Genomic DNA, 60,948 nt, shown 5'->3' on the forward strand with positions numbered 1-60,948 from the left:
CTTTTACAGTCAACCCTCAGGCAAACACCTGGATACAAACTAAATGATCTCTAAGAGTTCTTCCTTCTAACACTCCATGAACTGCCCATTAATTCTTTATACAGAATCTACCAGACATTCAAAACATTCCCTGGCCATTTCTACACCATACCACCCACTTCCTGGGATCATCCTCATCTTTCCCTCCCCCCACTCCTTCAAACTTAGACTCTGCCTCTGGGATGCTAGGTTCTGATAGGGGAGCTTTGGCCTTGTCTTGCTCAAAACCAGGCCACCATGGCATCCTCTGGCTATTTCCATATCATGATGCTGCCCTTACAAAGATTCTATCAGGTTTGTGCAGTATATGGAATTGAGGGTAGGAATAATGAGTATTTATGGAGCACCTAGGTGTCAGGTACTGTGCTAAACACTTTTTGCAAATATTATTTCATTTGGTCCTCACAACAATTGCTCAAGGCTGGTGTTGTTATTATCCCCATTTTTAATTGAGGAAACTGAGGCAAACAGAAATTAAGTGACTTGCCTAGGGTCACATAGCTAGTAAGTGTCTGAGGTTAGATTGGAACTCAGGTCTACCTGACTCTAGGCAGGTAAGTGGAGCAGTGGATAGAGGGCTAGGCCTGGTGTCAAGAAGATTCACCTTCCTGAGTTCAAATCTGGTCTCAGACACTTACTAGCTATGTGAGCCTGGACAAGTCACTTAACCCTGTGCTTCTTAGTTCCTCATCTGCAGAAATGAGCAGGAGAAGTAAGTGGCAAACTAATTGCTTAAAAAAAAAACAAAACCCAAATGGGGTCAGAGTCAGAGTCAACTAAACAATAACAAAATAAACACAAAATAGTTTGGGGAGAACAAGAAAGAAAAGGGAAGAAACATTTATGAAGTACCCACTATGTGCCAAGCACTGTGTTAAGTACATTACAAATATTCTGTCTCAGTACCATCTCGCAACTATCAGATTAACTAATATGACAGAAAAGGAAAATGATGAATGTTGGAGAAGATGTGGGAAAATTGGGACACTAATGCATTGCTTGGGAAGTTGTGAATGGATCCATTCTGGAGACCAATTTGGAACTATGCCCAAAGAGCTATAAAATTTTGCTTACCAGCAACACCACTAGTTGCTCTGTATCCCAAAGAGATTAAAAAAAAAGAAAAGGACCTATTTGCACAAAAATATTTATAGCAGCTCTTTTTGTGGTGGCAAAGAATTGGAAATTGAGGGGATGCCCATCAATTGGGGAATGGCTGAACAAGTTGTGGTATGTGAATGCAATGGAATATTGTTGTGCTATAAGAAAGGTTGAGCAGAATGATTTCAGAAAAACTTGGAAAGGCTTACGTGAACTGATGCCAAGTGAAATGAACAGAACCAGGAGAACATTGGATACAATAACAGCAATATTGTACAATGATCGACTTAGCTATTCTCCTCAATATAAAGATCCAGGACAGTTCCAAATGACTCATGGTGAAAAATGCTATCCACCTCCAGAGAAAGAACTGATGGAATCTGAATGCAGATCAAAGCATACTATTTTCCACTTTTTTGTGGGTTTTTTTTGGTCTGTGTTTTCTCTTACAATATGACTAATATGGAAATATGTTTTGCATGATTGCACATGTACAACCTATATCAAATTACTTACCGTTCTGGGGAAGGAGAAGGGAAGGGAGGGAAGGGGAGAATTTGGAAGTGAAATTTAAAAAAAACATGTTAAAAATTGTTTTTACATGTAATTGGGAAAAAATAAAATGTTATTAAAAATATTCTCTGTTATTTGAGGGCCCTAGCAGCTGTGGGAAGTAGGAAAGACTTCACGTGGAAGGTGGTGCTTGAGTTGAATCTTGAAGGAAGTAAGGGACTCTAATAGATAGAGGTAAAGAGGGAGAGAGTCTTCTGAATATGAGGAACAGCAAGAAGGTTTCTATAGTTAGACCACAGAGTGTAGGAAAGGAAATAGTGTATAAAGGAGATTAGCAAGGTAGGTTGAGGCCAGGCTGTGAGGGAGTTTAAAACCCAAATAGAGCAGGTTATCATTTATCCTAAAGGCAATAATGAGTCATTGGAGTTCATTGAGTAGGTTCAGACCTGCAGTTGAAGAAAAGCACTTCGGCAGGTATGGGGAAGATGGATTGAAGGGGAGAAAGACTGAAGAAGGGAGACCAATCTGGGAGGCTATTGCAACAATTTAGGCCAGAAGTGATGAGGGCCTGAACTAAGGTGATAGCTGGGTGAGAAGGGGCTGATGAGAGAGATGCTGGGGAGGTCAAGATAAGATTTAGCAATGCACTGGATATGTGGAGTAAAGGAGAGTTGTGGATAATGCTGAGATCATAAACCTGGAAGACTATTCAGTTCTGGGCCTGGTTAATGATGAAATAACTTTCTGGGCTGCTTATCCAACTTCATATTAACAAGAAATATATTTGTGTTTTTTTCTCTCTTTGAGGACTGTTAGACTCATCTCTTTTGAACTGGTTCTTAATCTCAAGACCTTCTAGTGTTTCGGGGCTTGATGCAGTCAGTATGTCGCCCATAAACAGGTAGCTGCTTGGTGAGATACAGTGATATTTATAGAAAATTTTCTTGCATTTGAACCCTGCACGGAATATCATGACAAATGCCTTTGGTGAGCATAATATCATAATCCCACTCTTTAATGCTTCAATATATATTGATGTTCATAGTATCATGGAACAAGATTATGTCTGTGGTTTCATCTATCAAGGAATCTGCACAATTTTAACATATACATTGGAGATATTTTATTGGAGGGCAGCCTTTCAGTATATATTTTGCTCTAGAAACAAAAAACAAAGTCAAAAGAACCTAGGAACTCATGCTACATAGAAAACCATCCTATCTAAGAGAAGTGGCCGCCTGGCCAATTGGAGAATGGAGGAATGGCAGGTTGCCATACATCACCAAGCAGCTACTAGGTGCTGAAGTCACAGGGCAAGAGGAATGAAGACAGGATGGTCACCAGTAACAGAAACCAATGGGTTGATGGGTGGAAGCCAGTCAGTCAGTTAGTCAACAAGTATTTATTAGTATGCTCTAGGAACTGTGCTAAGCACTAAGAATGCAAAAAACAAGCAAAAATAGTCCTTGACCTGAAGATAACATGTAGATAAACAAGTACTTACAAGACAGATATTTAGTAGATGAAAAGTAATCCTGGGGAAGGCACTAGCAGTGGGGGGAACCAGGAATGGCTTCCTTGAAGGAAGTGGCACTTGAGCTGGGTCTTGAAGGAAGCTAGGGAAACTGAAGTTGGGGGTGAGGGGTCAGAGCAGTCCAGGCATGGGAGACAGTCAGCACAAAGATGGGGAGATGGAGTATTGTGTGTAAGGAATAGCAAAGAGGCTAGTGTAGTTAAATTGATACATCCAAAGGCTGCTGTCTTCCCTCTCCTCCTTACTGAGACCTCAGTCCATGGAGGCCAACAACTATTTTTTATTGGCCATCCACCTGTTTCCTTTTCATTATCCTTCTGAGAATGTGGGGAAGGGTAGGGGGTGGGGAATAAAGGTAAAAGAGGTTCTTGTGCCACTACAGCCTACAGTTGAAAACCCACTCTTATTTATCCAGAAGTCTAGCTTATTTTTATTTAATGAAGGAAACCATTGATTTGTTATCAAGTTCTTGACTATGCAGTGAGAGTGAAAGATGGGAAGTCATCCCTTAGAGGCACAGGAGACTTTTTTTTTCTTCAGCAGAACCTGAAAGGCAAAGGGAAAGGGAGGGGGGAGGAGAGAGAGAGAGAGACAGAGATAGACAGAGAGAGACAGAGACAGAGACACAGAGAAAGGGGGAGAGAGGGAGAGAGAGGGTTTATAAAAATCGATAGTCTTAGAGAGTGGTTATGCTCGCTCTCTCTCTTTCTCTCTCTCTCTCTCTCTCTCTCGCTCTCTGTTCTCTTTCTCTCTGTCTCACTGCCCCCCCATACACACACATACATTCATACCTTTTTCTTTTGAATGCAGTATAAGGAAAGTTTAGAGCAGCTAGGAGGCAGGGCAGATAGAACACTGGACTTGGAATTAGAAAGACTCATTTTCATGAGTTCCAGTCTGTCTCCAGACACTTGCAAAGTTATCCCTTCCATACCACGGGGATTAGGGTCATGGTGCCCCCACAATCTAAAATATCTACATGCAACTTTTGGCCCTCCTTTCTGAATTATTATGGTGTTAAAAGATAAACTATGTTGCTATATGCAATATTATATTTCATGCATTTCTGAGTTGCTAAACTTTTTCTGTGTCATCTGCTGGCCTTCACTTGTCATCTGTGGCTTCTGCAAAACTCCCCAAAAGTTCCCATTTAATTTCTTATGCCATGCATCTCTAAACTGAGTGCCAAGGGTCACATAGCTACTAAGTGTTTGAGGGCAGATCAGAAAAATGAGTCTCTCTGATTCTATCTACTGTGCTACTTAGCTACCCTCTATTTAGTTGCAACATCTTTAACTCTTCTGGGTAGTATTTATACCCACGGATTTTTTTGTTGTTGATGTTTAAAATATGTTTAATGGTACTCTAATGGGAGGGAAAAAAATCAACCAACAGTTCTGAAAATCTTGAATGATTAATTTATTTTTGTCAATTCACGATTAACTACGTGATCCTGAGTATGTGAGCTTTAACTAGACATTAAGTATAGTCACAGCGATCCACAGCCACCCTGTGGTACTTAGACTGATTATAGATGAATTGTATCCCTGTGGTTCATCCAGCTGAGGGGAGAGAAGGATTCATGGCTGGTGCCATATTCAAGAGTTCAGAGGAATAGCTCCTGCAGCGGAAAGGATTGTGTCCATGGCAGCTGAGGCCAGCAAACTCTATCGTTGCATCTTGCTTTGTTTGTTTACTGCTGAGTGATCTGACTGCCTGCTGGCCTAATCAAAAAGCCTCTCTTTAAGCTTTTTAACACAAATGGTTGGTTCCTGGTGTCTGGACCTGTGTATCCACAAATCTTTTGGCTCTGTTCTTCTAGTACTGTTGAAACACGATCACTCCTCCCTTTATACTTGTGAGCCTGACCCCACCCTGAAAGGCATCTACCCAATCTAACCACCTCCTGCAAACCCGTCTCTGGGCAGGGCCAGACACTGGTTTGCTCCCACTCATGAGTGAAAGTAATTGGTGTTTTTTTCCTTTCAGAAAAACCTGGAAATATTTACATGAATCGATGCTGAGTGAAGTGAGCAGAACTAGGAGAACATTGTACACAGTAACAGCCACATTGTTCGATGACCAACTTTGATAGACTTAGCTCTTCTCAGCAATGCAGTGATCTGAGACAGTTCCAAAAGACTCATGATGGAAAATGCTATCCACATCCAGAGAAGGAATCATGCAGATTGGAATCTGCAATCAATGCAGATTGAAGCAGACTTTTTCTCTCTCTTTTTTCTTCTTTCTCATGGTTTCCCTCTCTGGTTCTGATTCTTCTTTACAACATGACTAATGTGGAAATATGTTTAATACAATTGTACTTGTATAACCCATATCAGATTGCTTGACGTCTTGGGGGAGGGGGAAGGGAGGGAGGGGGAAAAATTTAGAACTCAAAATCTTATGGAAGTGAATGTTGAAAACTAAAAATTAATTAATTAATCAATCAGAGCAAAAAAAAAAACAGATTAAAAAAAAGAAAGTAACTGGTGGTGAGTGACATGAAAGAGATATTTATAACAAGGTCAAGGGAACACAAATACTCCCCTGACAGGCTTTTCAAGGATTGTAGTATCAGTTGTCTCAGTCAAGGGCCACAGCCTTTCAGAGACCATTGTTGTCATGAACAATGATTAGGCAGTGTGCAGTTACGTGGTGCAGTAGGTAGTATGCCAGGCCTCAGGCTCATCTTCCTGAGTTCAAATCTGGCCTCTGACACTTACTAGCTGTGTGAACCTGGGCAAGTCACTTAACTCTGTTTGCCTCAGTTTCCTCATCTGTACAATGAGCTGGAGAAGGAAATGGCAAACCACTCCAGTATCTTTGCCAAGAAAACCCCCAAAGGGGCCACAAAGAGTCAGACACAACTGAAAAACCACTGCACAACAACAAAGTGAGAGCAATCCAGGAGAGTCAAATTCAGAAGAAACTGGAGAGCAGGGCCGGCCAGGCAGATTAAAAAGGACAGGAGATTAAAAACAACAACTTGCAGGATGTTGAGTACAGAAGTCTTTGCCAAGCCCAGGGTTCATTATTTACTTTTTTTTACTAAAATGCCTTGACCTGACCCTAGACCTCATGTCTTGGGGGCCCCCTTGGACTATGTCTATCTTGCTTCCTATCTGTACATCATTTGTTGCTTTTAGCCTTTCAGCTTGGTGATCCATATACCATTTTCCAACCTTGGTTTCTTTGCAGGACATTTCTAGCCCCTCCCTGTGCAGAAACTTCCTGGCTGTTCCTGTCTTCTGTCCTCCTAAACCAGGAAGTCTTCATCCAGTGCTGCAGAACCCACCCAGCCACAGCCCATTAGAAGAATTGACCCTGGTCCTTTTCAGACTGGTCTGGGAAAAAAGAAACAGAACAGCATCCAAAGATGTACATGGAGCATTTTTAGTAAAAGGGATAGACACTTTTATCATGGATGTATCTATTTGTAATGAAAATTATGTTAAAATATTACATCACATAATTCTTGGAAGCAAATACTCAAAAGTCCACCGGTGGTTTGCCATCCTATGCATTTTTGAAAATGACATATAAAAGATACACATACACCTATGTTTGTTTCCATATTACTTCTTTACCTCTTTCAGGTAAATGAGCATCCAGTTAACCTCTGGCTCAGATGTGTCACATAACCAGCTTTATCATGAGATATATCTATCAAGTATCATAGTTATCTGCGTTTACAGAATGTCAAAGATGGCTCAAGTTAGAATTCACGCTCCTAGTGTCCCTGCACTGCTAATATTTTCTTAAAACATGCTAATGTTCTTGGAATACTGGTTCCAATTCTTCAATTCTGAACTTATCTTTCAAAGAAAAATCTAGATTATAGTAAATGCAAACATGTCAGTGTTCATCTGAGACTTGCTGGCAGATGACTGCTATCTAAATAGAACAACTTGAAAAGCTGACTGCTCATAGTACTCCGTGGGCATTGAAAGTCTCCTTCTGGTTGTAGCTCCAAGACCCACCAAGTTTCCGTGTTCCTGAACTCATTGCTGACTGAATTGGTTATGGCCCTGGATTCTCTTGCTTGAGAATTCTTTCCTGTGCTCCCTCCCCTGAATCACTATAGCTAGAATATATGAATGGTTAATGTTTAGGCATTGTGAGAGTTCTGGTTACCTCTTCCTTTGAACATCTATACCGAGTCTTGGAACTAGGAAGACTTGGGTTCAAATATCCTCTGTCACTTACTAGCCCTGCAACCATGGACAGGTCACTTAACTTCTCTGAGACTCAGTTAGCTCATCTAAAAAATAGAATTAATAATACCTGCAATACTTACCTCAAATGAGATGCTGATTTTTTTTAATGCATGCTATAAATGTCCATTATTATTATCTTTCCTCACAGTTGTAGGATAAATCCCTGGCAAAACTGTGCTGAGGCATCATCTCATTTTGCTTAGTCTGATGATGACTGTTGATAACCTTAATTAGTTGTCTTAGCACACAAAAGTGTGAATAACCACATTTCTCTCAGTGTTTGTGAATGTCTTATAAACATACAAATTGAATATACCACAGAGAATGTTTAGGCATTGTGAGATGAAAGGGACCTTAGAGCCATATTATCCAACAGATAGGAAAAAAAAAATGAGAACTAGAGATAAGTGACTTGATCAAGGTCACACAGCTTATAAATGGCAAAGCCAGGGAACTGGACTTGGGTTTTCTGACTCCAAATCAGAGTTCAGAACACTTCGAAGGATTATTTTGGGGAAACATGACACTTCAGCCACATAGGTCTCCATCACCGCAGGTGGGTAAAAGCCAGGTGTTCATTAAATGTAGTCAGATCTTCTTGTGGTGCCAGTAAAAGCACTCTAATGCTTCAATTCAGTTTCAGCTCTGGAGCTTGAATGGGTGAGTATAGAATTCTATGATGCTCCTGAAAGTGAGGTGTGACCATTTGAGCTCTGGCTTTTGTACATCTTAGTGATTCGTGAGAAGCCCAGTTGAGGTGAGTTGGCACTTTCAGAGGAGAGCTGCAGTCTGCCTCTAATGATACCTGCTAGGGGGAAGGAGAAAGAAATCAGAAATGAAGTTCATATTTTAAGTTTTGAAAGAATGAAAACATCCAAAGAAATATTTGTTTTGATGATTTGAAAGAGTAAAAAAAAAAATACAGAGCTGGAAAAACTCTTCAGTCTTTTCCTCCTTACATTTATTTCTCTTTTATCTTGAGACAATATTGGTAGAATTGTTTACAATTCACAGAATGTGTCCACCTACATTTGCCTTTAATTTTCCCAGTAGCTCTAGGAGGCCCAGGATGGTCTCAAGATCATGCCATACAAGGATCAGTTCCCTTTCTTCCTGCTCCCTCCCTACACCCAGGCTTCTTAGACCCCATGGGACAGCTGAGTATGAACAGCTGATAGCAATAGTGGAGTGGGAAAGAAGGGGTGAATCCTTTCCCTTTCCTTCCTTCCCCTTCTTCCTAGGCCAAGGTCACTCAGTCCCCATCTAGCCACTGGGTGACAACAGCTGCCAGCTGAGGTACCCTTTTCCCTTACTCATCCCTATGGGCACTGGGTGAGTCTCCTTCCCCCTGACTTTCCTGCCATTGTCCCCCTTCCCTTCCTTTTATGATAGGATACTAACCTTTTCTATTCCATCCATAGTCATTTGAGAGGGAATCTGGAATCCCCTTTCCACTCAGACCCTTAGGCCCCCTCCGTTTCCCAGGAGTGGAGGATGAGCCAAGCCCCTCAAAGCCTCCTTACCCTACAGAACTGATATAGTTGCTGACACCCCTCAGGTGAACAAAGAATCATCAACTACAATCTTTGCACTGATAGAGGACCACCAGGCTTTAACACCTGCCCTTCCACTGTATATCCCAAGGTCCTCTGGTAAGACCATCTACCCCAGGAGAGGGGCCTGGAGGCCATACATGGCCTTCTAGATCCTCAAGTGCAGCCCTTTGTCACAGAACAAATCCCTTTAATAAAAGGATTTGTTTTGTAAAACTTGGACTCAGTCAAAAGGCTACACCCAAGGACCTAGAAGGCCATAGTTTCCCCACCCCTGATTTACCCCATTGCTATGCCCTTCATACTCCCTGGGCACTGCCATCTGACCTGCTGACACACCAAAAACATCCCTTGTCCTTGCCATCCACTCCATCCTTAGGATTTCTGGGCTTTTCCATCTGCCCTGAAACTGAACTCTCATATATAAATTCTCTCCTCCAATTAGAGTGTGAGATCCTTGAAAGAAGGAAATGGCAAACCAGTCCAGTATCTTTGCCAAGAAAACTCCAAATGGGGTCATGAAGGAGTTGGACATGACTGAAAAACGACTGAATGACTTGAGAGCAGGAATTGTCTTACTTTTTCTATTTGTATCCCCAGTGCTTAGCACACAGTAAGCACGTAATAAATACTTTTTCCTTCACTCATATTCATTCATTTATTAATTCATGTTTAGACAGAACATGATAGCTAACTTTAAAGTGTTTGAAAGGTTGTCTTGTAGAGGAGAGATCAGACTTGTTAGGCGTGGCCCTAAAGGTAGAAACAGGGCAATGAATAGAAGTAGCAGAGAAGCTGATTTCTGCTTGAGGTGAGGAAAAACTACCTAACAATTAGGGTCGTAGAATTCACTAGGGTGTGGCAACCAGAGCTTTGCCCTAGGACACCAAAATTTACTGGGCCTTCTGAGGATTCCTCATATTCTACATCTTCTGTTTCTGTCTTTTTATCAGCAGCCCTTTGTGCCTGGAATGTACTCCCCCTTTCCCCTTTTGGGGAATCTCTTACTTCCTTTTAAAAGAGTAAAAAAATACAGAGCTGAAAAAACTCTTCAGAGTCTTTTCCTCCTTACATTTATTTCTCTTTTATCTTGAGACAATAATAATACTGGTATAGCATTTTACAGTTCACAGAGTGTTTCCACCTACATTTGCCTTTAGTCTTCCCAGTAGCTCTAGGAGGCCCAGGATGGCCTCAAGATCACACCATACAAGGATCAGTTCCCTCTCTCCCTGCTCCCTCCCTACACCCAGGCTGCTCAGACCTCATGGGGCAGCTGGGTATGAACAGCTGATGGCAACAGTGAAGTGGGGAAGACAGGGTGAATCCTTTCCCTTTCCTTCCCTCCCCTTCTCAAAATCTCTTACTTCCTTCAAGACTCAGCTGATTCTACCTTCTACGTGAAGCCCTTCCTGAACCCTCCTATCCCTAATATCATCCCTCCCTAGACTTTGTATTTATTCTGAAGATATGTATATACATACATATCGTGTGCCACAACAGAAGGGAAGAATTGTTTTATTTTTGTCTTTGTAGCTCCCGAGCCCATTGCAGGTGCTTGGCATGTAGGGGATGCCTAACAAATACTTGTTTGTTTGACTCGACAGTGCTCATACTTATTTAGCAGAGGAGAAACAACTGGGTTTAATGTCTACTGTAGCAGGAAGAGTTAAAACAGGAACTACCATTCCTTCCCCTTCCAGGTCTGCCTTTGTCCCATCACCCTCAACCAGGGAAAAATGTGCTCCAGCAGCAGTTTCTATCCAGAGGCTCTGATGTCTCTTCCCACCCTCCATGAAATTTGTCTTAAAAAGCTGATTGGAGGCCATGTTTCCTGCTGCCTTCCCAGGGCATATTTTGTGAAGTTTGCCAAGGGTGCCTATTTGTACCTAGTACCTAGTACTAGCAACTAGTAACTAGTACCTAGTACTAGTTGTTGCTCTGATTAAGTCTATCCAAAGAGTAGGATGGTCTGCCCCGGGAGGGAGTGTATAATCCTTCATCCAACAAAGGATGGATGACTAGTTTTTAAGGATGTTGTAGGATTTTTTTTTCCAGCTATGGGTTTATAGGATCATAGATTCAGAGCTGAACGGAACCTCAAAGGTGATACAGTACAGCCCCTTCATTTTACAGAGAAGAAAACACCCCCTGAGAATTTAAGTGACTTGTCCAAGGTCACAAAGGTATTAAGGAAGGATTTGAATCCATGTCCTCTGAGGTCAAAGCCAGTGGCTTTGAATTGTACCACACCTTTTCTACCATTGTACCACACTAATTCTGCCGCTCTGATGGCCCCTGAATTCTCACCTTTTTTAGATTCTATGAGGCAAATGGGGGGCTAATAATGCCAGCCCCATTTTCTAGATATGGAAACTCAAGCTAAAACACGTTAAATAACTTGACCAAGGTCACCCAGCTAGTAAGTAATGAAACCAGAGTAAGAACTCTCATCTTCCGACCCTTATTCCAGTACACTTTCTAATATACTGTACTTCACAGTAAAATGACAACCTATTTCATTCTTAAAGATCTACAGGGAAGGAGGATATACCAATTTCATTAATCTACACATTCTATGTTTTCCCTATAATATCAAGAAGTCAAGTATCATAGTTGATGTTTGATTTAAAACTCATAATGAGGAAGAATTCCTCCTTCATACAGTCATCCCTCCTTATATATAAGGTGGTCCTGACCAAAGTGATTCTGTAATAACATTGTTAAAATATTATAACCAAACCCCATTGTAAAGTCACAAGTTCCTGCTGTAATGGTTCAGTTGATCATTCACCTATAACCACCATTGCTAGGGAACTAACTAATTGTCCCCATCACCTCATCTCACCCAACACTGCCTTCTTTGCCGATTAGTGGCATTAGATGGGCTATGCTGGTATTTGGCCATAAAAAGGAATAAGAGAAAAGAATGAAGAGAAGAAGAGGGGAAGAGCAGAGCAGGAGCGAGGGGAGATGGACTGAGTGCCATGAATATTTACAAGTTCACCCCTCAAGTGCCCCTGCCTTGGAATGACTGATCTAAGAAGAAACCCCCGACACCAAGCCTCCCCAAAGATGCGAGCACATTCATGAGGACTCATGCAACATCAAGTCACACCAGTTCAAATGGAGTTTATTTCTTGACACATCCACAGATACAAGATCTCACTGATATTAGTAACTCCTCCCACTGCTTCAGATGGTAATCCATCCATGCCGTCTCATCTTGGGCAATTCTTGTCTATATCCTTACAAAAATTTTCCATAGAAGATTTGTTCAATGTACCGGAGGCCTTCCTCTGGTACAAGTGCAATAATACTTGGGCTATCCATCTGTTATTCTTCATTCTTGATGCATAACAACAACATAGTCCCAGAAGTTTATGTAGCACTTAAGGTTTGCAAAGCGTCTCATGTACATTATTCCATTTTATGTTCATAGCCACCTTGTGAAATAGGTACCTCAGGTATTATTATTCCCACATGACCGGTGAGGCTTAATGAGTTTTGGATTGTCCGTGGCCACATAGTTATATATGTTAGAGGTGGGATTCACTTCCTTTTCTGGTTGTCTGAGTCTCACCGTTGTCTTTATGTCGCTTCTTGAATCCTCCCCACACCTCTTTGGGTCACCTGAAATACTGGTCCTTTTTAGATCATCATGCCCTGGGATTTGCAGCTATAGAGAATTACCAGGAGAATATGTTAAAGATGGCCTTTGGTGGCAGAGAGCATCTTGGGATGGTTGCGAGCATTGCACAGTTTCCCAAATATGCTCCAGCCTCCTTTTCTTCAAGTCCCTTCCAGGCTCAGCTCATGGTCTATCTGTAATGCCTGTCCAAGATACGAGCATGTCAAAGTCTGGACCATGCGCGATCTTTGTCTGTGTGATTTTTTCCATGCAGATTACGAGGCCAGCCTTTATGGTATCTCTTAGCAAAAGGTCCAGAGATGACTGTGGGTTCCTTAAGACTAGCAAGGTAATATAAGCTCTGGCAGATTTTACTAAGTTGGAAAGGAGCAGGACTTAATGAATGTTTGTTGATGTTAATGAGGAGGAGGAGGAGGATGTTGCTATCTAAATGCTAGCAAAACTCAGTTTGTTCTGAGAAAGGGAGAGTCCTCAGGTAGAGCCAGAGCCAGCTACAGTAATTGGCTGGAAAAAATATGACTAAACACACTCCCCACATTTTTAGTGTTTTGTTTTTCACATCAGACTGAGGCAAGAGGGACAGATGGAAAGATTCCTCTGTGTTCCTGGTGGTTCTTGGAAGAAATTCATTTTTTCTCTTTTCTGCAAGAATGAAGATAAAATAATACTTGTTGAATGAATAAAAAACCTAGCTGACTCTAAGACAAGAATAGGCTAGCAACTACCTAAACACCTCAGTCATAGCAATTGAATGGCTATCACTCTTAATTTTCTGAGCAGTACAGGCTGACAGCCATGCAGCCAACCGGAGGAAAATGATATTCCTAATCCAATGGGTGCAAGGGTTCATGATATGAAAATAATATTACCTACTTCTCATGATTGGACTCTTTATAAAAAAACAAATTTATAGAAAGTTCTAGTAATTAATGCTCAAAGATAGGCTGCAATGGGGTTTATAACCTCTAATTATTCTTAATAATATATTCACGTCCCACATGAAAGTCATACTCTGATGCCTCATTATGGCCCCAAATTGATTTCTGTTAGGGAAGGCTAGTCCAGCAAGTTACACACTCTGACAGATCCTAATTACCAAGCTAAAGAAACTTTAAATATGGGTTTAGTGGTAAGCTGTGCGTCTGTTACCCAAGAACTGTCTTACAGAGGCTCATCACCAGAAGGCTGGTCATCAGGTGATGAATTTTGGGAGGATGCCATTGCAATTCATGATGACCGTCTGAGAAGTGGAGGTGTTGCTAGCCTGCTCTGGTGGAGGGAGTGCCCTTGCTAATAAAATCATCAATCTTTTAAAACAATACGGTTATTTAGCCTTTTAAGGATAGAGGATATGGACTAGAACTGTGATTTCATTGATATAGTGAATTCCCATGTGAGACAACTCCCTTTACTAATGAAAGTCAGCATCCTCTCCATGATTCATGTCTTAGAAAGTTGCTTAGAGCACTCAGACACCAACTAACTTGCCCAAGGCCACGCAACCAATATGTCAGAGGGGAAAATGAAACCCAGGTCATCAAGACAAGTTCTTTATTCAACATACCATGCTGCATCTCCATCTTTTAAAGAAAAATTTTATAAGTAGGTCGCTGTGGACTATCCAGGGGTGGGGAACCTGCAGCCTTGAGGCCACAAGTGACCTTCTGGGTCCTTGGGTGTGGCCTTTTGACTGAGTCCAAGTTTTATAGAACAAGTCTTTTTATGAAGGGGGTCTGTTCTGAGAAGTTCGGATTTAGTAAAATACACTAGCACTTGAGGACCTAGAGGACCATATGTGGCCTCCAGGCCACAGGTTCCCCATCCCTGGTCACTAACTCTGGTCATTCTGTTACTCATCTTCTCAACGTTTAATTTCAATGACGATGCTTGACTACTAAAGAAAGGTTCACTGTGATGTAGGTATTCAGGAGCCACTCTTCCATAATATGGAACTCAGTGAAAAAACAAAAAGAAATGATGAGCAGGTGGACTTCAGCAAAACCTGGAAAGACTTATATGAACTGATGCTGAGTGAAGTGAGCAGAACCAGGAGAACATTGTACACAGTAACAGTCACATTATGCGATGACCAACTTTGATAGACTTATCTCTGCCTAGCAATGCAAGGATCTAAAGACTCATGGTGGAAAATGCTGTCCACATCCAGAAAAAAAAAAACCAAAACAAAACTATGGAGTCTGAATGGAGATCGAAGCGTGTTATTTGCTCTCTTTCCCTCTTTTTCTTGTGTTTCTTCTTTCTCATCATTTCTCCCATTGGTTCTGAATCTTTACAACATGACTAATGTGAAAGTAGGTTTAATATGAATGCATATGTTGAGCCTTTTTCAATTTACATGCCATCTTGGGGTGGGGGGGAGGGGAAAGATGGGGAAAAATTTGGAACTCATAATCTTATGGAAGTGATTGTTGAAAACTAAAAATAAATAAATTTATTTAAAAAAAACATGGAACTCAGTGCAATCTATATGAGGGCTAAGGGAGAAATTTGTTTGTAGCTGGGGATTCAATTATGGATAAGGGACCTGTTTTTTACAGGTCAGATCTAGCTCACGTCCAACAGCATCGGTGACCAAAACACAATAAAACAATAAAATGATATCACACATGTTTAATGATATAACACTAACAACAATAAACATTAACTGCTGACATAAAAAAAAAAAACTGCTGACAAGAACAGTACAAGGTTCAAAATGTGAGCCCTTTGGCCTGGGATCTTTTAATAAAAAACACAACACCAGAGAGATGTAGTATAAAAAAGAAAAAGCAGAAATCATCATGTCAGCCCATTGAGGCAGACATTTTTTGAATAGTTCAACAAAAATAACTCTTGTCCCTAAACGAAAGCTCAAAAGTCTGAGATCGTTCCCAAAACTGGCAGGCAAAAATCCCATTAATAACTTGTATTTTCATAGCAGGTATACAGTGCATCAAGTACTTTCCTTACAAGTTTGTGAGAAAGTTAGGACAAATCTTTTCATCTCCATTTTAAAGATGAGGAAACTGAGAACCAGAGAAGTTCCACCCTTCTACCTCACTGCTTTTTCAATGCCAAGTGATTTTCTTGTGATTTTATAGAGACACTTCAGTTCAGGCTCAGATTTGTCTAGATTGATTGATTCTGCAAATATTTACTGAATGCCAACTATATAAAAAAGGGGCTGTGTGAAATACAAAGAAGATCTGGCCCCCACTCTTCTTCCAATTATTCCTTTCAAAGGCATGTGAAACATTTCCACTATGATGATGAGAAGAAATGCATATATCCAAAGGCACAGTTTACATCCAATATTTAGTGTTTAGCCCTTAAATGAAAAGACACAGTCACTCAGTAACTGTCAAAATATTAGTCTAAACAGAAACAGGACTATCTGCTTGAGCTTGAAATGTCAGGGTGATTTATTTCGTGGGGCAAGATCAAACAAAAAGGGGCATGATATAGCAGGTACAAGCTCTCCTGGAGAGAAAGGAGAAGCAAGAATTTAAGTAGTGGGGCTCCGGGGGATATCATTGTGCCTCTGGGGTTCTTAGCCTTTCGCTCTTCTAGTATGGAAAATTAAATGATATGAACAATAACAAATGCTGAACTGCATTCTGTAAGCGGTAATATTCACATGGCATTGAGTGCGGGACAAAGTTCACCTACTACAACCCTTTTTTTTGTCTGGAGGTTTATCTATGATAAAACAGATAACCCTATAATTAGTCATTGAATAACAAGGATGTAGAAGCTGAGGGCTATGCATATGAAGCAGCGAGACAGACTAGGCAGTTGGTGTTATGGAGCAGTATCAGTACAAGCATTTTTTAAGTAGAAATTACATAGGAGAAAAGGTAAAGGAAAAGGAAAGGGTGAAAGAGGAGGGGAAAGGAGAAGAAAAGGGGGAAGACAAAGAAAAGAGGAACAGAGACAAAGAGTAAATAGGAGACAAATGAAAAGGCAAAGAGTAAAGAAGGAGGAGGAGATATTCAATCAATCAATAAACATTTATTAAGCACTTACTATATATATATTACCCTCAAGGAGCTTACATTTTAATTGGGGAATGGTTAAAAAAAATCATGGTACATGAATGTAATGTAATAATATTATACCATAAGAAACAAGGAATATGGAGAATTCAGAGAAGCATGGGATGATTTCTATGAACTGATACCAAATGAAATAAACAGAACAAGGAATACACTATACCCAATGACTATGACAGTGTAAATGGGTAGAACAAGAAACCCCACACTGAACAATTGCTGAGTAACTCTTATGACCAAGCTTGTCCCCAAAGATAAGATGAAAAAATGCACCTCTCTCTCTTCTTTGAAGTTGGTGGTAGGGGGGGACTGCAGGTCTGAAACACTAAATATACTGTCAGACTTGGTTAATTTTGTTGAATTTCTTTTCACTCTTTTTCTTTCTTTTAATTTTTTTTTTACTACAAAGGATGGTTCATTGGGTATAGTTAAGAGTGTAGAGATATTTAGAAGTCATGATGATGTAAAAACAAAATGTCAATGAAAAACTATCCCACAACTGCCTCATTTTGTGGATGTTCTTTAAAGAATAGGACTTTATTTGAAAACAGAACTTAGAAAAAAAAAGAGATAAGTGACGGTGCTGAAGAGAATCCAGGGAAATTTCAATGTACAAGCATGTCCATGCTTCCCTAGCTTGTTAAGTGGTCTTTTTAACTGTAGATGAAACATTACAACAGGCAGTAACCAAACAACTTTATCATGAATGAATGAAGAAACATTTACTAGGCCTTTGCTTGGTGCCAGGCAAGTACAGGTTAAGTACAGGAGATAAAACAGCAGCAAGCCTGCATTGTATTGCAATTGTAATTGTAATAGGAAACAACAAAATATGTGAGGAGTGGTGGCCAAGGGATGAGTGTTTTGGATAGGGAAGTCAGAAGGAATGGTGAGTGGAGTCATTAAACAATTGATTTATGATGGTGTCTGATTATAATTCTTTTCTGTCTGAACCTGTGAATTGATTGTTGTAGGGAATTCTTGGTGAGTAATGCAGATTAGTAACTCCTCTATGATCTGTAGACTTACTGAGCTGCCAGAGGCCTCAAGAGGCTGAAGGGACTGACCCAAGGTCACAAGGCCAGCATGTGTCAGAGGTGGCTAGCTTTCAGTCAACTGTACTTTGGTGCTGCATCTCTCAACTTGATTGCAAAATAACATTGTTGGGACAGTGTTATGTGAGCCATATGAAATTTCTAAAGATCTCACCTTAGGTTCATTCATTCAATAAACATTTATTAATGTTTATTATGACACTACTATGTGTCAGGCATTATGGTAAGTGCTGGGGATACAAAAAGATGCAAAAGACAGTGCCTGCCCTCAAGGAGCTTACAGTCTAATGGAGGAGACAACATGCAAACAATATTTACAAAGCAAGCTACAGCCAGGATAAATAGGAAATAATTAAAAGAAGGAAAGCAGTGCAGTTAAGAGGGGTTCAGTATAAGGAAGCTGTGTTTTGTTGTTCTGCACTGTATTTGAGTACAATAGCACAAAGTTTCATTCTCTCAGGCAGCAAATTCTGTCAAAAAACAAAGACAAAGCAAAACTGACAGTTGTGAATACTGGCAGGGTTGATCACTTCAGGCCAATGGCAGGCAAACTGATCTCAAAGCTTTCAATGAATTCCAACAGGGCCAAACTCATTACTTTCTAAGTGTAGTACAAATCCCTTAGATTCTATGGGAATGTAAAGTTTGCTTGGAAAATAAATTTTTAAAGTTCTATAGTTATTTTGAAGGATTATAACAATTCTTTTCAAAGCTAAAAGGGCCTTTGGAACTTATCTAGTCCAACCTTCTCATTTTACAGACTCAGGAAACTAAGGGCCAAAGTTTAAATAATTTGCCCAGGGTCACACAGCTAATAAATGTACGAGGCAGGTCTGCCTGACTCCAAGTCCAGTGTACTATACTACTCTGCTTCATTATTATTGCTTTTTTACAGATGTGGAAACTGTGAAGATCAAATGAAATAATATTTGTAAAGCACTTAGCACATAGTAGGCACTTAATAAATGCTACACAGTAGGTACTTAATAAATGCTTGTTCCTTTCCCTTGTTGCCTTCATCTTTTGGCCTCAGTTTCCTTATCTATAAAATGAGGAGGGTTGGACTAGAATCAGAAGCATCAAACTTACCAGGGAGGTACGTAGCCTGCAAAATTCCCAAGTGGGCCCAAACGAGATTAAAATGTAATGGGGAAATGTTTAATGGAAGAAAAATTTATATATATACACACGCAAACACACACACACACACACACACACACAACCACTCCAGTGGTTTATAAGTTAACAAGCAGCTGGCAAGGATGCAGTTTCTATTTGAGTTTGACATCACTGGCAAATAATCTCCAAAATCCCTTCCAGCACAAATCTATGATCCTATGAATATGAAACATTCAGAGAACCTCTTATACAAACTGAAAGGAACCCACAAGGTCCCTAGATCGCTTTGGGAACCTCTTTATTTACTTTCCATGTCAGTAATTATTGAATTTGTTAGAAATGTAATTATCTGGTTTTTTTTCTTAGTGAAAGAAATGTTCTTGATTTAGTTGTTTCTACATTTTTTGTGTGTATGCATACATATGTATACACGCATATATGCATATATATCTATATTCAGGATATCAATCAATCAGGGGCAGATAATGTAGTGAGAATGGGAAGCAACAGAACATATCTGAATTATAAGATGGTACCCTGAGAGTTCTCCAGTGTTTTGGGGAGGTCCTTGATGGAGGATTTATGGAAAAATCTGGACAAAAATCAGATAGTCTGAGGTATAAATTTTCACAATGGTGAAATTATAGATCTGTCAAAGTAGGTGAAAGGCGTCCTCAAGGTAATAAATGCCCACCATGCTCTTCTCTTACTTAGGGGCAACATGTTGTAGTGGAGAGAGCATTGAACTGAAAACCTGGGGTGGAATCCTAATTCTACCACTTATGAGCTATACAGCTTTGGGCAAAGTACTTAAGTTTTCTAAGTCAATCATTGTCTTCTAGTAAAATGAGTGTAATCACACCTGTCTTATCTACCTGACCAGGTTGTAGAGATCAAAGGCACAGTGGAGAACACTGGGCCTGGAGTCAAGATGAGCCTCAGATATTTACTTCTGTGTGACCTTGGGCAAGTCACGTAAGCATGGATGTTTCAGTTTCCTCATCTGTAAAATGAGCTGGAGAAGGAAATGGCAAACCACTCCAGCATCTTTGCCAAGAAACCTCCCCACCCCCCACAAAAAAAGGGGTCCCTGGGAGTCGGACACAAATGAAAGCAACCAAACAACAACGTGTGTAGAGTGTTTTGTGATTATAAAGCATAACACAGAAGGGTTTTTTGTTTTGTTTTGTTTTACCATTATTACCACGGGCAAAATGGGCATATGGTTTAGACATAAAGGACGATAGCATAAGCAAATTAGGAGAGCTTGGAATAGTTTATCTGTTGGATCTAAGGAGAAGGGAAGAATCTATTCCTCTGATCAAGTCACTTAACCTGAGTCTCCATTTCCTTATGTATAAAAAGTAAAAACATCAAGGAACTCTCTCATTGGTCATGCAGCTAGCTGAGCGTTAAGAGACAGGATCAGGAAACAAGCTATTCTGACTCAACGCCCAGCACTTTCTCCCATTTTCTGTACTGATTTTTATTTTGTCTGCTATAGAGAGTTTGGATTTGAGAAAGGACGAACTAGAAAGAGGGAGGGCAGTGATGAGGTTGCTGAAATTATTAAGGATACTAATCCCTGTCCTGCCCACCTCACAGGGCTGTGGTGAAGGTCAGGTGTAAGTACAGATGCCATACAAATACATGTCAAATATGTCAACAGTCATAGTAATTATAAACTCTAATAATAGTGAATAGCAAAGAAATGGGAATAATGATAATAGCCTTTATATAGAGCTTTAAGGCTCGCAAAGTGCTATATCCCTATCGTAGATGAGAAAATAGTTTGGCATTAGAAAAATTGAACAGTTCTATTTCTCAAAGAGATGACAGAGGTACTGCAGGACTTGTGAGACAAAACATTGATATTCGAAAATACTTGCCAGTGATTGTGCTTTTCTCAGCCTGGATCTGTCTTGAAATTTATTTTTCTTGTTATGTGATTGTCGGCTGAAATCTGAGGCCTGTTCGTTTCCTTTCTTCTTTCTATAAATTGAGAAAAGAAGCGCTAGCAAAAAATTAAAAATGAAGAGGTGAGTGTCATTTTTTCATAAATAATATGGGGACATTCATCACTGGATTCAACAAATTCGATACTATTCAATTTAACATGCTTTAAGCACCTACTATGTGCAAAGTCTAAGCTAGGGAATGAGGATAAATACAACAAACTCAAGGAGCTTCTATTCTACTCGGGGTAGATATGAAATGTGATGTCTGGGAGAGAGCACTAACTATTGAGAGATCAGGAAAGGCTTCCTGGAGGAGGAGGTACCTAGAGCTGAGGCTTGAAGGAAGCTAGGAATCCTAAGAGATCAAGGGGAGGTAGGAGTGCATCAGGCATAGGAAAAAGCCTGTGCAAAAGCCCTGGAGACTAGAGACGGGCGTGCTGCATTTGGGGAGCAGCTAGGAGGGCAGTTTGGCTGAAACCAAGCATGCCAGACTGTTGAAGGCTTCAAATGACCCAAAGAAGAGTTGGTATTTCATCTTAAAGGCAATAGGGAACCACTGACTATTTTAAAGCATAGGAGTGACATGCATCAGCTCTATGGAAAATTACTTTGGCAGCTGCCTGGAAGATGGATTGGAGAAGGAAGAGATTAGAAGCTGGGAAACCAATTAGCAGACTACTGCAATAATCCAAAGGCAGCTAGGTGGCGCCATAGTGCATAGAGTGCTGGATCTGAAGTCAGGAATACTTACTTTTATGAGTTCAAATCTGGCCTCAGACACTTACTAACTGTGTGACCTCATCTGCAAAATGAGCTGGAGAAGGAAATGGCAAACTACTCCAGTATCTTTGCCAAGAAAACCCCAAATGGTGTCATGAAGAGGCAGACACAACTGAAGTGACAACAAAGCAATGATCCAAGCAAGACGTGATAAGGACCTAAACTAGTGTAGAGGTTATATGAGAAAAGAGAAGGAAATGGACGCGAGAGATGTGGAGATCACATCAGCAAGACTTGTCAAATGGCTGAGCATGACACAGATGGCCCACACCTGGAATCTCTGCTGAGAGCGGGGAGAGGAGAAGACGCTGAGGCTGGTGGATCACTTGAGATCCTCACTAAATCTGGCACCTATGGGATCAGCCCCGAAGAGCAGGCTGCCTAAGGAGGGGCAAATCTGTCCAGGTCAGAAATGGAGCAAAGCTTCAACTCAGATCAGCAGTGGGGTTAGGTCCCTGAGTGGCTGCTGTACTTCCAGCCTGGGTGAAACAGGGAAACCCAGTCTCAAAAAAAAAAAAAAAAAGAAAAGAAAAGAAAAGAAAGAGGAAGAAAAGAGGCTTGGCAAATGATTGTATATGAGATATGAGGGAAAGCAAAATATCAAGGACTCAAGGATGATTCTGAAGTTGTAAATCTATTTGATTAAAATCTTTATATCTTAATGAATGGTCACCTAAAGCATCAGAGATCAATTGACAACTGCTAAGACCAAAAGCGTTCCATAATGGACACAGAATAGGTTCCTGGGAAGGGCAGAAATCCAAACTGAAAAGAAAGGGAAGATGAAGATAACAAAGGCAAATTTCACGATTTTGCTTGGGCCCTGCCTTTAGGTGATAGTGGCAGTCTTGTTGGAGGAGATATCTCAGAGTCTCAGCATTAGAAGGGACCTCAGAATCCATCCAGTCCAACACTATATCTGAAAAATAGTCTCCTCTGCAACATTGCCATGGAGTGGTCATCCAGCTTTTGCTTGAAGACCTCAAGAGAAGGAGAGCCCACAAAGTTCCCAAGGCAGCCCATTCAGCTCTATTGGACTGATCTGAAGATTAGAAAGTTTTTCCTTAAATCAAATACAAATTTGTCTCCCTGTAACTTCCATTAATTGCTCCATGTTCTGCCTTCTGGGTTCGAGAAAGACAATTCTATTCCTCTTTTTATATGAGTCTCAAATAATGCTATCAGTCCTCCCATTAAGTCTTTTCTTCTCTAGATTCCACAGTCCCTTTGATAGATCTGCATATTCAAAATGTTCCAGTCCTCTTACTATCCTCATAACCCTCCTCTGGACACATTACAGCTAGTGTACGTCCTTGCTAAAATGTGGCACCCAAAACTGAATACATCAACTATATTTTGACTAGTTGAGAATATAGCAGTACAATCATCTTTTCATTCTGGACACTACACCCAAGATTGCCTTAGACTTTTTGGCTATCATATAATACAGCTGACTTATACTGAGCTATCAGTCCACTAAAATCTGGGATCTTTTTTCAATGAACTGCCACCCAGCTACACTTTCTCCATATTGTATTTATGAAGTTGATTTTTTTGAAATTATGTACGATTATATTTATCACTATTAAATATAATCTTATTCGACTCAGTCCAGCATTCTAATTTGCTGGGATCTTCTGTTTTGTGTCATCTACAATTGACAAACATGTTGTTTATGGCTTCATCTAAATCACTGAAAAAATGTTGAATAGTTCATAGCTAAAGATAGATGCCTTGAGTACTCAACCAAAGACCTCCCTGCAAGTCGGCATCAAACCATTAACAACTACTCTTTGGTTCTAGCCATTCAACCAGTTCTGAATTTAGCCAACTATAGTATCATTTATTCCAGACTCTTTCTTCAGCTTTTCTGTCTTGCCACCATGCTTCAGCTGCCTTCTTACCCTGGAACATCCCTCCACCCCTGTGGCCCCTTTCACTCATTAATGAATTCCTTCTCGAAGTTCCATTTTGTGGAAGGGCCCAGGGTGACACTATTTCATCTCCTCTCTTGACTCTGCTGACTGTCAGGACTTTGCAACCATGCCCCTACACAGGTACCTCACCCCACACCCTCCCTTTCCGACTCCCTTTTATTTGTCTTCTGCCATTAGAATATAAACTCCTTAGCACTGCAGTGCCCTGGAGTCAGGAGGACCTGAGTTCAAATATGACCTTAGACACTTGACACACTTACTAGCTGTGTGACCTTGGGCAAGTCACTTAACTCCAATTGCCCTGCCTTCCCCTCTCCAAAAAAAATTTAAAAAAAATTTTTTAAAGAATGTAAGCTCTTTGAAGGAAGGGACTATTTTTTCTTTTTGCTTGCATTTGTATCTCTAACACTTATCTCAGGGCTTAGCATATAGGAAATGTTTAATAAATGCTTGTTGACTTTGACCTTTGTAAACATTTTTGCTAAAATCTAAAAAAATCTACACATTTATCACATTCCCTTAATCTACAAGTTGAATTATCCCATCAAAAATGGAGAAAAAAAAGAAAGAAAATGAAGTAAGTTTGCCATCTCCTATTCTTGGTGGAAACCATTCTGGCTTGTCTTGTAGTGATCATTGCTCCTCTCTTTAAATGCTCACAAACTATATTCTTAATAAATCTATTCTGGAATTTTCCCAAAAATCAAAATTAAGTTTACTCATCCATAGTCTCTTTTTTTAAAGTTGGGACAAACGTTTCCCTTTTTTCGTTCCTCTTCCTTTCTCTACAAGCTTTTAAAAATCATTGACAGTAAGTATGTTCAGCAATCCCATCTGCAAGTTATTTCAGTATCCATAGAATAAGGAGTCTGAAGGCTTCACTTTGACCCAAGACCTAGAAATATTATTGCCCTCATTGTGCTTCCCCTTTTCTGACCTGCCAGTCTGCCTCCTCTATTAATTATGATTTACTGAGTTTTTATTTAAATCAAATACAAATTTGCCTTTCTAAAATTTCCATTAATTCCTCCAAGTTCTCCCTTCTGGGTTTGAGCAAGACAAGTCTATTCCTCCTTCTATGTGAGAGACCTTCAAGTGATGCTAGCATTCCTCCCACTAAGGCTTTTCTTCTCTTCACTAATCTGGGCCTCAAACCCCCAGTCAAAAGGTAGGCTGTTGTAGTGGACAGAAAGACAAAGACAAAAGACAAGCTGTTGCAGTGGACAGAAGGAATCCTACGAGAGGAGCCAGAACACCTGGATTCTAGTCCTAGCTCTGATGCTCATCAGCTTTGTGACTTTGGCTAAGTTGCTTCACCTCATCTGAAAAATGGGGATGGTGGTACTCACTTCAAAGGGATGAGGGTAAAATGAATAACAGATGAGGAAATGCTTTGAAAACTCTAAATATACTAATGTCGAGATTGTTGTTGACTACTTTACTGGGTAGTTAGGGATCCCAAAGAGGGATCTTGTGCCATGGCAGATTCCTGCCTATATTATTAGAGATGGAATAGCCAGAGGCTCCCCTGCATCCCCAGGACTACTCTGGAATGGGCTTTAATCTTGGATCCAGAATAAGTATCATGATCCTCAAATCTAACTTCCTTAGAACCACAGGATCATAGAAGAGATCCTAGAGGCTGTCTGGGCCAGCCTGCTCATTTTACAGATAAGGAAACTGAAGCCCAGAGAGGTTAAATGGCCTCTACAATTAATAAGCATCAGAGACAGGAATCAGGCCCAGGTCTTCTGAATTCAGTCAGTGTTCTAGTCCCTGTACTATGCTGCCCCCACCTTGGATCCCTTCATTAACTACTGCATTTCTATCTATAATTAATCATTTGTTTTATTATTAATGGATTATTAACAAACATTTGTTAAGGTCCCATCAGAGATGTCGTAGAGAAGATTCCTCCATGATGGGGATAGCGGGACTAGACGACCCCTAAAGGTCCCTTCCAACGCTGGACCCTGAAGCTAAGGATGGAAGGAGCACTGCGTATGCCTTTACATGCTGTAGGCTGAAAGATTGGTTGGTTTGGATGAACTACTATTTTTCTTTGTTGTAAAGCAAGGCTGAACTCAGAGGTGGGAAGGAAGAGTGGTTTATTCAAAAGTGACAGTAATTTAAAAACAAAAAAAGATTATGTAAATAAAATAAATATAAAATAGAAATACACAGTATGTATTTATATAAATTATATAAATTATGTATGATGTAAATATAAAAATAAATTAATTGAGCTAAAACTAAAGAGATTAAGTCAATAAAATACAAGCAAATTAAAGGAAGAGTGGAATGGCCAGAAAATATGTTGACCTCGAGAGTTAGTCAAGTGCCAGGCACTATGCTAAGTGCTTTACAAATACTGTATCATTTGAGAAGTGTAAGTAGAAGAAAAATGAGATTTTTGGGCATTCACCACAAAGACTGGATTGAAGGTCTTCTACAATCTGGCTTTGACAGTCTTATTTCACAGTAGCCTCTATATATACTCTATGTTCCAAGCTGACTAGGTCACAAGCTGTTTCCTAATCTTACTCTGCTTCTCTATATTACCATTACTCCTGTTTCAAATGCACTCCCGCCCCAGAGAGGTTGCATTTTTTTCGGTTCCTTTAAGGCACAGCTTTTCCAGAAAGCTTTCCTTGATCCACACCCCACCTTGTTTTCCCCATCCCTTTCTTCATTCTAGGTGATCAACAAAACAATAAGTAAGCCTCTCGGTAGCATTTTGCTGATTTCCAAGGTGTAAATGCTCACATGAAAAATTTAACAATTGGGTTCTCAGGAGTTGTAGGAGTTGGCTCAGCACACACCTGTGTCTCCCCTTCCTCAGACTTTCTGATAGTAGTTTGCCTTGATCTTTTCTTTGGTCTTACCGAATTCTACAATCGTATTGTTCTTTCAATTGTGTCTGATTCTTCATGACCCCATTTAGGATACTGGCAAAGATAATGGAGTGGTTTGCCATTTCTTTCTCTAGCCCATTTTACAGATGAGGAAACTGAGGCAAACAGGGTTAAGTGACTTGCCCAGGGTCACACAACTAGTAAGTGTCTGAGGCTAATTTGAACTCAGGTCTTCCTGACTCCGAGGCCAGGCCCTCTATCTGCTATACCACTTCGTTGCACCTACAATCATACTTTGATGCATATAGGCACATGCCTTTATTCCCCACTCCCACCTTCCGCCAGCAAACCGTTACCTCTCTCAGAGCAGGGACTACATAATTTTTCATCTCCCCCAGTACCACACACATCCCCATACAATATCTACTAGTTTCAACTTATTGTTTCCAAGAGCATATGAGATAAGAAGGATACTAGTTTCTTACACCTGCCAGGCTTGTTCAATGGGGTCACAGTTGTCTAGGTAATTGAACCGAATGATGTCAGTGGGATGTTTATCAGAAGAACGCCATGGTGGGAGGTCCTTAGTCTTCTTCCTAAACGAGCAGGAGGAATGAAGGGCGGATGAAGGGGATTGCTTCCCCTCTCTAGGGTCACCTGATGCTGTCTGAATGTCAGTAGCCATAAAACCATTTTTTGGTGGAGTCTAGGAGAAGAAATGATGTGATACCTGATTACTGAGCCATCGTCCAAAATATTAATATTATATCAATATACATTCTGTCACTGCTACAGCTTATTAATTTATTCAAGAAAACTCACCCATTCCCAACACTGAGGAACTCCTGTATAACACATATAGAATTAATTTATATTAATTAATTTAAATTAATTAGGTTAATTTAAATTAAACTTAGTTTTTATAACATATATAGAATACTCAGGGGCTAAATTAAGCACTTTGAGGATAAAATACCCAGACTTCAATAGTTTTTTCCCCCTATTTTCTGGTCTTTTAGAGAGAGAAGGACCTATTTGCGGTTCTGATATTAAGTATAGTTGTTCAAATGTCCCTCCACAGCTGTGTGACTAGAAGTGAGTCACTTAACCTGTCTGAGCCTTGAGGGATGGGGACTAGGGGGAGGAAAGAGAAGTGAATAAACATTTTTAGAGTGTCTACTGCGTGCCACACACTGCGCCAAGTGCTTTACAAATATCTCATTTGATCCTTACAACAACACTTCGAGGTAAGTAGGTATTACTATGATCCTCATTTTGTTGTCATTATCGTTCGGTTGTTTCCATCGTGTCCGACTCTCTGTAACCCCATTTGGGGTTTTCTTGGCAAAGATCCTCGAGTGGTTCGCCATTTCCTTCTCCAGCTCATTTTACAGATGAGAAAACTGAGGCAAACAGGGTTAAGTGACCTGCCCAGGGTCACACAGCTACTAAGTGTCTGAGGCTAATTTGCACTCAGGTCTTCCAGACTCCAGACCCAGTACTCCCTCTGTTGTACCATCTAGCCGCCTTAGTTTCCTCATCTGTAAAAAGAGAGATAATAATACCCCTTAGTACCTATCTCATGGGGCTGTTGTGAGATTCCAATGAGATACAGGTAAAATGATTGCAATTTTAAAAGTATCATAAAAATATCCATAATAATACAATACTTGTTAGAACACCCTTGGGAAGAGCACCCACCCAACATCGGTTGCATCTAGGCATTTCACTGATCTCACCAGGTAACCATTGTTACCAACTGTCAGAAGCAACAGAATCTCAAACCACTTTTGTTCTTTAGTCGACCCCCAGAAACATTCTCTGCAATTTGATGGAGATGTTTCTGTAGGGGATTTCTGATATTCTTGGGTATATAATAGAAAGACTTTCTCTCTTCCTCTTTGTGGTAAAAATGAAAGACCTGGTGGTAAAGTAAAATGTTCAAGACTCCTACAGTGGCCTCTGATGGGAGTCTCTATTAGTCTAAATTAAACTGCTCCCAATCCTGTCCCAACCTGCTGCTGACCTCAGCTTGGAGGAATCTGGCAAAGTCATTCTCATTTGCATTTTATCAGGCAGTGTGGTCTGCAGTTAAAGGCATTAGATTTGCAGCCAGTAGACCTGGCTTTGAATCTGGGCACGGCTACTTATTTAGAGGCAGTTTGAGCTAAGAACAGATCACATTTATATAGCATTTAAAAATTTTACAAAATACTTTCCTCACAAGATAACCCCAGTTCATCTTTAATGCTCTAAGAATCTATTAAGCGTTTGTTATTGTAATAAAAATATAGGTGTGTCCTGCTTTGAGAAGATCCCGATGCAATCAGAATGTACAAAACAGACAGCTGGGGTGGGGAGAAGGCACTTTCTCATAATTAGCTCCAAGGTTTCTCCAACCAATCAGCAAGCTCCCTTTGGGCTTCGAAAATGTTATCTGATTTTTAAAACTTTGATTTGCATATCGCAATGGGGACACAGCTACTTTGTGAAAAGCTTTTTGTGCTTGTGTATCTAAATGGGATCACGACTGAAATGACTCAACAACAACAAAACAGATAATATCCTCAGGGAAGATGCTTAGAGTTTTCCTACTGGTTATCCACAAAACACCAGGAGGGTACTGAGGGGTTAGGCCAAAGTTACTCCTGGACCATTTATCCCCTGAAAGAGAAGTACAGAAGTAGCTACTTGGTGCAGCGGAAAGAGCACTTGCCTGGAGTCAGGAAGACCTGAGTTCAAATCCATCCTCAGCACTCATTAGCTGTGTGATTCTAGGCAAGTCATTTAACCTGTGTGCTTGTTTCTTTAACTGTAAGACGGGAATAATAACGGCACCTACCTTCCAGGGTTATTGTGAGGATTAAATGAGACACTATCTGTAAATCGCTTAGCACAGTGCCTGGCATATAGTAGGCACTATATAAGTGCTTATTCCCCTTCCCTAAAAACAGAATATACATATATATATATATATATATATATATATATATATATATATATATATATATATATATATATATATATATAAAACACACTGTTGAGATTCTACAGTAATATAGACATAAATGCAGTAATTATCATATAGCAAATGGTGAGGGTGGTTCAGAACTGGATTTTATCTATGAGGAATCTCCCTCTACTATTGCAGCTCTGCAACTGCCTGGCAATTTATGTCTTTGAGAATTCAATTCAGTTGTTTTTCAGTTGTGTCTGACTCTCCGCAACCCCTTTGGGGTTTTCTTGGTAGAGATACTGGAGTGGTTCGCCATTTCCTTTTCTAGCTTGTCTGACAGAGGAGGAAGCTGAGGCAAACAGGGTTAACTGACTTGCCCAGGGTCACGAAGCTAGCGTCTGAGGCCAGACTCGAACTCAGGGAAGCGAGTCTTCCTGACTCCAGGCCCAGCACTCTATCTACTGCGCCATCTATTGTTGCTTCTTATTGTTGTTGTTGGTGCTGGTGGTGGTGGTCCTTGCCGCCTAGCTGCCCTGGAAGAGGATGGGATATGCTAAACACAATGGAGAATGGCTCTGGGTGATTAGGGACCAACAGAGACTTGCCCACAGTCACAAAGCTAGTATATGCCACAAGTAGGATTTGACCCCTGGGCCTTCCTGAGACCTCTTTATTTATCTACTTTGCCAAGCTATGGCTCAACAGAGCAATACAGTATTATAAATATGATAAACTTCATTGACTCAGACTCAACGGGGGAACTAGCTGTGTGACCTTGGGGAAAGTCACTTGACGGCTGTCTGCCTCAGCTTCCTCAACTGCAAAATGGGGATTAAAATAGCACCTATCTCCCAGGGTTGTTGTAAGGATCAAATTAGATAAATTTGTGAAGCATTTAGCATAGTACCTGGCACATAGTAGGTGCTTTAAAAAAAATGTTGTTTCCTTCCTGCATTAGTGGAAGTTGGAGTATAGAAGAGTTCTTAGAGAAATGATGCTATAGGACTTTCAAGAACACAGAGTAATGCCAGCTATTCACAATATAATTCTTCCTGCTGGTTTTAATAAAATGATTAAACATTTGTGATTAGAAGTATGTGTTTACATAAAAAATACTGATGTGAATACAGCAGCAGAACCTAGCACAGTTAATGTGAATTGAATTGATGAATATGCTAAATAAAGTCTTCTCTCTCTACTTTACAAATGCGTTCAGCAAACCTTTTCTTCACAAATAGTACAATCTTAAAAGATCAAGCCTATGTAGGTAGAATTATCAAAAGCTCTGAATTTTGTTGTTGAGTCATTTCAGTCATATCTGACTCTTCTCTGACCCCATTTGGGGTTTTCTTAAAGATACTAGAGCAGTTTGCCATTTCCTTCTCCAGCTCATTTTACAGAAGGGGAACTGAAACAAACAGGGTTATGTGACTTGCCCAGGGTCATTCAGCTAGTAAGTTGTCTGAAGCCAGATATGAACTCATGAAGATGAGTCTTCCTGATCCCAGGCCCAGCACTTTATTCACTGCGCCATCATAAGTGCAGCTGACTTCAGATTATTTCTCTTTTATTAGCAGAGGCAGCACTGGGTACTAGTTAAGAGTACTGGGTTAAAATCAAGAAAGACAAGGGTTTAAATTTTGCCTCTGATACTTAGTTGTAGAACCCTGAACAATTCACTTAGTTAGTCATGGTTTAGTCAGAGATGGGGAACCTGGGGCCTTGAGATCACAAATGGCCTTCTAGGTCCTTAAGTGCAGCCCTTCAACTGAATCCAAACTTTACAGAACAAATCCCCTTAACAAAAAATGTGTTTTGTAAAACTTGGACTCAGTCAAAAAGACCCAGAAAGCCACATGTGGCCTTGAGGCCACAGGTTTCCCACCCTTGGTCTCATCATAGTTGTAATCTGCTTTGATGGAGGGAATTCTCACACTAGGAATACCCTTGCAAATTATCCACGGTTCCAATCCACAATTGCCTGGTGCCCAGCTGACTGTAGCTCCTGGACCTTGTTACTGGGACAAGTGCATACTGCTGTGCTATGGGGATCTAGGAAAGTCTTGATCACTGAGAATTGACAGGTGGCTGAATTTCGATGAATAGTTCTAACTGGTATGAAGCTATAAACCACTGGGTTTTCATCACCAAAATACTGAAAATCAACAACTTTCGGCTTGATTCTACCACATTTTTAGTTCCAGACCTCTTTAATGATATGTGAAGTCTTATTTTTGCTGCTTTTTCTTTCTATCTACCTTGGGCTTAGTAATATGAAGTTCTTTCACCATCTCGATATAGTGTTTCTTCCACACCCCCTGTTCAAACGGGGTTGGAGAGAAATTGATGCACCAGTTAAAACGCAAACACTTGCGCATCCAGAGCTGATCCAATTCAGTCAGGTTCTTCCAGTGCCAGCTCACCTGAAAAAAGTAAGGACAATGTCACTCCCTAGCCCCCTTCTCAGGGCTGAGCCCTTCACCTAAGCTCTCACCAACTTGCAACAGGCTTTCCCAAATGCCCTTGCCTTCTTCAGAATGAAGTCTCATGGCCACCTCCAACAGGAAGTTTTTCTAGTCTGGATGTTCTTAACCTTTTGGAGGGTCACGACAGTCTAGTGAAGCTCATGGGCCTATTCTCAGAAAAGCATTTTATTAACTACATTCAAGATTGGAGAAAATGCAAAATTTCAATTAGATGTAATAAAGATGTAATTTTTTTTCTCATCCAAGTTCATCGACTCCTTGAAATCTACCCGTGGACCAGGTTAAATAGCACTGTAGCACTGAGAGAGAGAGAGAGAGAGAGAGAGAGAAAGAGAGAGAGAGAGAGAGAGAGGGAGAGGGAGAGGGAGAACATCCTTACAGCCTTGACTTGACCGGCCTGTTACCATATATATATATATAGTATCATTAGCTCTACAGCATAGATCCTATCTCATCTGGTAGGGATAGAATCTTTTATTTTCTAGCCTCTCTTCCCAACCCCCATCTTCCTGCCAAAGCCCTGTAGCACAGTCCCGGCTAGCCTGTGGGTACTAAACAAACACTGAAGGAGGCTGGCCTGTGTGTGGGAGTATTTACAGTAAAGACAATAGACTGCAGGTTTTGAATGGGTCCATTGACAAGTAGAGGGCAGATCCAAAGATCATATAGCCTCTTTGTTCTTGCAGAGCCCTAAGAGTTTTGCTAATTCTCTCCTCCCTCTCCTCCCCTCCCCAGAAATTTATAGACTCAATCTAGCTGCAGGAAAACACCACCTCTCCTCCACTTTTTAAAAAGCCCTCCCCATTTCAAGATGAGCTAAATAAAAATTACCAAAATTCCAATCAGTCAGCATTTAAAAAAAAAATACAGTGTTCAGAGCACGACCTGAGGCAGTGGAGGGAAATATCAGGCATTAAGGGAGGATTAGAAAGAATTCAATACTTCAAAAAGAGAAAGTAGGAAAAAAAGTGATCCAAGAGCCAGAAGGAGAAAAGGGGAGATAGGAGAGGGGGAGCATTGGGGTGGGGGATGGGGGTGGGGAAGGATTCTAACAGGGAGGGCCAGGCAAGGGAGAAGAGAAACCACATTCCAAGCCTGTTTGACCTGGAGATGAAATGGAGCCCAGCCCCTCCTCCCTAGCCTCTCAGCAGTGAAGCAAGAAGCTTTGAGGGAAGAGGAGGCAGGCCAACCCCACCAACCTCTCTTCCTACTTATTTCTGGACTTTCTGAGAGTTTGAAACCTAAGCTGTTGTTTTTTTCTTTTGGCCTTAGGGACAATGGGATTTTTGTAGGTAAAGGGGCAAGGCTGATGGTAGAACAAAACGAAACTCAGCTTGCCTCTCCCCTCCTTTCCACTCACAGTGCAAACACTCCAGAACGGATTCTGAGTTGGTTCTGCAACCTGACTCCAGGCACCAATTCGGGGAGGGGTTGAGGAAGGCAAATATCTAAAATTAGATCTCTGCCTACAAAACATAAGTTTCTCAGCCTTCGTTGGTAAGGTTACTTTACAAGCTAAATCCTATTGCCAAATAAAAGTAGGTTCTATGAAAGCTGTTCAAAAGATGATTTGTTTGTGGGTTTTTTTTTAAACAAAGTAGTCCTCACAAGCATAAATGACTCCATTAATCAATGCATCTGCTTCACATCCAGCTAGACTGTCTACCTGTGGTTTATCAACTTTCGCTGAAGGAGTCAGTAGGAAGCTGATATTTGGAAGAGGTTGAATATGTTGAGTATGTAAGCATTTTTTGGCTTAAAAATGTATACAGCAGGCCTATAACTAAGTTTCAAGTTCTGTAAGTTTATGCTGGTTGCAAAAGATGACCACTTCTCATTTACTAGAGACTAAATAAATGTTAGATTGCTGACTTAAAATTTTTTTGTATCTTAAATGTTTTACTTCAGAGAGTAAACAACTTCAACCTATTTTATTGAAAAGAGCTGTCAATACCAAAAGAATGAGGCAGGGATGAGCAGAGAAGGAAAAATACTGACTCCAATTGTCACATTTCCATAAAAGTTTAACTTAGCAAAGCTTACACGATAGGTACTTAATAAATATTTACTTACTGTTTGGTTAATTAATTAACTGATATAAAAATGTCACTACAAGGAACAGATCAGAAGAAAGTGCTTTAGCTAACAAACAGCTGATCTCCTTACCAGGTAGAAAGACACAACAACCAAAAACCCCACAGATTTAGAATACAAACTTGTCTGTAAAATACCATGGAGGAAGATGGCAGAATAGTGTGCATAATATTGCCTCATAAAACATCCAAAAATAGTGGAAGCAAAACCAAGTCAACAAAAAGCTTGGTGTGAGACCCAAATGAGTCATCCTAAGATTATTTACACAAATGAAAATGGCAGGAAAATAACAAATAGATAGAAACTGGAACAGATTTGTTAAGGTTTCTATGAAGAAACACTAAATATCAAACATAGTAGATTCTATGAAGAAATATTAAATATTAAACATAGTGGAATTACTATATTTGAACCCTGATGCCTCAGGCCCTAAAATGCCATGCAAGGAAGTAGAAACAGCATTTAAGATGATGAAACTGGGAGAAACAGCCAGATGAGTCCAAATACACACAGAGGAAATCTGTTTCTCTGTTGGAAGCAACATAATCTTTAATTCCATTCCATTAAATTCAACAAGCGCTTATTAAGCACCTACCCCTCAGAAGGTATCTGCCACGCAGTCTTATCTCAGGGAAGGAAAGATACCAAGACAATGTAAAAAAAAATCACAGATGATATTACTACCCCTCAAAATGCCATCCAGAAATCACTCATTTTGACTGACTCACAGGCCTACTTTATAAAATCTTCATGAGAATGCTCAAGGATATTACTGATGAAAGTATGAGAAGGAAACAGCTGTGCTTTCACAATGATTTTCTATAGAAAATGGTATCTATATAATCATGAAAGATATAGAGACTATAAAATCCTGCTATATTTATTGTTTGCTGATTTTCAAAAGATACCACATTTGACTTTGCACCAATTAATTAATCAATCAAGCAAGTACTTATTAAGCATCTATTATGTACCAGGCACTGTACAAGCCACAGGTGATACAAAGACAAAAAAAATTAACCAGCTACAGAGCACAAAGCACTCACATTCTTTGGGAGAGATGATATTTACACATATATGTTTAGATAAGATGTAAATAAAATAAATACAAGGGAATTTCTGCTGGAGGGGACACCAGAAACTGGGGAGATTAGTAAAGGCCTCATGTATAAGATAACTTGTGAGCTGAACTTTGAAGTAGGTGGAGGTGAGGAGGGAGGCATTCTAGGCATGCCTAACAGCCTGGAAAAAGTCATGGAGACAGGAGATGTAAATGTGTGTGAGAAGTGACAGGTTAGTCTGGCTAGAGGGTAGTAAGGCTGGAAAAGTAGTCTAGAGCCATATTGTGAAAGACTTTCAGTGCTAAACAGAGTGGTTGGTGTTTGATTCTGGAGGTAAGGGGGCTCCACTCTACCTTTCTAGGTTTATTGGACATTATTCCCCTTTACATACTCAATGCTCCAACCTAACTAGCCTTGCTGTTTCTCACATGTGACAGGCATCTGCCATTTCCATGCGTTCGCACTGGCCTGGAATGCCTTTCCTCTTACTTCTACCTCCCAGATTACCTCGTTTCCTTCAAAATTCAGTTTAAATGTCATCTACTACATGAAGCTGTTCCCATGCCTGCCATTTGCTAGTTCTTATTCAATTGTTTTTCAGCTGTGTCTGACTCTTTGTGACCCCATTTGGGGTTTTCTTGGCAAAGATACTGGAATGGCTTGCTATTTCCTTCTCCAGTTCATTTTACAGATGAGGAAACTGAGGCAAACAGAGTTAAGGGACTTGCCCAGAGTCACACAGATTTGAACTCAGGAAGATGAGTCTTCCTGAGTCCAAGCCCAATGCTCTATCCACTGGGCCACCTCACTGTCCCAACCACCAATTTACTAGGGCTTCCCCACAAAAATTGCCTTGCATTTATTTTATTCATAATTATGTGTGTACGTGTCACCTCCCCGATTGAATATAAGTTCTTTGAAGACAGGGATCGTTTCACTTTTTTTGTATTTGTACCTCAGTACCTAGCATATAGTAGGTGCTTAATAAATGTATGATGTTCAGTCATGTCCAACCCTCTATGACCTCATTTTGGGGTTTTCTTGGCAAAGATACTAAGTGGTTTGTTCTTTCCTTCTCCGAATCATTTTTACAGATGAGGAACTGAGGCAAACAGGGTGAAGTGACTTGTCCAGGGTCACACAGCTAATAAATGTCTGAGGCCAGATGTGAACTCATGAAGATGAATCTTCCAGATTCCAAGCCCATTGCTCTACCCACTGCGCTACCTAGCTAGCTGCTTAATAAATGCTTGTTGGTTAACTGGCTGATTGATAAAGAGTTGCTGGAGTTTATTGAGTAAAATGCAGCTTTAAATTTCTCCTCCATCAAGGTATCTCTTATGTATATGTCTCTCTTACAGCCACAGATATAACTAACTGTTCAACGATCCTCTGATTATTGTTAAGTGAGTCATAAAATGGGACTTTATCCTTGCTAAAGATGCTTGTCAATCAGGATATATCTTACTATTATCAACATAGAGACATGGTGGTGATAAGGTATCAAGTGCGATAGTACACGGAGAAAAGAGGACCTAGGACGAAGCCTTGGGAGATTGTTTTATGTTGTCAGGGAGGATCCAAATGAAAGACAGTTATCTCAGGGATCTGGTGTTCTTAGCCTTTAATGTGTCATCGATCCTTTGAGCAATCTAGTCAAGCTTACTTGCCCCTTCTTAGAATAAATGTTACATTTCATTTAGAGGTTAGTAAAAATAAAGATGTCATTTTTTCCCACCTAAGTTCATAGACCCCCCTGAAATCTATCTACAGATTTCTTCCATGGATCCCACATTAAGAAGTCCTGCTAGAAATTATGAGGTCTTATAGATGTTTCTGTTTACAAATAATATTGTGTTGGTTGCATCAAGCAACATTACACGGCTTCCTCAGTGAGATCCATGATTACTCACAGGATATTGAACTAACAATAAAAAAAAACAAGTGAGGAATGTCTGTTGTCCAGTCTATGACTATGGACTAAATGGTGATGTTATGATAAAACAGAAACCTATGGTTACTTATATCAGAAATGTTCATAAATACAGCTCCTATGGACACCAAGGTATTGAAATCTATTACTAAAAGCAGTGCCACATAGCAGGGCAGCAGCAAAAGAAGATCTAGACCAGGAGTTCTTAACCTGGAGTCTGTAAGTCTGCTTAATATTTTGATAACAGAATTTCAATATAATTGGCTTCCTTTGTAACCCTATGTATTTTATTTTATGCACTTAAAATTATTGTTCTGAGAAGGGGGCATAGACTACCAGAAGGTCCATGTCATATACAAAAGGTTAAGAATCCCTGATTCCCAGACGAAAGAATCTTAGAACTTTGGACTACAGATCCTAATTTATAGATGAAGAAATTATTTTTATAAATTATAGATGAGGAAAATGAGGCCTAGATAAGGGAAGTGACTTGCTCAAGTTCAGATAAGAATTACTGACCCTTTTGCACTTCTGTGAAATCTTTAGGCCTATTTTCTCTGTGGAAATCATCTATATAAACATTGAGAGTATGTCCGATGAAAACATGAGAACAGAACAAGTGATATTTCACAGACGTTTCCAATAGTAGGCCACGTCTTTAGGTATGCAACTAAGAGGTACATAATTCTTAAATAAGAATTATTTTATTCATTGTATCTGAATCCCTAGTACCTAGCAAAGGGCTTAGCATACAGTGGGTTAATAAATACTTGTTGATAGAGAAGACAAGATCCCACTCTATCACTTGTTCCTTACTGAAAGCATTTGATTCAATAGGGCAAAATTCAGTCTTAAAGACTTTGCTTCCACTAAACCTCTCCCATGCATATCTTAAGATTGTACAATAAGAGCCCCCCAACAAGTGTAACCACAGAGATAACTTTGTTCAATAATCCTCTGATTATCAACATTAAGGTATAAAACATGGAAATGTATGCTCACTAAAGATGTTTGTCATTGTCATGGAAGATGTCCTGCTCAAAATCTAAAGAGAAGGATTCCCAAAACACAGTGAGGTACTTTGAAAGCTCCTGGTTCTAGATGATACTGTGATTATAGTATTGTGTCCTGGAATACTACAGGGCCTTCTCAGTGGGGCCTATAGCTATCCCCACCCCAAATATCTGTAGAACAATCCACAAAAGGTCTTTGTCCGTGTCATGCCCAATCTCCCACGGCCTCATCCTAGGCCCTCTTTTCTCTGTGTACTATCTCACTTGATATCTTATCACCACCACATCTCTATGTTGATAATAGTAAGATCTATATATCCTGTCCTAAACTCTCTCCTGAACTCTAGTCACATTAAGTACTTGTTGAACATTTCAAACTGGATTTCTCTAACCCAAAGCTATCTCAAACTCAACATGTCCAAAACAGAACTCATTATCTTCCCCCTGCTCCCCCCGCCTGCCGCCAAATCCAAGCCTCTTCTGAAATTCCCAGTTATTAACAAAAATACCACCATTCTCCCAGTTTTCCAGGTTCAAAGCCTTAGAGTCATTCTTGGTTCTTCACTTAATCCATATATCCAATCAGCTGCCAATCTTTCTATCTCCACAAAATCTCTCACACACATTTCCTTCTTACCCCTAACACAGCCTGCAGGCCTTCATTGCCTCACACCTGGACTATTACAATGCCTTTTCAGTGGATTCCTTGTCCCAAATTCTTACCCCATTCTGCACAGATCTACACAGTGATTTTCCTAAAGCACAGATTCACGTCATCCCCTTACTCAATAAACTCCAGTGGCTTCCTAATACCTTTAGGATCAAATACAAACTCCTTTGTTCAGCATTTAAAAGCTCATCATAACCTGACCCCCCTTCCTACCTTTTCCAGTCTTCTTACAGTTTTTTCTCTCTGACCATACCGAGTTCTAGTCATCTTGGCCTATTTCCTGTTCCTTGCCCACAGTTCTTTATTTCTCATTTCTCTTCTTTTGCAGTGGTTGCCTCTCAAGCCTAAAATGCCTCCCTCCTCATCTATGGCTCTTAAAATCTCTGGCTTCTTTTAAGACTCATCTCAAATGCTAAGTCCTAGGGGAGGCCCTTCCCTGGTCCCTCAGCAGCTAATATTTCCACCTTCTCTGTACATCTCTCACATAACTATCTATATAAGTGGTTTCCCCCATTAGAAGATAAATTCCTTGAGAGCAGAAGCTATTTTGCCTTTTTTTTTGGTATCCCTAGGGCTTAGGGCAGTGCTTGGCACATAAAAAACATTGAATAAATTCTTGTTGATTGGAGAGGTGGCCCAGTATGGTGGACAGACTGCTAGAGCTGGAATCAGAAAGATCTAGGGATCTAACCCCATCTCAGGCAGTTAATATCTGTGTGACTCTGGGCAAATTACAACCTTTGGGTTTCACTTTCCTCAGCTATAAAATACAGGGGCTGGATTTGATAATTTCTGAGGTCCCTTTCAGCTCTAAATCTATGATCCTGTGAACTGATTGGATTAATATTGCCTAGTTATGAAATGCAGTTAGAGGGACAATGAACTGGGCCCACAATTGAATAGCAGAAGATCAGGTTGGCTGACATTCAGGAAATTACACAGTTCTTTCAATAAACCCAAGGTTTATTGGGTGCCACAAAAGCCCATCTTTTTCACATTAATATTCTCCTAGGGTTGCTATGTAGCTGTGAAGCATGGAACGTTAAGATCTAAGAAGGGTCAAAATTCCAGGGGCCTGAAGGACAATGGAAAATGCATAATGGGTATAAATAAACTATACATCTTAGCACCGATGGCAGGCACGCAAGAAATGATATACAAATCACTGAGGACATGAATAACAAGGAAAGGGGTGAATCAGTCACATCCTGAGAATAAGAGGTAACAGATGGACAAGTACTTCACTGGTACTCCATGAAACATTAAAAGCTCTAAAGAATTAGGAAGGTCTAAAGTTCATGGAGTGACTCCTTTTTGGAGTATTTAAGGAAAGGCATAGAGAAGAAAAATACAGAATGGTAAGGCATGGATAGGATGTTATCTACACCAATGGAAGGGCTATCTATGTTTGATGAAATCGTGGATCCATTCAACACAGTATCAAAGTAAGCCCTTTTCCCATCAAATAGGAGTACTGCATAAGGAAAGAAGCTCAAAGTTTCCACTGGCCTGTCTTGAGAGTGTGTGATGTGTGGCCCTGGAGACACTTAGGGAGAGGCAAGCCAGGTCTGTTGTGAAGATTCCTCCCATTTTGTACCATGGTGAGAAGGGTAAGTCAGACAACATAAAGGGAAAAAATATAGAGTAGAAATCATAGGGACTGGGCAACTTTTGGGGTGGGAAGGTGGATCTTTAGTGGTTGTATGTGCAGTTGAATATTTACTTTTATTTAGTTGGATCAGGAAAGGCAATGTGATGTAGTGAATAAAGGGCTGATCTTAGAGTCAAGAAGATCTGGGTTAGTATCTTGTCTCTGACAACACATATAGGCATCAGTAGGAAGGAGTTTCTATCCCAGATTAAATGATAAATCGAGATTTTTAAAAAGTTAGATGACTAGATTGGCTTCTTCTTCAAATAATATGAACCACTGTTTAGATGTTTGGGGAATAGGCAGATGAAAGACTGTAGAATTTATAAAAATTGTAAAATTAGAGACAGTAAGTATTTTAGTTTTTCAGTTCATTCTCAGGCTCCCTCTGGTATTTTAAAAATGCTTTACCCAGTCTAATATCTTCAGGTATTTTAGGGTGTAATTCTTGCCCATAAAAGAACAAGTCCCAGGCTGAAGAATTTGAGAATTAATGGGAACTACATATATAATAGCTAGCATTTTATAGCATGCTAAGCTTTGCAAAATGATTTACAAATATTATATCATTTTACCTTCACAACAACCCTAGGAGGTAGGTCCTATTATTGTTGCTTTTCATTTGTTTTGTTGTTGTTCATTTGTTTCTTTCTGTTGTGTCCAATGCTCTGTAACCCCGTTTGAGGTTTTCCTTGGCAAGGATACCGGTTTGGTTTGTCATTTCTTTCTTTAGCTAGTTTTACAGAGGAGAAAACTTGGGCAAATAGGATTAAGTGACTTGCCCAGGATCATACAGCTTGTAAGTGTCTGAGGTGAGATTTGAACTCAGGAAGATGAGTCTTTCTGACTTCAAGCCCAGCACTCTATCCATTGTGCCACTTAGCCGCCCCATTTTTAAAGTGAAGAAAGACTTGCCCAGGGTCATAAAACTAAAAAATATTTACAGGCAAATTTGAATTCAGTTCTTCCTGACTCCAAATCTACAGCTCTAACTACTGTGCCACCTAGCTACGGCTAGATGAATCAGAATACTGCTATGCCAAAGGCTTTACAACTTGATTTTTATTAAAATATCTTTCATTTATGAGGTTTTTATAGGGCCCTTCTCCCAAAGTGCTCAGTATTGCTTATTCGCTTTACCTGCGCACATCGACAGAGACTTCGGGGGTCTAGGAAAGAAAAGATGTACAAAGACAACACCCTGGGGAGCTTGGTCGTGAAATCCACTGCTTCTGCTGGAATTCTTTCCTGCAGTTGTCGACTGCAGAACTTTTGCTGGGACAGAGAGCATTGCTCAAACAAGCCTGTCAAGATTCTTCTCCTCTGAGCATCTGTCCACTTGTCAAACTGAAAGAGAAAAAAAAATACCAACAAAGAAAAGCAAATCACCTACAGATTTAATATGACTCTAGAGATTCATTAATAGGGAAGAGAAGCAAGAGTCTGGAGCAGAAAAATTCCATTTGCTAAATGACCCTCCCATTAGCCTCTTGTGTTCTCTTCACTCTGCTCACTTTCCCACTTAGCCCCATCTATTGTTTGTGTGAATTTGGGTAAATGAATCTCTGAATATGAATGGCTTCTTCTCTTGAGCTCACAGCTGGCAGTTGCCCAAGATCTGCCAGTTGGGGCCAGCCTTACACAGTAAATATGGCATAAACTTATGAGGGATAATTTCCAGAGAAGGGTCTTTTACAATGAAACACACACACACATACACACACACACACACACACACACACACACACACACTCCTGATATGGAAAAAAAACCTCAACAAACCTCTTCTCCAGCTGCTCATAGACTAAAAAAAAATTCTTGAATGGGGGACAAAGCCTTTGATGCCACATTTAAAAGATAAAGCTTTAAGTATGATTATATCAAGGAGTAACATAATGAGTTAGATTCATAGGAAAATATAAACAACTGCTATTAGCTCCTTTTAGGGATGGCTGGTTCCAGAGAGAGGAGAGCAAAAGTACCTAATGGGTACTAGGTACCTACTGGAGAGGAAGAGGGGAGAAGAGGTAAAGGAAGATGAGAAGGATAAAGTTTGGTTATTTCACAGTTTTGCCTAGAGAAGACCCTATTGTCAACCCTGCTCATCAAAGATGCCTGTCTGCGCTTCTTTTTGGCATTCCTTCTGCTCTCTTAAAAAAAAAAGATACCTCCTGTTTTGAATTGTGAGTGCCCTTGGAGAATGGTCCAAAATGGAAATGGGGTGGGGTGTTAAAGAAGGGGGCTCCAGGGAAAGGGCCACAAACAATGTCATAGGCAGCAATAGCAGCACTTTTGCTGTTTTTTTTTTAAATTTGTTCACTAGAGCAAAGAACATCTGCAAATTGTGCAACCTCTTTCCCTCTCTCAAGAAGCATTACTGAGAACTTTCCATGTGCAAGGTAAAAGGCACTATTGCTTAGGTAGAGAGCAAGTCTCTGTCGGAAAAATTTGGGTTCAAGTCTAGCTTTTGATACTCAATGGCTGAGTGACCCTAGGCAAGTAACTTTACCTCTCAGTACCCTTAGGCAACCCACTGAGACTATAGAATGCAGAGGAGTTGACCATATGCTTTGGTAGAGGGACTCCCTCACTGGGAATTGTCCACACCAATGAAATCACAGGTCTAGACCTTTCTCCACCACCAAAAACCCCCCACAAAACAATGGGCAAGACATTGTGCTGGGTGCTGGAGTTAGGGGACACAAAAACAAAATAAAGCAAAAAACAATCCCTGCCCTCTAGGAATTTATGTTCTACTGGGGTGAGGTGTGGGATGGGGATACAACATGTAGATAGAGAAGTGTATACTTGATCATTTGAGGAGAAAGCACCCAGTGAGGAAAGTGCATTCTAGGCTTTGCAAAGGGGGGAGATGAAATTGGCCAGTTTGACTGGACAACAAAATGTATGAACAGAAGTAATATAAAATAAGCCTAGAAATGCAGTCAGGAGCCAGAGTATGAAGGGCTTTAAAAGCTGCCCTTCTGCCTTTCTCCTGCATCATTCTCCCCCCCTTCTCTCTTGGTCACCAGTGCTCCTAGTGTCCTCATTAAGGCAGTGAAGCAGCAGATTAGTCCATGAACACAGAGAATGACAGAGATGGAGTCAAAGCTGGACCTGTAAGCCTCTTTCATTACCACCTACAGAGCAAAGATGAGAAGATTCTAGAAATTTAGAATCTCAGAACTGGAAGGGACCTTTATAAGAGGCTTCAATTACACTCTTACCTCTTTTCCCTTCCCCCATAGAAGGAATCCTCTCTACAGCCACATTAATAGGGTAGAGGATATTTTTCAGATTTCCCAGTGGCTGGGTCAAATCTAGGAAAGTAGGGTAATCTCCAGAAAGGAAACCAAGACTTTATTGCTTTTAGTGCCACAGAGAGAAAAGCACACTGCATTTGGAATCGGAGGGACTAAGTTGGAATCCTGACTGGACTACTTACTACCTGCATGACCTTGTGCTTCCTCTCTCTAGGCCTGTTTCATTGTGTGTAAGAAGAGATTGAACTTAATAATACTTAAAGTTCTTTCCAGCTCTAAATTCTAGCACTGTGATACACAGGGGGCCAGAAGTTCACTTTATTTTTAAATCTCTGAGCTGACCTAAAACAGACTTTAGACACAGGTAAAGTAGGCAGGCAGCCACACATTGTGATTGGGGATACATGAAAAGATTCTGCCTGTCCTCAGATTTTCTCCCCACTCTAGTACCTCCTACTGATATCAGAGCTAGCTAGGCAGTACAATGGATAGAGTATTGGGCTTAGGGTTAGCAAGATCTGTCTCACACACTAGCTGGGTGACCTTGAGAAAGTTAATTTTTGTCAACCTGTTTCCTCATCTGTACAATGGGATAATAATGGCACCTGTCTCATAGGTTGTGAAGATCAAATGGAAAGCCCTTAAAATGCTAGCTATTATTTCTTGGTCATGCCATAAGAATATTCAACAGAGAAGTAAGGATTATCTCTGGAAGGGCAGTGTTAAACTATCATCTGGGGGAAGTACATACACTATAAGCCTATTCCTTCTCCATTTAGCATGGAGAACTTGGTTCATATGTGATAGAACAGATATGCTTCAAATCAAAGTGGCAGACAGCTCAGACAATTCGCTGAAGGGGCGGTGGGAAGGATCTGGGAGACAAAAGGAGACACCGGTGGACATGCTGGGCTGGGGAGGCTAGAGAATAATGCAAGGCCCAGGGGAAGGCAGGCTCAGGGAGATGGGAATCCAGGGTGAGCACCGAGCCAGTGGAGAGTGGACCTTCTATCACCCCAAAGATAAACATGGTCTACTGCAAACTTGTACTTAGCTAAGGCTGGCCTTTAACAAGGACCACTTTCTCTTATTTTTGTCTCAATCTTCTTAGAATTTGTCTTAATTCTTCCCTCTTAAGGTATGCTATTACCAAACGTGGGAAGCTATCTGTAAAGTGCAGGTGTCAACCAGGAAATAGCCATCAAGATAAAATATTGACACTCTCTCCCTAATCCTTCACTTTGCTTATCTAAAGGTATATTTTGAATTCCCTTATCAGGAGTTCTTAGCATACCAAATAAGTGCTTAAAATAATTAGCTTTGGGAATAAAAAGTAAATAAATGTGGTTATCACTTTCCCTGGCTCAAAAACTGTTTTGACCTGCTAATATTCTTTAAGAAGATAGCAGCTATTAATAAATTAAACAAATCATTTGTTGAAAACAGATTAGGATCACAGAGTTCTCTTTGTTGTTGTTCAGTCCAGTCCAACTCTCCAACTCTTTGTTGACACCATCTGGGGTTTTCTTGGCAAAGATACTTGGATGGTTTGCCATTTCTTTCTCCAGTTCTTTTTACAGATGAGGAACCAAGGCAAACAGGATTAAGCGACTTGCCTACGGTCACACAGCTAGTAAGTGTCTTGAAGCCAGATTTGAACTCAGGAAGAGGAGTCTTCCTGACTCCAGGCCCAGTGTTCTATCCACTGCACCACCTCCAATAACATTTTATGGATGAATGGTCCAAGAGTATCAACAACTTGCCCAAGGCCACAAAGCAAGTTAACAGCTGAACCAGAACTAGGACTCAGATGTCCTGACTTCTACTATCCTACTATACATTTTCCTATGCTATAATTAATTAAATAAGATAGATTAAATAGGATAAACTCTGAATAAATTATATTAAATAGAATTATATTAACTATGATAGATAATAACTATCATGTGAAACATGATAGATATTAAATATTAACTATTATAGATTAAATTGATATATTAAATAGGATAGATATGATGGATGATGAATGTTGAATAAATCAATAATGAATGGATGTTGAATGAAACCATGATCTATAATTGATGTCTTCTAACCTAAATTACTCTCAAGGTCAGAGGATCATAGTTCTAGAACTAGAAGGGTCTTTAAAAGTCTTCTGATCCAACCCTATCACTTCATAGATGAGGAAACTGAGAGCTAGAAACCTGTTCAACGTCCTGTAGGCAGTAAGCATCAAAATCAGCATTTGAACCCAGACTCCCTGAATCCAAGTTGACCCTTCTTGCTGCTGTACCACATTGAATATAAACACCATATATGATTAAAACTAAAATCTTACTCATTGTGGCAGTGAGGTTAAGCTGAGTTCTTGAAGGCTAAACAAAAACGACCTCAGTTGGAAGAGCTTCAAATATGGGATGGGGAATGGACTCTGTCTCTGTCTAAAGATTAGCCTACCTAAAGCCAGCCTAGCTAAGTTTAGAGGCACATCACTAAATTAGTTGCAAGGAGACAAAATTTCAACCCTGGCAACTCTGGAAGCCTATTAAGCTATAGAGGAGCTGCAATCTGTATTGGTGGAGGAAGAACCCACATAGATGGATTCACTGATTCTTGAAGTATTGAAGAATACACACACTCTTGAAAACAAAATAAAAAGTGTAGCACAAAGTGAATGGAAAACATCTTTAAAAACAATCTTTATGTGTTATCGTATGTGGTGACATATATATATATATATATTTGTGTGTGTGTATATACATACATATGTATGTATGTATAAATGAATGCGAGTGAATTGATGTGGGTATAAAAGAAAATAGATGAGCAGGTAGCCAGTGTATAAACATCAGATACTAGTTAAAGAAAATTGATCATCATGACATGAAGTAGTATTAATAAGATCTGTCTGACCAGTTGGAGGACACAGGGTCCCTGCTCTTTATCAATTTAGGGCTCTCTTTGAAATTTAAAACTAACAGAATGGGTATTTAACCCAAGTGCCTCATTCTAGATAAGTCAATTTATATAGTAAGCTTTTGGAAACTAGAGTCAAGTTAATTTAAGGTCCAAAAGAGGGGAAAAACAACTTATTAAAAATAACAATCAATCATGTAACAACAAAACCCAAATAATCTATATAAATATTCTTATCCTGGGATCTGAGTATCAACAGTTTCCTTCATGCATCAAACATTTATAATTCACCTGCTATGTGTAGAAATTGAGCTGGGTACCAGGGGTGCAAAGATAAAAAGTAAGCTATCTCCGTTCACAAAGAGTTTACATTCTTGGTGGGGGGGGGTAGAGGCAACACATACAAAGGTAAGGAACTATAAAATAGATACAAAGTAATTTGAGAGGACAAGGTAGAGAACTAGCAACTGAGTATCAGGATGGGCCTCCCAGCAATTAAGCTACATATTTTAAAGGAAGGTCTAAGGAAGCTTGGGATTCTAAGTGGGAGTAGTAGGGAGGGAGGGCATTTGAGGTGAAGGACAGATTGTGCAAAAGCTCAGAGATGGGAAACGGAGCAGTTGTGCACTTGAAACAAGCAGATCGGTATAGCTGAATTGTAGAGTATATGAAGGGTAGTAATGGATAATAACCCTGGAAAGGTAAACTGGACCCAGATTGTGAAGGGCTTTAAAGTGTCAAACAAAAGTGCTTGTATTTTATCCTAGAGGTAGTTAGGAGCCATTGGAGTTTATTAAGCAGGAGAATGGTATGGTCAGGCCTACGCTTTAGGAATCTTAACTGAGCAACAAAATGTGCCACTTACTGGAGTGCCCCAGCCATATCATATGTTTCCCCTGAGAGGAAGTATATGATATGGTTGGGGCACTCCAATAAGCAATTACTTACTGTATCTCAGCAATAAGCATTGACAAAAAGGATATGCCTTTTGCTTTTATGTGAATAGGTAAAAATGGTCCCATAAGCCAAGGCTATTTCAAAGTATTAAAGATGGAAAATTTGAGCTCCTCATCAGCATTACTGATTGCCAGAGAGAAGCTAGGGCACAAGGTGACTCACTCCTTTAAAAATGTCCTCATTTTTACCCTTTTTTCATCCTTACTTTGAGTCGCTGCTGAAGCACTGGATTCCATTGTTGAAAGATAATTAATTACATATTTACTTAAACTCTAGAAATATGTATATTTTACAGGGTTACCCATTTTCCAAGCAGGATTCTTCTTTCTTCAAATATCTAGGATAAGCAAATAAAGAGTGTGACTTAGTATGCCATGCAATAAAAACAATTTTTAAAAGCCCTTTAAAAAAAAAAAGTCTCAGTGAGATGGTCCTCTCTCTGTCTCTTCATGTACCAAATGTGGAGGCCGGGCTGGATGGTCAGTCCTGTTCTAACCATCTACTACTCCATACTTTTCACTGCCATCATGGGAATTAAAAGATTCAATCATGTATATGAATATAGATTCTACCCTTAGCTGTTCTGGGGATAGCAGCTGCTATCAAAGATCAGTCTTTCCAGCAGAGCTTGGATGATGGATGACCACCTGTCAAGGGTATTGTAGATAGGATTTCTAGGAGGGAGAAAGGGAGGTTAGCCTAGCTAGGGGTGGGGAACCTGCAGCCTCAAGGCTACGTGTGGCCCTCTAGGTCCTCAAGTGCCACAGGTTCCCCATAAAGAAAAGGAAAGAAACTATAGTTGGCCTTTATAATCTCTTCTGGCTTTAAATCAAAAATCTTTGACCTTATACAAAATAGTGAAGGGAGAATAATTGAGGAACTTGAAAGGAGACAAACCAGCAACAGAAGAAATAAGAAAAACTGAAATGATATCTGAAAACATTTTAAAAAAATCAATGATGATGAGAATATATGAAGCTCATGAGATATAGTGCCTTGCATAAAACAGGTATTAAATATTTTTCAATTGATTTTTATTTTAAAGGGTATGAAAAGATCCAATATTGTCAATTATTGATTATTCAAGGAATGTCATCCAACTTTCAAATATCCAGGTCTTTTGCTTTTATCCAGGTGGCAAGGTGGTGCAGTAGATACAGTACTGGACCTGGAATTGGGAAAATCTGAGTTCAAATCCTGTCTCAGACACTTACCAGCTGTATGACTTTAGGTAAATGACTTAACCTCTATCTGCCTCAGTTTCCTTATTGGTAAAATGAGACAAAAATAGCACCAGCCTCGCAAGGTTGTTGTTGTGAGGATAAAGCAAGGTAATATTTGCAAAGCATTTTAAAAACCTATAAAAATGCCAGCCTTGTTGCTGTTGTTTTCCTCATTCCTTCTCTTTTGGCTAACTATTTTTCACTACTCAATACCAATTCTAGTAAATGGATACAGGAAAATGAAGCCATGGCGACCCATGGCTGTTTTGTTGGTTATTTTACTTCTTTTTCTTTTCAATTTTTCCTTTACATCTTTATTATAACCCCAATAACCATCAATAATGACAATAAAATACACCTATAAGGTCTAGAACAACATTCCACATAAACTCCTAACACTTAAAAAAGTTAAACCAAATGAATAAACAAACAAAAGATATACTTACTCTGTCAGTCCATTTCCATGTCCACCCACCCCTTGCCCCGCTTTCTGCTTTTTATATAGCTGCAATCAGTGAATGTAGTTGTCTCTGTTATTCTTGCTTCGTATTATTCTATATAGGTCTTTGAAAATTCCTTATATGCTTTGCAGTTGTTTTTATGGCACTACAATATCCAATTATGCTGATACATCATAACTTATTCATTTATTCCCTAATATTATGACAGACATTTTAAAAGATTTTTACTGTAACAAAAAAGCTGTTATAAATATTCCCATATAGATAGGCTTCTTTTTTTTCTTTTCTATCTATACAAACCAGTCAAAGGAATGATTAATTTTCTTATTCTTATTGTAAAAGGCCATACTGCTTTCCAAAGTGCATGCACCAGTCCTCAGTACCACCAATGACACAAGTGCCCACTTCTAGCACCAAATTTTATCCCCCTTTTGTGCTACTTCTGCCATTCTAATGGGTATGATATTTGCACTACTTACCTTAAGTTGTTACGAGCAATGTGCTTTTTAAACTATAAAGTGCTTTTTAAATGTGATTATTATATTGGTACTGTATTTTTGAAATAACTGGCAAGGTTTACAAAGTATTTTACAAATATCTAATTTTGAAATTTCTGAGTCATATGAGCAAGAAGATAGAAAACTAGATATTTTCTTACATCTCCATGACCTCTTAAACCTCTCTAAAAAATAAATTATGAGACAAAGATAAAACAATTTCAGCAATTTCCATGGTCTAGGATACCCAGATTTCAAAAGAAGATTAAAAAAAAAAACAAACCCATGAACTGATTAAGCTTATTTATAAACCTTTTTCCCCCTCCCATGCTAAGGTCAGTAAGACTGCCCTAGCAGACACAAGGACCTGATACACAAACCTAAAATGAAACCCATCCCGACACTATGGTCCCCCTTCCCTCTTTCTAGTGCTATTGAGAGCCTGGATTTGCGCTACAGAAGTTTGCCAAGGCCATGACAGACAGTCAGAGTAGCTGCAGCCCTTCTGGAGCAAAAACTTGTCAGAGCTGTAACTTCTGTGGCATTAGCACTCCAAAACTCTGAACTGCTGGTGTGGGGGGTGGGCAATCCTGTCTAGCAGGACAGCTCTCTGAACTGCTGGTGCTGGGCCAGAGAACTGAGGAACCGAGAAAGTAGAACAGGTCAACAGTACAGGACAATATTTATGGGAAGAGGGGAGTGTTGTATGCAGCACTCCACTAAGCTTGAGGGAAACAGCACAATATCTAGCTGGGGCCAGTTCTGAGCACTCGAAGGTCACTTGGGGCAGAGACCTAGGCTGGTGAACTGTGAATTGCCCAGCATGGGAAGGAGTTGAAACACTTTGAAATCTAGCTCCCAAGGAAACCATCATCAGAGAGGAGAGAGTCAGTAAGTGAATAGAGGAAAGGGGGGGGGGCGGTACAAAGATATAATTGAAGATCTCAAACACCTTTAATATAAAGAAGATAAATTAACAGGGAAAACATTAACAACAGAAGGAAATATGGTCTTTGGATCTAGTAAATGAGTTCAGGCATCTATAAATAAATACTGCAAAACAAAGGAAAATGATCCAACACGATAGAATGTCTGGAGAACGTGGAATAACACATTGTTCCTGAGTGGCTCAAAAGAGAAATGAGAGTTATGAGAGCAAAATTCATGGTCTGAAGAGCAATAATAATGGGCGGAATAGGAAAACTGGATCTGCCATGGCAAGTTTCACCAAATAAACAAAAGAAAGAACAATAGATTGTGAATGCAAATATACAGAAGTGAAGGTCAACCTAGAAGAGAAACAATAATAAAAAAAATTAAAAGAAAATGTGCTTACTATGCAAGCAAAACATACTGATCTAGGAGACAGGATTTGTAAAGAAAATGTAAGGATCGCAGATCTCCCAGAAGGGTACAAGAGGACAAAAAACTTATAATGAAGGAAACGACAGAAGAGAATTGCCCAGAACTTTTGAGCATAAAAAATGAAATACCAATTGAAAGAATTCATAGATCATCCCCAGAACAAAAGGCTCCAAACTCCAAGACACACAGTGGTTAAATTTAACAATTCAATTCAGAAACAACAAGTTCTGTAAGTAGTCAAGAGAAGGACCTTCAAATATAAAAGAATGGAAATTTGAACAACATAAACTATTCTGGATCTATCAAAAGACGTAGGAGGAAACGGAATGATGTGTTCTGAAGAGTACTGGAGCTCAGGATGCAGTCCAGGATGACCTACCCTACAAATCTGAGTTTCATAAATGAAAAAAGATAGACATTCAATAACAAAAAGGCATTTGAAACATTTCAAGAAAGAAAAGCAGAGCTGAAGAGATTATTTGCTTCTCAAACAACAGAAATGCAGGAAGAGTAAATAAATGCAGCGGTTGAGAACAGCAACAAGAGCAGCAACATAATTATAGCAGAGAGACCACTAAGAAACTTCTTTCTAAATGTACACAAGGAGATGGGGTGAAGATGGCAATCTGGTAGAGGTCACATGGAAGAAGCAGGCAGGGGACATTATGGACAGAGCATGGTGACACCCTGCATACAGGTGGATCAATGTCTTTTGTGGTAATACATTGCAACATGAAAGGACACACAAAAGGTAGAGAAGGGAGCAGGTGGATAGAGAGGAATGTATGATGTGCTGGGGTGTAGCCAGAATGGACTTTGTTTTCTTTGAATGACTCAGCTTGCCTCGTTGAGCTTCCCTGGACGCTGGGGCTTGCTCTTCCGGGGCAGGACCAGAGCTTCCTGTGTGATGAGTCGTGGCGCTGGCTGAGGGGAGGTGTGTTAACGTGGTCTACGCTGGGGGAGGGGCCAAGTCAAGAACCTATCGGCCCTGGTCGTTCAGGCAGCGCTTGATGATGTCAAAAACTCTATAAGAGGGGAGAGGACAGCTTGAAGATCCTCCTTTCCTTTTCCGGTTGGAGCCAGAGACGCCTACAGCCGAAGCTGAGCTGCCGGTAGCAGAGCTGACTAGAGGCTAGTGGGTAATCTTCTTACCGTAGAGGGGAAGCATGTATACGATTTTGCCTTATACCATCTCGCTTCTCTGTGGCCTCCTAGTTACTCTTGTGAGGCGGACTTATTGGGCCTGGAAGCTTTTGATGAAAATATCAAAATGGGGACGCTGGTTTGTGGGATTGTTACTGTGGAGTGTAAATACATGCTTTAGTTCTCCTGCCTTCTGCCTAGAGAATTCCTTATATCCTGCGGTTCCGGACCTTTTAGGCACATATGAGATTCTCTTTGAAATCATAAATTCTGCCTTCCTAATATATGGGGTAAAAACTAAGGCTAGCAATGAGGGGGTGGGTGACCCTGTGACCTTAGAAAGAGAACAACCTATAGGAGTATAGATAAGGACGAGGAAGGAAGGATTGAAAATGGAAGGAAAGGAAGGATGTCTTGTTCTGGTGGTGGGTGTTCCATTGATGAATGCTCCTCTGGGAGAAGAGAGATAGTCTATGAAGGGAGATGGAGACCTAGTGTTAACTGTGGCCTGGGGGATTTGGCTATTGAAAAGTCTACTTATCCTACCTTAGGAAGGAGGTGTTGGAATTCCTGGGGGCAATTGCCATCTGGGAAGCTGGAGACTGTGGGCCCAGGGAGGAGATTTTGAGGCAAACGGGCAAAAAAAAAAAAGGTAACCAGGGGAAGGTATAGACGATAGGCTAGAAATCAGGGTGGTTGAGTGGGGAGAGGCCCTACCATAGATTAGTGTCTTCTCTGACACCTGTAATGATTGGCTTGCTCTGGGAATAGAAAAGGGGAATACATGAGGCAAGCTCTACAGGGCAATGACAAGAAAGGAGAGCCTAGAACAGATACTTTGAAAGCTTTGATTGCATAAGGAATACAGAGAAAAGAAAGAAATCAGATAATTAGAGGAGTCATGAATTAGAGAGTGAGGGTCTAGAATAGAAAGAGAAAGAAAGGACAGATAATGAAGACAGTGAGAGAAATCTTTTTTGGAAAGGGGTGCAAACATGAGATTTAAAGATATTAATGGGCTAGACTAGTTAGAAGGGAGGAGAACAAAGAACCTACTTGATTAACTGAGAGGGAAAAAAGGGAGGATAGATAAAAGCAGGAGAGAAAAAGGAACTAATAAGCAAAAACCCCCAAAAGAAAGGCATAATAAACAAGAGAAGATGATGAAGGAAAAGGGGAAAAGAGCCAGTGGGAACAGGGCCATCCTAAAAAAAAGATTAAGGTAAAGTAACTGAAGGAGCATAGTATTGTGTTTACAGCAGAGGAAGGGAAAAATCATAACCTGGAAAACATAACCATATGGAGGAAAATATAAACTTAATTCTTGTAACCTTAAATGTGAATGGATTAAACAATCCAATAAAAGGAAAAAGAGTGAAAGATCGGATGAAAAAACAAATATTATCTCATTTTATACTCACAACAACCCTGGGAAGAAAGTGCTATTATAATTCTCATTTTGCAGATGAGGAAACTGAAGCATAAAGAGGTTAAATGACTTGCCTGGAGTCATACAGCTAGTTAGTGCGTAAGTCTGGATTTGAACTCAGAACTTCCTAATTTTAGGTCAAATGCTCTATCTACTGCACTGCCCAGTTGCCGCTAAATTCCATGGATATGTGTGTGTACATGTACAATTATAGATATGTGTATATTTCTTTATTTCATGTATAGATATGGCTATGTTTGTGATCTGCATCCTGAGAAAGAATAATAAACCCATAGCTCAATTAGAACATTTGTGAATCAGATATATGTACATTTGTGTATTTATGAGTAGATGTTTGTCTAAGTATCTGTTGGAATGTACGGATATGTCATACATATTAATGAGAGTAAATATGAGAGAATATGCTAATATATTTGTATGTATTGGGAAAGAGAGAGAATACAATGAACATATGTCAGTATTTATGTCTCTGTCTCTACCATATGTTGTTTTCCTTTTCTTTTTTTTTAACCAGACCTGCAGTTTCATTGGTGTAGGGAACACTCAGAACTTCCTTTGCCAATGTAGATTGGCACCTGCTCTGCAACTAATAGTCTCAGAAAGTTGCCTGAGGCCCTGAGAGGTTAAATGATATCCCTAGTTACTATATGTCAGGGACTGGACTTGAACCCAAGTCCTCCTGAAGCTCTCTAGCCACTACTTTGTGGCTGCCTCTACTATATGGGAATTGACCTCAAATTAACCTGAGAGTTTTCCTTTCCTCCTAGAGCTACCTGAGATTCTACTCTCTGCTGCCCATCAGCCCATCACTCAACTTCTCCTTTGAGGTTCACTCTATCCAAATTTTTCAATCAATCCAGATCCTAATAGCTGACGCCAAGGACATTTTCTCTCTATTCTCAATGAGTTCAGGGCTCTCTTACATTCTACTTTTCCATCCCAACACTTGCCTTTTTACGATGGGACTTCAATATACATGTTGATGTTCCTTCAAACACCAAGCTACCCTGTTCCTCAATCTATTCAACTCCCAACACCTGCTCATTTATTCTACCTCAGCTATACACAGGCATGATCATGGCTCGATGCTGTTATCATCCACAACAATTCTACTTCTTTGGACAAGAATGCAGAAATTCTGTTATCTGATTACACCCTCCTATCATTCCATCTCTCTCATACCTTACCCTGCCTAAACCTATTCTTTATCCTTCTTTCCAATCCTTCTCCCCCTCAGTACTTCCCTTCTCTCTACTCACACAGATGCCAACCTAGTTCAGGCTCTCACCACCTTTTCCCTGCACTATTGCAATGGTCTTCAAATTGGTCTTCCTGCTTCAAGTATCTCTCTACTCCAATTCATCACCCACACAACTGCTAAAGGGATTTTTCCTAAGACCACGTCACTGTCTGTTCAAAAAGTTGCAGTGATCTCTCTCTCTTCTCTGAATTCCTACAGCATTTGGAATCTGTGGTACACTATTGAGCACTTGATTGTATTTTTCATGTCTTTTAGTTAAGCTATCCATCCCAATAGGTTGTAAGATGCTTGAAAGTAGTATGAGATCTTATAAACTACCGGAGGTTCTTCTGAGCTTTATACTCCATATACATCCGTTGATTTGTTGAAAAGAAAAAAAAGCCTCAGGAGCCATGTAATCATTAAAACTGAAAGCGACCTTAAGAAATCATTAATTTCAATCTATCATCTCATATATCCAAATAGAAAGAAATAGTCCCTACCCTCAAGGAGCTTACATTCAATCAGAGGAGATAAGCATGAACATATATAATGCAAAGCAGATGTTATGCCTATTACTATTTTTTTTTTGATGAAGAGTAGTTTCTACCTCTACAACATCTCCTGAGTACGAGTACCGCTCTGTCCACTCGTAGCCACCAAGCTATCCGTATTGACTAATGCAATAGCTTCCTAATTGAGTTCTCTTCTGATTCACTCCAATCCAATCTCCACATAGCTGCCAAAGTGATTTTCTTAAAGCCTAGATTTGATTGTATCTGATCCTCTGCTTAATAAATGTTAGTGGTTCCCTATCACCTTTAGGACCAAATATAAACTTCTCTCTTTGGCATTCAAAGCTCTTCAGAACCTGGCCCCAACTTACCTACTAGCTTCCACGAACACATTATTCCCCTCCACACACTTTATGATCCAGCCAGTTCCACATGCATGATACGCTATCTCTCATCTGTGTCTTTGCCTGTTCCCCTTGCCTGAAATGCTCTCATCTCCTCCACTCCTTGTTTCTTTCAAGACTCAATTCAAGCCCCATTTTATTATTCCACATGAGGTCTTTCCTAATCTCCTAAGCTGCTAGTGTCTCCCCCAGACCCTCAAAATACTTTGTATTTATTTTGCGTGTATGTATACATACGTAAACACACACACATCTACATATATGCATATATGCATAGGTATATACACACATATGTATAAACATTATATATGTGTATGTATATATGTACATACTTCTCTCATCTCTATATCCTTAGCACCTAGCACAGAACTTGGCACATAGTAGGTATTTAATAAATACTAATTGATTAATTAGGAAACTGAGGCCTAGAAAAGTTAAGTGATTTCCCCAAGATCACAAAAAATTACTGGGGGAACAAGGAATGGAACTCACATTTCCTGACTCACAGTTCAATGTTCTTCCCATTATATTTCTTCCAAAGAAAAAGAGCATAGCATAGTGGATTAAGAGCTGAGGTTGGAGTGAGGAGGATGTAGGATTGATTCCCACCTCTCACACAACCAGCATGATCATGGATAAGTGACTTAAACTCTAGAGCCACAGCTTCCTCATTTGAATGTCAATGGTAACTGTTTCTCTTTGGAACAGCAACCCTGAGGGTCTTCCCCTCCCAGCTGGATTTTTTTTTCACTTTTTTCTAATTAAAGGGGCCATCCCTTGACTCACTTCTTAAAGAGACCTATTCACTGAATGGGTTTTACCTCACTCTAACTGAGTACGTGAAAAGGCCTTAGCCTAAAAGGGCAGGGTCTTCCTTTGCATCCTGGGTCATCTCCAGACATCCTGATGAATATCAGGTCACTGGACCTAGATGGCTCTGGAGGAGAAAGTGAGGCTGGTGACCCTGGACAGCCTTCCCTCACTCAAATCAAAGTCAACTGCAAGTCATGTCATCATTTCCCTGATGTCATGGTCCTCTTCAAAAACGAAGGACAAACACAAGAAGAAGAAGATGGGGACAATAACTTCCTAGTACTGACTACTAACTTCATTTGTGTTGTAAAGCTCAAACATATTAAAGTGCTTTGTAAACTTCAAAGTGCTATACAAAAGTCAATTAGGATAATTCCAACAACTCCAAATGCAATCCTACTGAGGAATTTTAAGAAGTTTCATAAAGGAGTTAATGCCAGAGAAAAGTTCAGTTATATATCAGTTTTACTTTGTACTTCAAAGGCATCACCTTTCACCTGGAAGCACCTTCTTAAATTGCAGTAATTGTACCTAAAAGGAGAAAAAAAAATAGCCTGGGGGTATGTGTGTTTAGCCTCACAAACATAAGTTATACCAGTATAATTTTAGAGTTAGGTATATTTTACTGTATTTAAATTTATTTAAGTTGATAATTAACATAGCAGCTCTCCATTAACCAGACTATCTACCATTCTAGATAACAAAGAATTCATTTTAGCTGGAATTGATTTTTAATGGAATCTGATTTTATTCAGGTTCCTTGCCTCTACAAAGACCCCCAAAACAAGACATCCTGAGGTGGGAAGTATTTGCTTTTTATCTTTGTTCCCCCAACACCAAGCACAGTGCCTTGTGTATAACAGGCACTTAATAAATGACTGTGGAACTGTTGCTGAATTGGTATAATCATAATGATATAAAAATCAGTTTTTATTCTACTGAAGAATTATATTTTTTTACTTCCCATATTTCTATGTTATGTGTTTCCTATACCTGTAAGCCTTAGTTGATTTCAAAGAGATACTGATCACTTTCAATGCAGTTCTCTCAGTCTGGATTACAAATGAAATTTAGAACTGTTTTCATTCTGTATTTATAATCCCACAAATTCAGAATCTAAGCAATCTTACAAAGCTCCATTCGGAAAAAGAAAAATCATGTTATGATTTTACACGGTACCTATGCTTGCTACTACTACTTTCAACGAGTCTGTGTTTGAATTCAAGTTTTCTGTTTATATCACAGTTTGCTTTCAGCCTGCTGTTAAATCAAAATCTATGCTAATTAGTTTAGTCTGTTGATAATTCAGTTACATATTTCACCACGTGACAATCGCTACAGACTAGGAGGAGGAGGAGGACAAAGTTTAAGTAAACAGGATTCCAAAATTACAGTGATCATTAATGACTGGATATCCCCTCATCTCACTTTTATCTGTTAAAAAAAAATAACAGGGATTATAACGTCTACCGTATCTACCCCACAGGTTTTTGTGAGGATTAACTAAAATCATGAGATCACTGATTTAGAAATGGAAGCCTCAGAGGTTATCTAGTGTAGTGACCCCCTCATTTTACTGCAACCAAAGTCGAGAGAGGTTAAGTGACTTATCCAAGATCACACAGATGGTTAAGTAGCAAAGCTAGTCTTTAAATGCACACACACACACACACACACACACACACACACACACGCACACACACACACACACACACACACACACGAGTCCTCTGACTCCAAACTGAATACTCTTTCCACTGTGTGACACTGCCTCCCTAAGTACTTTGTAAAAAATTGTATATATTATATACAGACATATTATAATACTCTACACACAGACACACAGACGTGCATCTATAGTACTATAAATTACTATAGAAATGTAAGGCGGTGGTATTAGTACCAGTAGTATCAGAAGTAGTAAAATAATGGTTGTAGCAGTAATAATTAAAAAACTACACGGGGCTCACTTTTTGCTGTACTCTAGTAATATAGTGGCCCAGTGGATACAGAACTGGGCTTGGAATCAGGAAGATTCATCTTCCTTTCTGGCCTCAGACACTTACTAGTTGTATGATTCTGGAAAGTCACTTCACCCTATTTGCCTCAGCTTCCTCATCTATAAAATGGGCTGGAGAAGGAAAGAGCAAACCACTCCAGTATCTTTGCCGAGAAAACCCAAGTGGGAACATGAAGAGTCTGAAGCGATTGAAACAAATGGACAACAGTGATATGGATATCACCACAATGACACCTGCTGGTCAGCTGCAGCCTCACAGGGAGGTAGCAATAACAGTAAATTTTGCAAATGACCCATTTATTTCCTGAAAAGTTTTTCACTGAGTAATTCATTTTATTTTTCAATATGTAGCGAATTAGGGCCTAAAGAGAACATAATATTATTTTATTTAGAAGAGAAATGAATGTAACCTAGGTCAATGCATTGCGATATCTCTGAATTATTATTTTTCACTGGGTCCAGGGTTATTCTGGGATAGAGAGACTTGAGGAGAATTTCTGATGATCCTTACACACCCAAGAGGCTGACTACTCTTCCCTAATCACCAGGCATCTCTTGGAGCGAGGGGCAGGAAGCTTTGCAAAAGAAGAGAGAGAGAGAGAGCAAGAGCAAGAGAGAGCGAGCCAGAGAGAGAGAGCGAGAGAGAGCGAGAGAGAGAGAGAGAGAGAGAGAGAGAGATATCTGTATTTAAGACTGACTTTCTTTCCTTTCTTTCTTTCCTCAGACTCACTGTTCAACAAGTAAGTAGCTTTATTGATTGGGACTGCCAGATATCTAGGATGTACCCTGGGAACAGCCGGGACTGTGGCTGTGGTGGCTACTATTTCCATGGCCCAAGACTCTATTGGTCAGTGACTGAGACTGATGGAGCACAGAGAAGGGAAGTCTAAGCCTGGAACCAGATGGAGGTGAGAACCACAAACGCAAACTTGAGAACTGACTACAAGCCCTCGCAAATACAGTTGGAATGGTGAGCTGAGAAGGGGAGACTGATTTCCAATGCTCTTTCCACTTTCTTTGCCTATGATCTGTGAACAAGAAAAGGAACCCTGAACACAAATATCCACATCCCTTCTCTCCTCCTTTCTAAGTTGTAGAAATGGATGGATTTGGGAACTATTTCCTATCACCATTGAAGATTTGAGAGAGGAAGGAAGAAAGAAAGAAAGGAAAGAAGGAAAGGAACAAGCATTTATTAAAGCCCCTCCTATGTGCCAGGCACTGTATTAAGCATTTTACAATATTACCTCATGTGATCCTCACAACAACCCTGGGAGGTAGGTGCTTTTATTATTCCCATTTACAGGTGAGAAAATTGAGGCAAACAGGATAAATGACTTGCCGCTTCCCCTCCCCCCCATATTTCCCTGTTGTAGAGCTAGAAGAGCTCACAGAACTAGCTGTTTGAATTCAGGTCTTGCTATATATTAATATGCTTAAAATACCACATTTATAGCCAAACACACTTTGCTCTGTCTCCCTTGTCTGGCAGTCCCTCCTGCAAAACTCAGTCACCCACCCCTTTGTGGAAAGGAGACTGTTCTTCTACAGAGATCATTTAAAAATAGTGGTTAAAACCCAACAAGATGATTAACAAAGAATAGTTAAATTCATGCTTGATCTGATCACCATTACACAAGCTACACTGCATGGATTCACACTTTAATAGCATTAGCTTTAGCACTTAAAAAACAAACCTTTTGATGACTTTATGGAAATAGATATACACATAGACACACTTACCTTTTCATTCAAAAGCTGATGGTTTAGGGGTGTCCAGCTACTCATTTTTGTCTGCATTTTGGGACCATCTAAGTTTTTGGGAGGTGCAAATGCCATCTCAATATATGAGGATATTTTTCCACAAGGAAAACTAAACCTGTTAAAAAATGAATCCTGTTATATTTATAATATGGAATTCCTACTATGAAATCTATATAGAACTTAAAAAGTTTTGAATCAAGTTTTATGCTAGGCAATGGCATATCATACTGACCAAAACAGAAGACACCTTCAAATATATGGTACCCTTACTTTTCATTAAAGAGAATTTTACGAAAATTATAAAAATAGAGTAGATCTCATAAAACACTCTATCCGTTACTCCCCCATGTTAGAAGAGTAAGGGGATCACCCATATACTGGAGCAATGGGCGGAAGTTGCTAAGAGGTAATTTAGGCTTAGGGTTAGGGAAAATTTTCCTAATGATTAAAGCAACTCAAAAGGCGAATGGACTACTTCAAGTGGTTCACTTTCATTAGAGGTCTGCAAACAGAGGCTGGATGGTTACTAGGTGAGCATCTTCTAGTGATGATTCCTTTCTGTCATAGTAAAGTTAGATTAGATAGCTTCTGAGGTTCCTTCTGACTCTAAAATTCTGTCATTTCAAGCTTAGTTACTAATACTAATAAAGTTGTTTCTCAGAAATTTTCCAGCAATCAGCCTCTA

At 39.9% G+C, this 60,948-nt stretch overlaps 1 protein-coding gene across 1 annotated transcript; it reads right to left on the reverse strand.

Moving 5' to 3' along the window:
* Positions 1-7,883: 7,883 nt before the first annotated feature.
* On the reverse strand, positions 7,884-60,376 carry FBXO16 (F-box protein 16). The gene is made up of 7 exons (XM_036751317.1): positions 60,243-60,376; positions 47,670-47,705; positions 41,373-41,579; positions 31,583-31,747; positions 26,854-27,074; positions 20,728-20,830; positions 7,884-8,212 (listed from the first exon to the last, which is right to left on the reverse strand). The coding sequence occupies exons 1-7, from the start codon at positions 60,336-60,338 to the stop codon at positions 8,036-8,038; spliced, it is 1,005 nt and encodes a 334-aa protein (XP_036607212.1). The 5' UTR covers positions 60,339-60,376; the 3' UTR covers positions 7,884-8,035.
* Positions 60,377-60,948: the final 572 nt, after the last annotated feature.

The sequence above is a fragment of the Trichosurus vulpecula genome, chromosome 3 (genome assembly GCF_011100635.1).
Source record: "Trichosurus vulpecula isolate mTriVul1 chromosome 3, mTriVul1.pri, whole genome shotgun sequence".
NCBI classification, from domain to species: domain Eukaryota; kingdom Metazoa; phylum Chordata; class Mammalia; order Diprotodontia; family Phalangeridae; genus Trichosurus; species Trichosurus vulpecula.

Coding starts and splice junctions, on each gene's coding strand:
- FBXO16 (XM_036751317.1), bottom strand. CDS start 60,338: ATGGCATTTGCACCTCCCAAAAACTTAGATGGTCCCAAAATGCAGACA. Junction 47,706..60,242: donor ATCAGCTTTTGAATGAAAAG/GTAAGTGTGTCT, acceptor TGCTTATCCTAG/ATATTTGAAGAAAGAAGAAT. Junction 41,580..47,669: donor GAATCCTGCTTGGAAAATGG/GTAACCCTGTAA, acceptor TTTCTCTTTCAG/TTTGACAAGTGGACAGATGC.